This window comes from Microtus oregoni, unplaced genomic scaffold (genome assembly GCF_018167655.1).
Source record: "Microtus oregoni isolate MIOR12 unplaced genomic scaffold, Mior012 000053F_ref0000044, whole genome shotgun sequence".
NCBI lineage: Eukaryota > Metazoa > Chordata > Mammalia > Rodentia > Cricetidae > Microtus > Microtus oregoni.
This window is the reverse complement of record NW_024543829.1, coordinates 5,551,519-5,604,864: the sequence shown is the minus strand read 5'-3', so window position 1 is coordinate 5,604,864 and position 53,346 is coordinate 5,551,519. Positions and strand designations below refer to the sequence as shown.

General features: G+C 38.7%; 1 long non-coding RNA gene across 1 annotated transcript; it reads right to left on the bottom strand.

The window, feature by feature from the left end:
- Window positions 1-347: 347 nt before the first annotated feature.
- On the bottom strand, window positions 348-53,084 carry LOC121437593. Its single transcript, XR_005972986.1, has 4 exons — window positions 53,005-53,084; window positions 23,805-23,901; window positions 5,282-5,354; window positions 348-368 (listed from the first exon to the last, which is right to left on the bottom strand). It is a non-coding gene; the product is annotated as an uncharacterized LOC121437593 (long non-coding RNA).
- Between the last annotated feature and the right edge of the window lie 262 nt (window positions 53,085-53,346).

Genomic DNA, 53,346 nt, shown 5'->3' with positions numbered 1-53,346 from the left:
TTAGATGTGAACAGCTCTATATGACAACTATCTCATTTTATGTTAAAAGTTTCCTCAATGAACTACAACTTTTTACACCCCCATTGTGTAGTAATAAGGGCGGCAGGGCTGCATTCTCAGCACCCCTGGCCGCCTGCCCGGCTAGCTTATGCCCGAAATAATTACACAGACACTCTATTCTTTTAAACACTGCTTGGCCCATTCTCTTCTAGGCTAATTCTCACATATTAATTTAGCCCATTTCTAATCATCTGTGTGTAGCACCCCAAGGTGCGCTTACCGGGGAGATTCTAGCCTAGTCCATCCTGGGTCGGAGCTTCATCCCGGGAGCGGGGCATGGCGTCTCTCTCAGGCGTCTGCTCCTAGAACTTTGATGGGAGTTTTTTTGTATTTTTTTTAAATTTTATTTATTTATTTATTAAAGATTTCTGCCTCCTCCCCGCCATCGCCTCCCATTTCCCTCCCCCTCCCCCGATCAAGTCCCCCTCCCTCATCAACCCAAAGAGCAATCAGGGTTCCCTGTCCTGTGGGAAGTCCAAGGACCACCCACCTCCATCCACGTCTAGTAAGGTGAGCATCCCAACTTCCTAGGCTCTCACAAAGCCAGTACATGCAGTAGGATCAAAAACCCATTGCCATTGTTCTTGAGTTCTCAGTAGTCCTCATTGTCTGCTATGTTCAGCAAGTCCGGTTTTATCCCATGCTTTTTCAGACCCAGGCCAGCTGGCCTTGGTGAATTCCCTATAGAACATTCCCATTGTCTCAGTGTGTGGGTGCACCCCTCGTGGCTCGTGCTCTCTCTCCTTCTGCTCCTGATTTGGACCTTGGGATTTCAGTCCTGTGCTCCAATATGGGTCTCTGTCTCTGTCTCCTTTCATTGCCTGATGAAGGTTAATATTCAGGAGGGTGCCTATATGTTTTTCTTTGGGTTCACCTTCTTATTTAGCTTCTTTAGGGTCACAAATTATAAGCTCAATGTCCTCTATTTGTGGTTAGAAACCAAATATGCGTGAGTACATCCCATGTTCCTCTTTTTGGGTAAGTACCATATACCAAAGCTAAACCAAGACCAGGTGAACGATCTAAATAGACCTGTTAGTGGCAAAGAATTAGAAACTGTTATCAAAAATCTCCCTTCCAAAAAAAAAGCCCAGGACCAGATGGTTTCAATGCAGAATTCTACCAGAACTTCCAAGAAGAACTAATACCTATACTAGTAAATGTATTTTTGTATTATTTTAATTATTAAGCCTGATCTATTGCAAGACAATCAATTTTCAGTGCTTCTGTTTACCACAAATGATAGTAAGTAATGAAATAGAAATAAATTTCTTATCCCACAAAAATCTGAAGGCTAGTTTTGCTTCATTAAGTTCTCAAAAACCAGGCTCCTTCAAGCACGCTGTTCTATTATCCTTAAGATACAGATACAGCCCTTTCTTCTTTGTGTAGTGAACCATCTGCAGCTTAGCCAGCACATCTGCATTCCAGACAGCAAGATGATGGGATATGAAAAACCAGGGAGAAAATAGATCATGTCTTTCCTATTTAAGGTAGTATATGGCACTTCTAATTACATTCAAAACCTGATCACGTGACCAGCTTTCCATACAAAGGAAGCAGACGAAAGTGAGTGTTTTTCAGCCAAATTATTGTGAACTGGACTGGTATAAAAGAAAGAATGAATAAATGATAGTGGATAATGGCAATCTCTGTCACAATTATAATTCAGCTTTTTATTGATTAAGGATTTCATATATTCATATAATGTGTATTGACCAAGTCCACTCCCCATTTGTTCCCCTTCAATACCTTCCCTACCCTGACTATCATTCCCCCCCAATTTCATGTGTTCAATGTTTTTAAAACTATGGATTCCACTTAGTGCTGCCAGTATGAACATCACACACGTAGGACCATCTTCTGGAGCATGGTTACCCTATCAAGAACAGCATCATTGACTAGGGGTAGGCTTCTTGAATTTCTTTCTGCTCCTTGCTGGAATGCTTTCTGAATTGATGTGACACAAGTCTTATCCAGGCTGTCTCAATTACTGTTCATTTATATTTGCAACTACTCTGATATATCCAGGAGACACAGCTTTACTGTAATCATCCACTGTTTCCGACTCTCAACAATCTTCCTATCCCCTCGTTCCAATGATCTCTGAGCCTTTGAAAGAGATGCTGTGTCATAAATATCCACTTTAGAGCTGAGTACTATACAATCTTTTATTATCTACATATTGGTCTGCTGTGGGTCTCTGTATTCACTGCCATCTACTTAAAAAAAGAAAAACCCTTAACAAATTATTATAGATGAGAAGCAAACACTTAGGATGGCTGTCCTTTGATAACATAGGTTGTTTATGTCAAAGCCTGGAATTGGAATGCCTTTCATCTCGATCCAAGTTCAGCACTGGCTTTACTATACCACCACTTCCACCATTTGGATCAGAAAATGATTTGTCTTTTACTTTACATTTTCCCTTCAGATATGACATATTTCCAAGATGACTCACTTTAAGAAAACACATTAACAAGCTTATCTAATAATACTGTCCTTGTATTAGCCATTATTCTAATCTCCAATTGTCTTCTTTGAATTGAACGGTAAAATCTAAATAGCAATGTCTAATGTCTAAATGAAACCTACATTTCCACCATTTTTGGGTCTGGTAATTATTAATATACATGCTTATTTTATTTATACTCAATGCTTACATCTTTTACCTGGAGTGCAGCTGAAAATTAAGGTAATTGTCTGGAACTATCTGTCAGGTTTGTCTCCTGCATCCTATCCTTGGGACAAGACCATCTGCCATCACAATTGTCTTTGATTCTCATTTACCTCTGTTTCTCTTTCTCACTGCTGATCAACTTCTGGGCAAACTCGCTTGCATCACTGCATTGGTCTTCCGAGATCTCCTAATCTAGTTGTGCCGCGCTGTCAGAATCCTCACGATAAATGCTAGTTCCAAAGTTCAGATCTATCAAGACCTGGTCCTTCAAATACCCTCGAAATCACTTGAAGATGATTTCTATTCTCTCGGTAGTGTCCCTGCTGCAGTCCCATCTCTCTGCTGCCTTGAATTCATAGGATTTCCCACGCTTTTGGGGTATTCAGGCCTGAACTCTGCCTAATGGGTTCATGAGCTGCTGCCACTGCCCTAGACAGAGTCCTCCGCCGGAGTTCCAGACATCTGAAACGCACTCCTGGTACCCCATCAATCTTCCCATCTCATAACTGAAGGAAGATTGCCTGCCACATGATGGCAATTTCTTCCTGAAACGCTTCTTATCTAGCTCTCGGAAATAAATAATGTGCCATGCACAATTTCTATTGTTCGGGATTTTAATTTGTCAACTAACAAGTACTCACATCTGAATGCAAGCCTTTCTCAGTGAATCGAAGGGATTGTTTGGGGAGAGAAGGGTCAAATGTGGCCTTTCTTAAATGACTCCTGTTAGCGTAGCAGTGTAAACCGATACTTTCATATCACCGCTCTTATTATGGAGACAGGCATAAATACATCACAATGGTTGGCATGGGCCGTCCTTGAGATGGAAAGTAACAGAACACATCTAAGTCAGAAAGGAACTGCAATGCACAGGAGGTGTTCCACTGAAAATATAAAATACTACACCACAGACTGAGTGCTTTATGAACAGCAGCAGTTAAGAGAATGTTTCCCCCACAGACATACATTAGTGGGCTAACGACAGCACATTTGACAGCTTAAACCTTATAAATGATATCATCCTACTTGCCTCCCTAAAAAGAAAACACTCCCCAAGTTATAGATTGGACAATGACATCTAGTGAGCAGAATAAAAACAAGTGATATGGTCATTTATTATTTTTTTATTAAACCTATTGATGTGAAATTTATTTTCTTTTGACAAGGTCACTGAAAATACTTCAACGGAAAATGATTGGAAAGTGGCTGGTGAGCTCCTTTCTCTCAGCGCTTTATCTAAGTTATGTTATGGGAAAACATCAAGATAGGGTTTGAGGGACTTTTAAAGGATGGATCCCTCAAAAATTGACTCTCCGAGCCAAGTATATCATCGAGGTGACCCAGAAACCACCTACGCCCTTAACTATTGCATGGGTTTGCTGGAGTCTCATATTTTTCTCATTACAACCAGTGATTGGATCTCCCTCTTTATATCTCTATGCTGTTCTCAAAATTATTGGGTTTCTATACTGAATGGAAAGATGTTGGATCATAGTTTCTTCTCAACAATTCAAATGCTATATGATGTCCTTGTTTGGTCTGCCAAACCCTTAGTCCTCATCTTTTATTTGATTTTTGAAAAGGATGGGCATGGATTCCAGGACTATGCCCCAAGTATGATCTTGAAGCAATTATTAACCCATCTGGATGACCTGAACACTAGAAGAACTTGTGGACCAACACACGCAGTTTACAGAATTCTAAGGATTAGGCGCAGGACTGTGGGCAGGCTCGACAAACATGCTACCAGTTGAGGTACATCCCCAGCTCAGCTGTCCTCTTAAGTTACACAGAATATATAAGGAGCTAGACTTTCAAAACTATGTTCCCAATTAATTACATCTACAGTTTCACCTTAATTCCATATTAATGTGAAGATGTTTAACATAGCCCCATGTTTTGTAACAAAGAGAAAAATGTAAATGCTTTAAGTGGAAAATAATTACCTATTATTTGGCTTTATGTCCAGATGTAACTCGTAGTATTAGGGAAAATATACTAGAAACTTCTGTAGCAAATTATAAAGCAGTTTTAAACTAACTGTCTTTGGTGTTATTCATCAACCATTTTGGATACTCAAAATAAGGTTTTGTGCTAATGTGACTAATTCCCTCCAGTGAGGCAATGAGGAAACCGTACACCTTTCCAGCTGAGTGTTTAATTATTGGTTAAAAAGACCACCTAAGCCCTCTGCCTTGACAATGCGCATTCTAAGAACAGAGATAAGTGGCCCCTCGGTTAACCCAGATTTCTAGGTAACTGAGATGTATTTTGCCTCTACTGACTCAAGATGACTTTATAATGTAATAATACCCAAGGACATTTGGATGACACAAAATTGGTTTTGTAAGATTAAAAAAGGAGACAAACACGAATTTAGGTGGGCAGGGAATGGGGAGTGAATTGAGGGAAAACTGAGAGAGGGAAAATATTCAAATAATAGCAATAATAATTTTATATATTTAAACTGGAAAGTTATAATATATTATTTTAACGATAACATAATTTCTCATGATTAAAATAAATGTTTAAGTTACTTACGTTTTTACTGATTCTTTTGTTTTGGGCCTCTGAACACTTGCTTATATATGATACTCTTCTTGTATGGTCCACTCTAGGAAAAATAAATAACAAATAAAAATATATATAGAGAGAGATACAAAGAGACAATTGAGCCAGATAGTCAGGAAAAAATATTAGTATAAGAGACAGCACAGAAATAACTATAATTAAAATTTCCTTTTTTTGGTTACCATTCCGTCTAGTATTTTTAATTATGAAAGAGAAACTGGATATAAAAAAATAAAATTGTATATACAAATGTAGAAAAAAAGCAAATAATTACTCCTTAACCATGACTTTATCTGTCAATTATATTAGCATTTTAATGTTTTTGCCAGTTGTTACCATGTATATTCAGCATGCGCATACACATTCAAATTTAATAATGTGCTTTACAAATTAAAAGTTTTAAGTAATATTAAGAAATACATTTAAGCAACCAGCCAAGTTGACAGAATTGGAGCTGTATCTCAGCATACATATAAAGTGAAAGCCACTGACAATTACATTAAACTTTAAACTCATGCATCTGAAAGTAATATGGCAAAACACACCTGTCTCACCTAAAGTTGACACACGTTCACAAGGAGCGCAACTAATGCAGCAAGACAAAATGGATGTCTTTTGTTTTTGAAACTCTTTGAGGTTTTATATTTTGCCAGGCTCAGAATACATTTTCAATGAATGCACATGAGCGGGGTTTTGTAATAAAGTTTTCAAAAGAAAATTCACATGAAGTAATTGAAAAGAAAAATATGAGGAGGCTTGTATTAAAATAAAAAGGCTAATTTGTAATAAAGACTGAAAGTTCTTTAAGCGTTCAAAGAAAGGAAATGTCCCTGAGAGAACAATCTCTATAGAAGAAGTGACCTTTGCCTTGCTTCTATAACTTCCGAGGATTCCCTTATCTCTGCATAGAATCATTTGTGAGTCAGTGTTGACATACACTGACATTATTAGATTAAATACGCATACCCTATTAGATTAAAAGCAGAAAGAACACAGGCAGAACAGGTATAAAGGGCCTAAATTGGCAATGGTGTTAGCCCAGGAACAGAGACATCATGGTCAAAACCTAAAGTTCTGGAAACACTGCCAAGCGTAGATTATTTCAGGCTGGCACTGAGACTCAGGATGTGTGCATTTTTGGACAGCTCATGTCAGCACAGGGCAGAAACATGTCTGGAGCTACAGTGATCTTGAGTTATACGCTCCAGGTTAAAACAGAGGTGCCATGTGTGAATGTCCAGAGTTGGTAGAGAAACTGGTGGGGGCCACGTAACCTGTCATGCTATGTGTTACAACAAACAGCTTGTTTTTTAGAGTAAGGCCTGATTTCTAGCAAAGACCTTGGAAAAAGCAAGAAATAAGACAGAAACCAGACAATATGGATAGGGCCACTATCACTTGGAACTCTGGTGTGATTACTTCTACAGAAAGACTAAAACAACATCTCCTACCCCCTTGTAAGTCTCAATAAAATAAACAAAGTAGAATTTCTCCAAAGTTCAGTTTTAATAAGCAAGTGGTTTATTGGGTTTGTTTGCAGAGTATGGATGAGATCTTGCCTACATGAACAGCAAAAGCAATCCCAAAGTAGCTGTACTAGAAAGTCAACCTTGGTATGGATAATCGTTTCCCCATAGCTTCATAGATAGAATCCTATCAGTTAGCCTTCCTGAGAAAGTATACTATATGCAAGTATTCCCACTGACACTGGTGAGGCCATGTGTAATTACAATAGAATTGCAAAGAACTCAGGTGCGGGTTCAATGATCCTTTCCCAACCCCTACTACTCAAAAGGAACTTGAGTAGTACACAGGCCTGATGGCCTCCTGAAAGCATGCATAGCTGACCGGATGAAGAGGGAAGCTGCTGCTTAAAGAACCACATTCAATAATAAACTCAAAGTAAAGAATACAGGCCTCAAGGAGCTTGCACCAATTGTATTAGTATAGAAAGGTTTGGTCAATAGAAGTACCTCTAGAGTCTACCTGATAGTAAATTTAGGATTTCTAAATATAGTCTCATCTTGGATACAAACTAGGGAGGGGATGAACTGAAGCATGACTAATAAAAATTCAGAGACAGAATTTGGGGTTCATCTTGATGACCAGAAAAGCAAAGCAGCCAGCCACTGGCTCTTACCTTGACCTCAGTCTGAAATGGTGATTCTGTCTCCAGGAATATCAGAATGAGACTGAGCCTGAGAGCTGTCTCCTCCCGTTTTATAATCCTCTCTAGTTCTGGGATTAAAGGCTTGCACCACTGGGATTAAAGGAATGCACCACCTGGTTTCTATGGCAAACTAGTGTGACCACTGGGATTAAAGTGTGTGTTACCAACACTTCATCTATAAGGCTGACCAGTGGGACTGTTTTACTCTCTAATCTTCAGGCAAGCTTTATTTATTAAAATACAAATGAAATAGCACTACATTGAACATATCATTGGCAGATTTTCTTACCTACTGAGTATAGAAGTGAGAAGCTGCCCTTGCCCAATTTTCCAAAAGTGTCCATCTTAACCATCTTATCTAAAGGCCTTTAACATTCTAAATAAACAGAAGGATTATTTGAAGGATTCATTAATCAGGAGACAGTGGTATATACATTTCTTGTATGTTTCCAACTCTGAGTTCTTGCCTTGATCCTACAACATTTCTAGTCTTTCCATAAATAGGGTAATAACACACAGAAAAGATAAAATGTAACAACAGTGGCTTGGGTATAGGCAGAAGATGAAAATTGTTAGAGATATAAGGGTACAAAGCATGGGAAGCATTTGAGATACTGATCAAATTGCTCAATAGTCTGCTAACCAAATACCAATGTCTGTATAACCACAACAACAGAAATTTAGGTTTTCAATTATGTAAACTAGAACTATAATAGCACTGTTTTGGTTGGATTGGTTACTTCAAATAAATCTCAATCAAGCAATCAATCAACCAATCAATCTCTCTCTCTCATTCTCTCTGTGTGTGTGCATGTGTGTGCACCTGCACATGGTTTGAAAATCATCATTTTTTCCCCCAAGTTTTCTAGTATTTTCAAATTTTTCCTGTTCCTGAAAGAATATCAGTCATAATCTGATGTGGGATTCTGCTTTGTATGCTATGAATATGTTTTATAACCATTGGTTAATAAATAATCTGTTTCAGCCTATAGCAGGAAAGAATAAAACTAGACAGGAAAACCAAATAAAGATATATAAAGTAGGCAGAGTCAGAGAGACTCCACAAACCAACCAAAGGAGACAATGCCAGATCCTTACAAGTAAGCCAGAGCCTCATGCTGATACACAGAAATGGGTTAATTTGAGATAAGAGTTAGTTAATAAGAAACCTGAATAATAGGCCAAGCAATGTTGTAATTAATATAGCTTCTGTGTGATTATTTGGGTCTTGGTGGCTGGGAACGAATGAGAAGTCTCTGCCTACAATAATCACCTACAATCATATATTTTCTTAAGGTCTAGTTTAAAGGGTGTGTTTCCAAGTATGGTTACTATGATGTCTAATTTTATGCCAAGTTGACACAGACTAGAGTCATCTGAGAGGAGGAAATCCCACTGAGAAAATGACACCATAAGACTGGGGGTCAGACAAGTCTCTAGAAAGCATTTTCTTAACTAGTGACTGACAGGGCAGGGTTCAGCTCTCCCTGGACTGGTGGCCCCAAGTCCTCTAAGAAAACAGGCTGAGGAAGCCACGGGGACCAAGCCAATAAGCAGCACCCTTCTGTGGCCCTGAAACAGCTCCTGTCTCCAGGTTCCTTTTGAGTTCCTGTCCTGTCTTCCTTCAGTGATGGACTATGGATGAGAAAGCATAAGCCAAGGAAATCCTTTCCTCCCCAATTCACTTTTTGTCACGGTGTTTCATAACAGCAATAGTAACCCAAAGTAAGGTATAGCATATTAGTATTTCAAGAAATAAATGTGGGGAGACAAAAATCATTCCCAAACAGAAGACTACAATGCAGCTTTAAAACACTACACAATAAAATGACAATCAAAAGCTATTAAAAGGAGACACGTGATTAAAGTGGTGTTCCACTAGGAAAAAAAAAGTTTACATCTTCAACAAATGATGCTGGAAAAACTGAATGTCTTTGTGTAGAAGTATGCAAACAGATCCTTATTTATCACCTTGCACAAAATTCAAGTCCAACTGAATCAAAGACCTCAACAGGAAACCTGGTACACTGAACCTGATAGAAGAGAAATTGGAGAATAGGCTTAAAAGTAGTAGCACTGGAGACAACTTTCTGCACAGAACACTAATAGTACAAGCACTAATATCAACAATAAAACAATAAAATGGGACCTCATGAAAATGGAAGCTTCTGTAATGCAACGGACACCATCAATTGGACAAAGTGGCAACCTACATACTGGTAAGAGATTTTTATCAACTCAACACCTAGTAGAGGACTAATATCCAAAACATATAAAGAACTCAACAAACTAGATTTTCAAAACAAAATCCAATTAAACAATAGGATACATATCTAAACAGAATTCTCAGTAGAGGATTTGCCATTAGCTGAGAAACATTAAAAGCAGTGTTCCATATCCTTAGCCATGAGGGAAAAGCCAATAAAAACAACCTTGAGATTCCATTTTATTCCTGTCATAATGGCTAAAAAAAATTAACACAAGTGACAACTCATACTGCCTAGGATGTGGATGGAGCAAGGGAAATACGTCCCCTTTGCAGGTGGGAGTGCAACCTTATACAGTCTCTATGGCCCTTCAAATCAACTAAGCAGTTGCATATGAGCTCACAGAGACTGAAGCAGTAAGCTCAGGGCTTCCGTGAGTAGGCATCAGGTCCTCTGCATATGTATTATAGCTTTTAGCTATCTTTATGGGACTCCTGACTATGAGAACTAGTGAGTCTCTGACTCTTGTGCCTGTTCTTGGAATTCTTTTCCTCTGGTTGGTTTCTTTGTCTGACTTCAATAGGAAAGTTTGTGCTTCATTGTTTTATATTTTATTTTGTCATTTTTTTCTTTGATGAGAGACAGAAAGGGAGTGGATCTGAATAGGAGGGGAGGTGGGGAGGGTTTGGGAGTGATGAAGGGAGGGAAAACTATAATCAGGATACATTGTATGAGAAAATAATCTAATTTCAATTTTTGAAAAAATGAGCTGCACACATTCCACTCTGTGGAAATGACCTCTTTGTGGGAAATGCTCCTCAGAGAATGTAAACTAAATTCTTGCCTCCCTGTTGCTATGGAGCTGTCTATTACTTCTAGGCAATCCTGGAGGAAATATAATCTCTGCTTTCCTCTTCTCCTCCTTCCCAAAGACTACCCTGGGTACACAAGCATGTGTGTTTTTGCGTGTGTGTGCATGTCATACATATAAATTAATGAAATTCATATATGTTTTCAAAAAGAAAGTGTTCTTCAGGAAGAGTTAGCTTGGCAGAAGTTTATAGGAAAAAAAATGGACCCGAGAAAAAATTAGGAATAAAGACCAGTGATTAAATTGGTACTCAAAGAGAATCATGGAGTCACGGTGATGTTCTGCCAGAGATGCAGTTTTGTGATGGGAATCCCGATCACTGTTTTTAAGCTTAAAGCAAAAACAATTCACATAACACGTTTCTACAAATGAAGTGAAGTGTATTCTGGTGATTGGTCTAACAGGAGATGGAAAATACATTAAAGTCACAAAATATATTCTAAAAGTTGAATTAAATGTTGCATGATAATCATTGTAAGTGCTGAGTGTAGTGATTTCTGCCCATTCATAATGCATTCACATACAGAGCGACAGCTGCATGTTCTGTACAAAAGTAGAAGTCCTGATCTTTCCGGAGAGGAGCCTGGTACTCTTTATGTTCCCTAAAACACAGTTTAATTTTCCTCAAATAATTTAAGCTTTATTTTTGTATCTCTGCCAAAAATAGCTCCATGAGTAACCATTTATATACTCTCAGTACACAGAAGAGACAAGACGCTCCTTTTCCAGAGTCAAGTATGGCTTGGTCTGAAGAGGGGGAGTTCAGTCCTCTAGAAACGCTCATGCACACCCAAAGCTTCCGCTAAGCGCCTTCCATCAGCCTCATTTCCGTTAACTTCAAAGAGAGTCCCAAAGAGATACGGTGGGGGAAATAAACTGGCAGAGGGACCGACACATCCTCAAAACACGGTGTGCTAAAAACACGAACCTTTCATGAAGCCAAGTGCCAACAAATGATACTTTAGCGCTTTCAAAGAGCTTCCCAGTGGTCTAATTAAACCTTATGAGGTCAATCAGTATTATTAGCCTGGTGATGTAGATAAGGAAATGGAAACACAGGAAGGTCAAGTGATGTGCCCAGGCATTCAGCGTTCAGCAGCATCCGACACATTCGTGTTTGAACTCCAAGGGCCTGCCAACCAAAGAATGCCTCAGCCATTCATCCTGTCCCCCTCACTGCGATTTATCAGCCTCTGTGATGGACATTCTTTATCGCTATTATGGGTGTTATTCAGCATCTGAAGGTGAGGGTACTTCTTACACAGCCAAAAGAGCAGCAAAGATTCCTTATCAAATAGCTGCACATCAAGGCTGGATTAGAGCAGAAATGATTCTGCTCAATGTGAAAATCTCTTAACAGAGGACTTTGTAAGGAATTACCACACTGCTCATTTGTGAGTTCCACCCCTTGATATATCCTAATGGTAAATAAGAGGAGATAGATTTTCCATCTCCGTGAAAGCCAGTGTATATCCTTACAGTTCCTATGAACTGCCATACATTTCTTAAACTGCATCACTGCTAAAGGCCATTTAGGATCTCATTAAGTCAAGCTGTCACATTAAAATGACATAACCCAAAGCTGGATCCTTAGACTAAATTGTTCAATTGACTGTTTAGTATTAGTTTAAATGCCATCTTCTTAACAGAGAAGTAGATATAATGGAACATAATTTACCTACTAATGTCTTTACTGCAAGTTCATGCAAAATCCACCATCAGTGGGTACAGTCAGTACACACTGCCCTTTTAATTTCTAGCATAAATTTTTTTAATTGAGAAAAGAAGAAAAAAAACATAAAAAAAACAAGTTTCCACCTCCTCCCAGCCTCCCATTTCCCTCCCCCTCCTCCCACCCTTCTCCCCCTCCTCCCACCCTTAACCCTCTCTCCCCACTCCTCTCCCCCTCCCTCTCCAGTCCACTGAGCAGTCCGGGTTCCCTGCCCTGTGGTAAGTCCTAGGTCCTCCCCCCTCCGTCCATATCTAGGAAGGTGAACATCCAAACTGGCTAGGCTCCCACAAAACCAGCACATTAAGTAGGATCAAAACCCCCGTGCCATTGTCCTTGGTGTCTCATCAGCCCTCATTGTTCGCCATGTTCAGAGAGTCCGGTTTTATCCCATGCTTTTTCGGTCACAGTCCAGCTGGCCTTGGTGAGCTCCCCGTAGATCAGCTCCACTGTCTCAGTGGGTGGGTGCACGCCTCGTGGTCCCGACTTCTTTGCTCATGTTCTCCCTCCTGCTCCTCATTGGGACCTTGGGAGCTCAGTCCAGTGCTCCTGTGTGGGTCTCTGTATCTATCTCTATCCATCACCAGATGAAGATTCTATGAGTCTACAATAGGTGAACCTAAAGTAGCTAAATAAGAAGGTGAACCCAAGGAAAAACATATAGTTATCCTCTTGGCTAAGGGAAGTAGACCAAATTGCCGGGGAGAAAATGGGATCTTGGGGGTGGGGTGGGATGGGGGTAAGGGGAGATGGGGAGAGAAAAGGTAGAAGGGAAGGAGGGGGGACCTGGGGAAACAGGAGAATTGGGATAAAGGAAAGGTGGATAGGGGAGCACGGAACCACAATTCTTAGTTAAGGGAGCCACTTTAGGGTGGGCAAGAGACTTGACCCTAGAGGGGCTCCCAAGTGCCCAAGACGAGGTTCCCAGTTAGTTCCTTGGGCAGCTGAGGATTGGGAACCTGAAATGACCCTATCCTAGAGCAATACTGACGAATATCTAGCATAAATTTTTAAAGACAACGTTTAAGATTGGTGAGTGGATTTTATGTTTTTTAAATAGAATTCCTTTCTAGTTCATGAAAAAACAACCACCGTGAGTGGGTACAGTTAGTACACACTGCCCTTTTAATCTCTGGCATAAGTTTTTAAAGACAGCATTTAAGATTAGGGATTGAATTTTATGTTTTTAAAATAGAATTCCTTTCTAGTTCATGAAAAAAAAACCCTCAGTGGGCATAGTCAGTACACCCTCCCCCTTTAATCTCTGGCATAAGTTTCTTAAAACAACTCTTAAGATTAGGGATTGAATTTTGTTTTCAAATAGAATTTCTTTCTCCCATTCCTGCTTCAATCAGAAGCTGTATTTCCATGTTGGTTTGTCCTCATATTGCAGAGTAAATTATAATAACCCTTTTAGAGTCTATTAAAGGTGATTCCTTTTCATGTTTTATGTTTAGTAAACATTAAGAAAATAAATCAATCTCTCATCATTGAACTTTCGTGAACTTTTTATTTGTTTTGTTTTACTTGAGGCAGATTCTCACCATGTAGCACAGGCTAAATTCAAACTCAGAATATTCTTATTTCAAGCACTAGAATTCTGAGGTTATAAGCTTGTATTACTATGTCCAACAAAAGAGTACTTACCTAATATGCATGTTATTTGTATTAGCTTTCTTTAACAGTGTGAGACTGAAACATGAACAGACATTAAAATTAGAGCTCTCCATATTTTTCCTCCTTATTGTGTATCAGAATTCCTCTGATACGGGTTTTGAAAAAAAAAATATGCAACAGTGGTGAGTATCACATCATTATGCCTGGAATCAGCTTTCCTAAGTAAATTAAATTATTCCAGTTCTGTCAACTTTTCTTCTTGTACCTTGGGGCCCATCTCTTTTGGAGTCTTTTCATGTTACCATTAAAATAGGCAAAGGAGGACAGAGTAGTGGTGAAATCCTGGAGCTCACTCATTGTATGCTTCAACTCCAATGCACCTGCTACATGACTGGATAATCTAGGGCAAACCGCTTAACCTGTCAGGGCTTCAGATGCATCACATGTAAAATCTGGACAACGGGTATGCATAGTCCACAGTTTATTTGTAGGAATGAAGTTTACTATAGACCTTCGTGCCATACCTATCAATTATCTTCAATGAAGCAAGTGTTCAACTGAAGTTAGATGTGGTTGGCGGAATGTAGTGCAGCATGCAGAGTGGTCAATGCATCCTTAATGATTTCTTTATAAATACCTATTCAACAGCATTTATAAAAATATCTAATATATGTGTGGACTAGGCAGTCTATGTAAAATTCTAGTTTGTATACTAGATGAGATAATAAAAATGAAAATTGTTTCTATTTTAGGCATTAACATTCGTGGGGAAAAGAGAAGGTAGTTATACTAAAGGGATTGGAAAAACTATGACATCATTGTAGAAATGACCATATTGATTTTTATGAAGTGAAATGATCTGTAATATAAAAAGGTAAAACAAAATGATGAGTGGTATCTTCAGGGGAGAGTGGACATGATAATGGTAAATTAGAATTTTATGAGTGTATATTTTTGAGAGAGAAACCTTGGCTCATTTTGCTATGTTCATATGATTGTTTGAGATAATCACAGTCTTGGTGCCACTTGAGAGTTGTGCTTTATGCCTACACAACTCTTTTGCTTAGAATTCACGCTCTGGTATGGAAGAGCTAAAGACATCATCTTGGGGATGCAGCATTGTATAGACCCCAACCTCTTCCTCAGAGCAACTATGTTTGAGCTCCCTATGCCCATGTAGGACAGCTCAGCTCTCGCTGAAGAGTCTACTACTGTGACAGAACGTCGTCCTTGTTTAAGATCTTCCAGATTTGACTCTCTAGACTTCCCTAGAGAGCACAAGACACCTGATGCCAGCGAGTCAAGTATTTAAATATTTAAACCAGCACATTTTGCTTTCATTATCTGAAATTGAACCATAAGATAACCTGCAAGATACATATGTGAAGAAAGTTGAATTGACGCAAAAAGGTTTAAGCCACTGGCATAGATTATACCATTTTTGTTTTCTCTATCAGTATTCTGACAGAAAGATTGTACTTTTCTCCACTGAAGTTAGGCCCAATTTCTGATTTGCCTTGGCCAATGAATACACGGAAGTACAATATGTCTTTTCCTACAGAGCTATTTAATTTTTGAATATCTTCTGTCTCCCTCCCTTCCTTTGATCAGGTAACCACAGATGTCTCTGCTGAGGTGGCCATGATTACTGCATTGAGCTGACCAAAATCTAGAGAATTTTAATGAAGAAGTGAATCATTTGAGCCACCAAAATCTGGGTTCTTCATTACTGCAGCATAACTTGTGCTAACCTGACTAAAATAAGCATTAGGGTCTGTAGAAGAGTTATGCAGTCATATTTTTGCACAAAAATTGTAATTATTTCTTACACCAATAATTGAAGTTCTCATGCAATCTGAACTGATTCTATAATAATCTATAAGGAAATACTTAAATTGCATGAGATTTACTTCAAGTTATTTTTAGTGTGTTTTAATTTACAGTAGGACTGGGAGCTTTTAATCTCTTCTTTGGTGTGAAATAGGGTGAAATTAACCACAAGTGTGTTTTGTAGCACTATAGTACTACTTCCTTCAAAAATACACTTCTTTCCAATTTTACCAATGCTCAAAATATTAGGTAGGAAATATGAATCTATGCTTAAAATTAATAGTCATCAGGCCAGGAAAATGGCTCAGCCTTAAAGGCCTTTGCCACCAACCCTGACAATGGAAGTTCAATTCCTCACTCCCAAATAATGGAAGGAAAATACTGACTGCTACAAGTTATTCCTGGAAACACTCTCTCTCTCTCTCTCTCTCTCTCTCTCTCTCTCTCTCACACACACACACACACACACACACACACTCACACACACACAGAGAGAGAGAGAGGGAGAGAGAAAGAGAGAGAGAGAGAGAGAGAGAGAGAGAGAACAGCACAAAAGCACAGGACAATTTCTTTAGTGTTTAAAAGGAAAACTTCAGGGTATAAAAGTTTTAAAGCTCCACAGCTTCCCAGAGGAGAATGGAGAAAAAGAGAAGAAAAAAGAAACAAAACAAAACATGCCACTTGAGTTAAGCCCTCATGGAGGTCAGTCACATTGCCCTAAGCAGTCAAATGATGGAAGTGAAAGCTTTGGAGAAAAAGTACAGAAACCCGGATTGTAGGGGAAACATGTCTGAACTCGTTATGGGAGGAAAGCGAAAGCTGTGCTTTTCTGAGCAGTTCAGAAAAACAGGCAGAACTGCAAAGCTGTGAGGCTAAGACCTGATAAGCTACAAAGCTAGAAGGCCAGAATTCTGGAAAGGCAAAAGGCACACATTAAAGGGATAATTATTTCACATTCTCTTTAGCATACTTAAGGTGAATCTACCTTCCTAAGGGGTGGTTCTGCCTTCCTAAGTGGTGGTCCCTCCACCAAGTCATGGACATGCCCAATTGAATTAACTGTTTGGGGAAAAGACAATGTCATGCCTCCACCTATGGAAAGAGTCCATTCTTTCCCAAGAGGGAAACCTATAATCATATAGGATATGGGCTGAAATTGGAGAACAGATATAAGCCATTTTCATCATGAAAATTTAGAGATTCAGTCCCAAAACTATTTTCTCTGGAGAGAATATGAATATGAACATCTAGACTTGAGTTCTAGGTCTACCATCATGCCTCCAGGGAACACTTAAAGAATAGTGTTCCAATAACGTGGCTTCTGAGACTACTTAGAACTAAGCTAGTAAAAATCAAATTATGCATGTCCTTGAGAATTAGTTAGTATTGATTCTTTGTAAGGATATATAGAATAAGAAGTCTAAAGTTAAATTCATATTTATTTAGAAAGAAAGCCTTGGTCAATTTATATATGTGTAGTAGTCACAGAGAAACAAATATGAACACCAATGCCTCTCTTTTGTTATACTATAATCTTTCCTTTTACTTGTGAAGTAAGGTTGCTCTGGGTTTGAACTTCTAACCACTTCTATTCAATGGGACAGGGGCATAAATGGAAATGTGCTCTTTTAGGTACCTAAATTTCTAGTTGTGACCATTTCAATGAAAACTTTTGATGTTTCAAGCCTTTCACTAGCGTATCCCATTTGAAGTTACATTGGTAAGTGAGATAGGAGAATATCTGAACCCTCCCTCCTAGATGAAATTGTCTATTGTCGAATTTGCCTGAATCTGTTCAGATGCTGTTATGCATTACGCCCTTACAGCTGTAACAAATGAATGCTGGCGGTAGACACCACTGATGGAATGCCTAGCATGACTTTCGGATTTCTTCCGGTGCAATGGTCGATGGCGATCTCAGGTGCCTGATGGTAGCAGTGTCTGGGGGCATCTCAGAGGTAAATTAGAAGGCATCTCAGCTACTAAACTGATTGCAGTTGTGAGAGTTACATTAAATAATAGTTCTTCCCTTAACTATACTTCTGCTTTATGTGTTTTAGATTCTCTGGATCAATCAGAGTCCAAAAACATAACATGAAAATTTTCAGAAGTAAACAGTAAGTATTAAATAGCTTGTATTATAATATATTTCTATAATATATTAGAATATTTTCTTTTCTGTGCACACGTGTGTGTTTGCATGGGCACATGCATTATGCATGTGTGTAAGTCAACACATCTTGCAGAAGCGAGTTCTCTCTTTCCATCATGCAGTGTTCATTTGGGCATTGAACTTATTTTGTGGGGCTCAACAATAAAATAAGAACTCTTACACACAGAACCATCTTACTGGCACTAATTTTTCTTTTTCATTAATTTTGTTATTACTTATTGATATCTTGCTATATCTAACATAGAAATTGAAACATGCCATAGGTATATATGTATGAGAAAAAACAATACTTATAGAATTCTTTGTCATCTGTATTTTCAGGTATTGAAGAGGTGATATATCTTCCTGTGAGTGGACAGATCCTTAGGATCTAGCTCCTGCACATAGGGGTAGTACTGTAACTAAATGGCTATCATAGTCAATGAGACTACAACAATGGGGACAAGCTAGACCTTTAACCATGGCTGCATCAAATCAGTACTGGTCTCAGATTCAACCAAGCCTGGACATTTTCATTCTTGACAGTTTTCTTTCCAGTCTTACCTCCTGCTGGTAAAGATGCTGCATTTGCTAGTGGGACAGGAGTGCCACACAGGATGGAGGTCCCGCTGTGACCTTTCTCTGGTATATTTACTCTCCTGGTATCTCAGATGCAGCTAGCTGTACCTACCAGGGTGCTGGGCTCAGGAGTCATCTTTAAAGAAACACAGGATAATCTCATGAAAACTAGCTTGGCTCCCACCTCTCCTGCTGCTACCCAACTTCATAATTCACGGCAATGGAATGCTGCTCGCTAACACTTTTCTCACATAAAATACCCATTGGATTTGAGCTCTTCTGTACCAGAGACTCTGGAAATTTGAGGGGAAATATATTGCTCAGGCTGGATCATTCTGTTTATGTTCCACTGGGGCTCAGTCCCTCAGCAAATATTCATTGCTGTCTCCAATATATTTAGAAAACCAAAGCTGCCAGACAATATCCTCTGTTTTTAAAAAGAGACTCCCAGCCCAAGGAACTGTAGCATAAAACAATAACTCTCTTATATGCATAATCTTAAATCCCATCCAGAAAAGCATTTTAAAAATTATATGCTAAGAAAGATAAGGATTTATCCCCTAATTTCAGAAACAATTGTATGTCAGGCTGCCAGATAAATATTTACAACACATTCAAATTTAGCTGAACTTATATGACTTCCATCAGTGAAACTGTTTCCAGACCCAAAGGTCACCAAAGCTGTTATCAGGACTCCTGAGAAGGCAGCCACAATCACAGTCGTGTCGGAAGCCAAACGCCACACACTCTAGGCTTCCTACAGTTCTCCATAGCTGATAGGAAGATAATCTCCTCCTTTCTGTCCAAGGAAAACACCCTGTCACATCTCCTCCTCTTCAATGACCAAATCTCTTCTTTGTCCAGATGAAGGAACTAGCCAACTCCCTGAAGGTTCCATGCCTTACTGCCGTGGAATGCGCTTTGCAAACTGTTTAGGCTGGAACTTCAAGGGTATGAACTGGTGTGATCATTGGGAGAGGGAGCGAAAAAAAAATCTCACAGTAGCAGGCTCCCAGCCAAATGTGGAGGGTAAAGTTATCTGCCTAAGAAACGTTAGAAGGGCCACAGAGGTGCCCAGAGTGGGAAGCTGCCAATTAAAGGGGTGTGAATGAGACTTATGGGACTGGCCAGGGTGACAGGGCCACAGTCATCATCTGGCAGGAGACAATCTACAGATAGGTGTCTGACAGGGTAGCCAGGGTTCTTCGGAGCTTATGGATGGTTCTTGGAACTGTGTTCTATGTTGCAGACTGTTTTGTTCCGATTAGAAGTGCCTCCAGCTGACTTCAACAGCTAAAGCAATTATAATGAGCACTTCATTTCCTTAAGAAATGGGCACTGAAAAGGTTTAGTTAGTAGTCAAGGGAATAGGTAATTGAAAGAGGAAAAATTTTTAAGTACCATATTTTCGAGGTTTTCATCTGCTTCTTTGAAAGAAAGACTTGAATGAGCTGAAAATAAATTACAAAATAAGAATCATGAGCAAGGCTCTGCCTCCCTAATAATAATGCTTCTAAGTTTATGAGCATTGTACTAGATGAGCCCAAGGGCTGTACAGTAATATAGAATCTAGCTGTATCGTCTTATTAGGACTAGATTTCTTTTTAAATATGTGAGCAACATATTGCAATAAATAGGGGTGAAATTCACGTATATTTCCTTGTGTGTGATATTCAAATGTTTGCAAACATTTTCAGGTATGACAGCTGATCTGCAAACTGCCCAAGGAATGAGATAAAACTGTATCAAAATAGGCTATTTCAGTTTTCTGGGCAGAGGTCTATTTTGATGTAACATTGATAAGAATTACATAGTTACAGAAAACACACAAGCCATAAATTGTACATCAAAGGGGTTCATAAAACAAAATTTTGGAATTAGATAAATGAATATTAAGTTCACCTTTTATTATTCTTGATGGCAAAATAGTACCTTTTGGTAAAATTAAGAGCTAGGAGCTTAGAGTTCATTATATGAGAGTTTCAATATGTTCTAAGAACCTTCCATGAATTAACTCATATAAATCTAAGGCAACCTGATGTGGTGGGTATTTGTATTAGTGTAATTTGAAAGATGTGAGGAAGTGAGATAATTTGGGGGGTGAAGATACAACTCAGTTATTGTAGAGCATTTCTCTAATATGTATAAGGCTCTCGCTTTGATACTCAGCTTATGAATGAATGAATGAATGAATGAATGATGAAATAATTGACTCCAGTTTAGAACTTAAAGCAAGATTCAACTGATATAACTTAGTTCCAAAGTAAAGACATCTCAAGCTAAAAGGCTGTCATGTAAGTATTGTGGTGAGTCATACACACACATAAATGTTTGAATTCTCTTTGATTGGAGTATAGCAGAAGGGTAAAATACAAATCAGAGAAATAGAGGTTTACTTTTGAAACTCCCTCTCCTTCATATTATGTGTGGGGATGAAACTCAGAAACAAAGTCAACTTTATTTCAAAGGATATTTCCATCATCGGAAAATATGTATTCTATAATTCTGACTCATTATGTTTAAGTGTTTCACTTTTAAAATGTAATAGGCATTGGCTAAAACAAAACAATTATTACAATGACACTTTGGTGTGGTAAGTTAAGCATCTGTTGTCAGTTCTCAGGAAGATAATTGATAGGTCTACTATTATCTCCAGAGCATTCTCCACCAAAAGACAAGATTGGAGGATCTTACTTCTGGGTGGCCCAGCACTCCACAGTGGTGTTAACAAAATGATAGCAGCTTCTTTTCTAAAACAGAAAGATAAAGCATGTTGTCGAATCACGAAATATATTTTTAACACACGGAGGGAGTATCTGCAAGCTCCTCCTAGCATCAAGGCAATGGATTCATTGTACCAAGACCCAGGCTTCCAGACACCTGTCTAGTACAGCTACTCAAACACAATTTCCACTACTCTGTGTGCTCTCTTCACCCTTCCCTTGGCATCCACACTCACACTTAGCAACATATAGACATGGCTGCTGTTCTCAGCTCTCAGTGATAGCTGTTGCTCTGAGTAGAACTCACACCTGAGATCCTATACTCACAAGTAAAAGATTTTAGTTGAATCCAAGCAGTAAGCTGAAGAAGACAATTCCTGCTGGAAATGAATTTTAACACTCCATGTGCTGTCCTCCATTGTCCTCCTAGCTTAAGCAACTTAACCCATTTTGAGCATTCCAAGTTTCCCCTGGTTCCTCCATCACTATTTTAACATTTGGAAATTAATGCCATTTCTTCTTTTTCTTGACAGTTCAGAAAAACCTTCCATTCAACACATGCAAGCCTTTCCCATGGGCCATTAGAAGACCACTCTAGGTTTCTCCCTATTGTGCCTTTTATAGATGATGCCAACAAATGACTCTGAACTGCAAAAGGGATTTGAAAAAGCAAAACACAAATCACCCAAGAAGCAGAGTCGACTGCTGAGCTATCCCTCTGGCTCCTAGGCTACTCCAAATGTCAGGGCACATCAGGAATGCAAAGTTCCAGGATGGAGTATTCATTCTGATTCTGTACTTAGGAAAACTGGCTGCCATGAGGCAGGGAGAGCTGCATAAGATCTGCTTTGGCAGAAGCTCTCTCTCTCTAACCCCAGTTGGGAGGAGGGGTATTTGAAGAGCTGTGGGAATCTGGCTTTCTCTCCTGCTTCAGAAGGAAAGTGAAGTAAATAACCAACAATGACTAGCCTTGGCTTTGAATATCTAGTGTTTATTAAATGCACTCGGGCTTTCAGCAAATTAAGAGAGTGATGACCCACAGGGCCATACAAACCATGTATGGTGCTAAAATACTTGAGAAGGAAGTTTGGTTTTTGTACCAAGGTTTATGTGTTATGGTTGAGAGTGTGTGTAAACATAGAGATAGTAGAGACTATATTTCTGACATAAAAATTATCATTGTTATAAAACTGATCTCAACAAAAGGCAATTGATTAATAGATTTCTCTTTTGTAGACAGCAAGCAGAACATGACCTACTAAAGTTTTGTCTGACCCATGTGATTTCCAGAACTGTCTTCCCCTGCACTGGGAACCTCCCTTCTCCAGCCAGGACAGAACTCTCTTGATTAACAACATGTATCGCAAGAGATCCCAGTTAAACTACATGTGACAGTAAAAAGAGAAAATTCCTCTCCATGGGAGCAACTTTGGTAATCAAGATCTATTGGTGGAAACAGACCACTGTGTGGCCTCCAGCTGGCTAAATAGCATCACAGATGGACCAAATAGGAAGAGTTTCATAATAGCTCTTCAGAATTCTCAGAATCAAGTTAGACAGTATATGAGCGAATAGCTATTGCAAAGCACCCAGATCGCTTATCTAAATCGTAAACACTGCTGGCATTATTGTTTTTTTCTTTCACCCTTCATGCTACCTTTAGTCATAAAATCCATACACATGAATTTGTTTTCAACAGTTAGTCTGATTCCAGAGCGTTTTTCTTGTCAACATCTAACAAATGTTACAGTAAGCAGAGGAATATAAAACACTCATGAAATTTCCATCCTCCGCCATAAGCTACAAGAGGTTACAACTCTATCTGGTCAGTTCCTCCTTTTCCCTTAGAACTGCCCCTCAGTGGTGTCACACAAATGGCCCATGGAGTAAATGCCTGATACAGCCTTTACATTCTCTGTTCTCTCAGGTGGATGAATAGAGATGATTGTCCAATCAATATCTACTGTTGGGTTGGGTTTCAACACTACTTAGGATTACTATTCTATTTGTATTCTTTAGTACTAATTGAAGATCTCCATTTAAAATATAAAGTGAGCAGTATAAACGTCTGCCTCATTGGTCTAGTAAATAACTTGGTATCTTGGTTTTTAATGGTTCCAGCAGGTTCATTTGAGTTTTATTCCCTTCTATTTCAAGATCAACAGAAAACAAATGTATTGTACCTACTACATAAGAAACTATCATATTTCTTTTCAAGAAGATCACTATTGTTTTGTATTTCCACAAAACAAAACAAACTCATGGGAATTTACATTCTGTACTTATTTGCATTTGATGTTGACAGTTTTTAACATTGCGCATTATGATTGGCATGCTTTTGCATCAAGTGGTAGATAAATTGTAAATTTAAATTGTTTTTCCTCAATGATTAATTATACTGAATATTATATATATAGTTTCAAGATTAAAATTCATATATATATATATATGAACTGCTTAGTATATACACTTACATATTGCTTAAGATACCCTTTAAAGAAGTGTTTAAGTCATGTCTAATGTTTTCAAAATTAAAGACTAAATTTTAATGTCTTCAAACAAACAATAACATCAAACCCCAGATAGCCATGATCAAAAAGTTCTAGACTACCTACACGAATGGTATAATAGAATCTGAGGTGCTTTGTTGATCAGTGGAAAATGTATCTATGGAGAATTCTGAGTTCCAGATGACCATCTTGCAAATAATGCCTGTAAAAAAAAATAAAATGAAAGCTATATTTCCTTGCTAATTCATTTTTTTTCAATCTTCAAACTACTAGGTTCATTACTTGATGTGGGATTCCCCTCTGCATGCTGTGAATACCATTGGTGAATAAAGAAACTGCCTTGGCCTATTGATAGGGCAGAACTTAAGTAGGCAGGGAAAACTAAACTGAATGTTAGGAGAAGGAAGGCACAGAGAGAGAGAAGCCACGTAGCCCTGCTGAAGACAGATGCCAAAACTTTAGCTGATAAGCCACAGCTACATGGTGATACACAGATTAATAAAAATGGGTTAAATTAATATGTAAGAGTTAGCAAATAAGAAGCTAGAGCTAATAGGCCAAACAGTTATTTAATCAATACAGTTTCTGTATGATTATTTCAGGAGTTGGGCAGCCGGGAAATGAACAAGCAGTTTCCCCCCTCACAACAATTACTCAAAAAGTCTCAAGGAGAAGACAAGTTCATTTGCTCAGATGTTAAGGATTGCCAGTCCTTGGCACACTGGAGCATGCATGCAAGCTTGCACTGAGAGTCAGAAACAGAAGGATCAGGAGTTTTAAGTTTACTCCTGACTCTATAACAAAATTAAGGCCAACCTTGGCTACAAGAGATGATACCTTAAAGCAAAATCCAATAAAAGAAATGGCTTAGATAATACAGTTTCTTGGTTCTAAGGATTTTAAAGCTTTATTCAATACTCAGTGATACCATCCAAGATGCTGGGAACCCGTTCATAAACCAAAGAAACCAACAAAGTACCACCCATTGAGAAACATCCATTAAATAAATTCCTTTAAGTGCTAAAGACATTTATTTAATATGAAATTTTTAAGTGTTACTTATCTGTTTTCTGTGTTTTAAATTTAATTTTGTTATTCATCTTAGATTGTGGCTAGTTGACAAAGTCAAAGGTGAGCGACCCTGGACTTCATAACATCCTGCTCTGACATGCCTAGCTCCTTTCCATTTCATGTATTTTCACAATAGATTTTGTGGAGAGGGAGAGGCCCAAGAACCCCTCTTTGCATCCAGAATTGTTATCTTCAGCTTATCCTGACCACACAAGGTCTTCTCTCAGGCCATCACTTCAAAATTCACCACAGGAAAATGTATCAAAAAGAAGTACCTCCAAAGCCTTGGAGATAACAAAAATATGCTTCTCCTAAAACATAAGATTTGCTTTGAAAGAACAAAAATAACCATCTCATTTTGTAAATAGATAAAAATTTCTATTTTACCTTATAATGAGCAAGCATGTTTGTGCATGTGTTTGTGTGTGCTGTTACATCAAGCATGTACTGTTCAGTGAGCTGTGCACCCCAGTCATACTCCATCTCTCTCTCTAAGCATTCATTATCTGTGGAAGGCAGAAACAAAAATAAAAGCCCAAGGTACTTCTCACTTGCCATAATAATAGAAAGGGGAAATATTTTTTTTAGCTTAATATAAAATGACATGATTCCTGGTGGCTTTATCAAACAACCTTGGTGTCATTTGTCCCTGGTCTTCCCTGTCTCCTTTTGTGTTGACTTTTTTTCTCCTCTCCCCATTTGTAGTCCCCTCCTCATTATTCTGTTTCTCGCTTCATGTCATTTATATTCTGCTTTTTCCCTTCTCAAGCTCTTCACCCACCAATGGTCCCTTTATTCTGTCCTGGTTTCTATGGTTACTCCATGTTGTATATTCACATCTGAGGATTTGGAGCTAGGAACTGTGGATAGGAGAGAACATGCAGTGTTTGTCTTTTTGTCTGGGTTACCTTACTCACTATATCTTTTCTTGGTCCATCCATTTACCCACATATTTCATTATTTCATTTTTCTTTCCCACTGGATAGTATTCCATGTGTGTATCTACCACATTCTTATAATCTACCTGTCTGCTAAAGGACACTTTGGTTGTTTTCATTTTCTGGCTATTGTGAATAGGGGGCAGTGAACAATGCTGACTAAGTAACTGTGAGGTAGGAGAGCATGCCCTTTGGGCATATGCCAAGAAATGGTATAGCTGGATCATACGATAGATTTATCTTACTTTTTGAGGATTCAACATAGTGATTTCCAGAGTTAGCCGCACAAATCACATCCCCACCAACAGTGGGTTAAGGAGGATTTCATTTTCTCCAGCATTTGTTTTCAGTTGTTTTGTTGATATTAGCTATTCTGACTAGGGTGAGATGAAATCTCTAAGTTCTTTTAATTTGCATTTTCATAATTGCTAAGGATGATGATTGCTATTCAAATTACTTCTTAGTTATTGCTATGTCTTCTACAAAAATATCTCTGTTTAGATTCAGTCATTTGTTTCCTTTATTCTGCTGCTTTAATTCTTTGTATATTCTGAATATTAATACTCTGTCAGATGTATGACTGAGAAAGACTATAATTCTGTGAAGTTTTTCTTCACTCAATGGAATGTTTCCTTAGCTGTGCAGAAACTTCTAAGTTTTATGTGATCCCAGTGGTCAATTATTTGATAAAACCTCAAGGAATCATATTATTTTATATTTACCTAAAAGTATACACAGTACATACAAGTGTGTGGGGTGTGTGTGTGTGTGTGTGTGTGTGTGTGTGTGTGTGTGTGTGTAAAAGTAATAATCCAAGAAAAGGAAACTATCAACTTGAGAGTAGAAGGTAGCATGAAATGACTTTTAAGGAGAGTAGCTAACAGCGGCTTAAAGGCAAAACAAGAGGGGCAAAGTAATATAATCTATTTCAATTAAAGAAACAAAAGAACTGCTATTGGTAACAGAATGAGAAATTACTAAGGGGAAAATTCTATCACTACGATTTTAAGTTATAAGCAGTTAGAGCATGGGTCATTTTCAAAATATAATTATTTATGATATTCCTTTTAACAGGTATTATTGGTGTTTTTTTCTTTTATAAATACCCTTCAATTTAGCTCCATGTACCTTTATTATATGTTCATAAGAGATCTTTGAGACACAAATCGCACAGACATTTCATTCATCATTGACATACAATGTCTACAAGTAATTAAGTAAACAATTCCTAAAACCAAATAGCAAATCGACTTTGTTGTGATTTTATCAATCTTCAATTTGGAAATCTTATAAGAGGGTCTAAATAAAGTAGGCATATTGATTTCTGAAGTCCCTGTGTTTATTTACCTCCCTAGGGGACCTTGATTCAAAACATCGGCAAGCATCATTTCATTTAATTGTATATTCCATCACGTGATCATCGTGATGATCCCTGCTCCTTTCTGTTTTTTGTCTGGGAGGTTGAAAAGTCGCAAAGCTTTTCTTGGTCTATTTGCTATCTTTTTTAATGGTGCATTATTGTATCAGATAAAATCAAAACCACAAATATTTTTAACAATTCAATTTCTAACAGTGAAGCATGTAATAGAATTTTGCTAATGGTCTGAAGTTACTCTCTTCCTTCCAAAACAACTACACATAAATGCTAAATCAGAGAACAAGATGTGTATATGTTTTTACATGTGCAAACCAATATGCAAATTATCTCAGAGCAAGCAGGTATTTAATGTGATACACAGTGGTTTACCTTAGATTTTAATCAAACTTGTAAGCACCAATAAATCCTCTAAAGACATTATTTTAAATTTAAATATAAATTACTGTTAATAAAGAGTAATCCTATCATGTAGATGTCAATGATGTTTCCTTTCAATCAAGACTGCCTGAGAACCACAGTGTATCTACACACTGGGGTCTGCCTTTCCTCTTCAAGGAAAATGTGATTCCTTATTCTTGTTGTAGTATTTTTAATGCTACATTTTTATTATGCAGTCAAAGGGCATTCCTTGGAGGGATATTCTGCAAAATGTTTGTTATTGTTTACAAAAAATGTTTTATGCCTTGCTCTTTGGCTGTTTCTGCATTCTGAACCTAAGTGAATTCATGAAAATGTTACTTGTTCAACTCTTTTGTATTCCTTTAATGAAAAATTCTTTCCTATCTATGTTCGTCAATGTTTATCTGAACTCATATCCCATTATGTAAAAGAGAAAAGTACTTGGCTTATTCTCAAAGAATTGTTTGACACTTAAAGGATTAGAGAAAATTTGATTTATGATCTGTAATATGAACCCCTAGTATGGACAGGAATAATATTCTGAGATCTAAAATCAACTACCAACAGAAGGATTCAGTTGATTTGCTTTGGTGATTTGAAATTCCATCTCATCAGAAATAACCTGAAACCATTCTCTTTAATGTGGTTTAGAGGCTATGACATCAATATTTAAAAGGTAAATATTATGCGATATCTTCTGACAAATATATGTCAAATGTTTATTATGTCCTATTTCCTTGATGTTTAAATTATTAACTTCATGCTTGCTTATGTAAAGAAAAAGGTAGGGTTTCTAGCACAAAGAAATTACTAAAGATTCAAAGATTTAAATGTGTAGCATTCGTTTGAAAGACAAAAAGAAGGAATGGTATACATTGAATATTTTTTAAATAAATGTAAAAATAATACTGATGCCAAAAACATCCCAATAGCAAACATTGTATACCTCCTTAACTGATGTGTTTATAATGATAGTATAATGATGCTTGGGAACCTTTCCAGTGGTAAATTATAAAATACTGAGGCTAGGAGGCACTTAAACGGTGCTATTACTCTTCTCTTAAGAGTAAGCTCTTTTATCCTAACTAAATCATACTTGAGCACGCAAAGGGGTTTATAATGTGACCCTTTACCCTATACAATATGCTAATATGCTGCTATTAAAAAGAGAACTAAGGGATGTGGGAGAAGTGACTTAGTAAGTACTTGACCCACAAGTATGGGGGTCTGAGTTTGGATACCTGGGACTCACATTTTTAAAAACATAATCTGATAGCCAGTGTCAGTAATTCCAAAACTGGGAAGGTCAAAACAGGCAGATTCCTGGGGCTTGATGTTCAGCTAGCCTAGCCTAAAATGTAAGCTGTAGCTTCGCTGAGAGACCCTGTCTCAAAAACAAGGTAGAGAGAGATCTAGAAGGAGATCTGATGTTAGCCTCTGGTCTCCACATGTGAAACACACACACACACACACACACATACATACATGAGAGATAGACAAAGAGCATACTAAAGGAAAGTCAAGCCAAAAATAAATTACATGACAGTAATTATAAAATTTGTTTATTATGTAACACTTGATCTTCATAACCTAAGTCTCCTGGCTTTCCAGAATGATACTTATTTATTATATTTTATTTTGCTTCCAATAGGGAAGGGCACACATTTGCCCCATGGGTTGTATGTGAAAGTCAGAGAGCAATGTGTAGAAGTCAGTTCTCCTCTTTCACCTTGTTTGCTCAAGGATAAAAGCTTAGCCTTGGACGCAGGCACCTGTATCCACCAGGCCATCTTACTGACTCCTGGGGGAACTTTTGAGTAGAAAACTTGAGAGGTTCCTTCTTCTTCTTGTAGACCAGGCTGTCCTCAAAATCCACAAAGATCCACTGCCTCTGCCTCCCAAGTGCTGAGACTAAAGGCGTGCACCACCAGTCTGCCTATCTATGACTCTTTTCTCTGCTCTTAGGACCCTTTTCCTCTTACCTGACTGCCTTGTTCAGTCTTGATATGAGGGGATGTACACAGTCTTTTGTTTTGGTTTGGTTTGTTTTTTGGGGGGTTTTTTGTTTGTTTGTTTTTCGAGACAGGGTTTCTCTGTGGCTTTGGAGCCTGTCCTGGAACTAGCTCTGTAGACCAGGCTGGTCTCAAGCTCTCAGAAATCCGCCTGCCTCTGCCTCCCGAGTGCTGGGATTAAAGGCGTGCACCACCATCGCCCGGCTGTACACAGTCTTATTGCATCTTGTTATGCTGTGTTCCATTGACGTCCCTGGGAGGCCTGCTCTTTCTGAAGAGAAATGGAGGAGCAGTGGATCTGATACAGGGGGACTGGAAAGAATGGGGGGAGGGGAAACTGCAGTTGGGGTTATATGAGAGAAGAATAATTTAAAAAAAAAATAGAGTACTCTGGGCTAGAGAGATGGCTCAGAGGTTAACAGAACTGGCAACTCTTCCAGATTAATGGAGATGAGTTAGTTTGGAATATAAGTGCTAGCTAAAAATACGCTAAAGCTATTGGCCAAACAGTATTACAAATAATATAGTGTCTGTATTTATTTCAGGGCTGGGTGGCCAGGAAAAAAAACAAGCAGCCTCTGCCTACAGGAGGCTGAAGCAAGGGTATCAGCAGGTCAAAGAAGAAATTACAGAACACTGAGAGCAGGAAAAATAGTCTTACTCAGGGAAGACCACACCAACTGGCTTTCCAATTGGTCAGCCCTGAAAACATACATGAGTAAACTTTATAAGACTGAGTGGGTTATATTTAAGAATCTATATATACCTTCATATGTATATGCATGCAGCAACAGTTAATGAATAAAAATCATGAATCTGAAGAAGAAAACAAGAAGGGGTATAACATGATTTGCATGGAGGAAAAAGAGGGGAAATTATGTAACTATATTGCAATCTCAAAAATAAAAGAAATCACAATAAGTATTACCACAATAAGCCTACATTATGCAAGAAGACTCTGACTCAAAGCAACAACAACTAAATCCCTCCAGCAGTCCATAGAATATTGCATGTTTATAACAGCTTACTGAACATTCACTTCTGAAGAGTATTGTGTTCTTGTTTCGTGATTTACAATAACATGGTTCTAGAAAACCATTAGCCCTTCATTCAGTAAATGACGTGACTACCTATGTCTACCTACTTTATAGCTGGCTTTGTCGTAGGTAGAAGAAGATAAGCATGGCTCCTTGAATTCTTGCAGACTGCCTTGGAACAAATGTATTAGGAGCTATCTGGATTAATATATCTTAGCTGCATTTACTATGCTGGCAGGAACCTGCCTCCTCAATGCCATCTTTAATCCAATTTAAATGTACAATGCAGAATAAACAACCATTTCAAGATAAAACTACTTTTGCAGCTTAAGAAGAGTGTGTCAGTGATTCTATTTGGGAAAGCTTTATTATCTTGTAGCTTTTGTTACAAGAAATTGTGAATGTCAGTGTTAGACAATAAAAGCCTCTGAGTGTTCTTGGCTCAGTTTTGTCTCTTGTCCCATGTTCGTTCTAACCACCAGGACCTTAGAACGTGGCTACACCTGAAGAGAGGGTATTAAAAAGATGGTTAGGTTAAAATTGAGTCCCTTAGGGTGGGCCTTACTTCAGCCTATTTCATCTTTCCTATAAGAAAAGGAAATGTAGGTGCACAGCAAGACCCCAGGCTCACCCATGCACAGAACAGTACCATGAAAAGTCATCTCTAAATGTGTATTGTCTACAAGCTAAGAAAGGAAGTCCCAAGAAATCAACCCATATTGGCACCTTGTTGAGCTCGAGAACTTTGAGAAAATAATTTTGTGTTGTTCAAACCACCCAAATCTGTGGTGTTACTATAGCAGTCTAAACTACGACACTACCTAGCAATGGGAAGTCAAGCCTTGTAAGACAGAAAACAACTGGATATCCTGGCATCATGCACTTAACGAGGACATCCCACATGTGACTTGTTGGGATGATGGAAACAATCTGTGCACTTAGCCATCCGTTCACTTGTATTCTGTTGAATACAAGGGGGCTACAGCACATTGTCCTATGCCTATGGTCTGTGTTTAAACAATGAGACCTTGTAAAAAAGTAAAAACATCATTTTTGTTAAATGCCATTATCCCAATAAAGGGGTGACATTTAATGTATCAGTTCCTCAATGTATCAATCCCTCTCCTAGTGGTACTTCATCTCTCTGCTTCATAAAGGGTTATTCGGCTAACTTCCCTTCAGCCATCTCAGTGAACCATGGTAATTTCTGGCACATGTGGGAAACAAAGCAAGCTTTCCTGAATTAATGAAATTAAGTCAGTCAGATTTAGGCTGGCTGGGTATGAAATTCAAAGTAGAACAAGGACTGGCTGACCATAGCTCTTGCTTGTGTGGATCAGATTTGGCATAAGATTCAGCCCATGATGCAATGTCAGTTGTCAACGTGATACCGCTTCATATTCCACATGGCTTATTTTTTAAATGATATATATTTTAAAGAAAAATAAATCTTAACTTAATGTGGAAATAACTACTTATAAGAAAAACAGAATAAAATATAAGTTGAGTATTCATTAAGAACTGGCTTACAATTCCAGACAATAATTCTTAGACTTCATTGTTTCCATTTAGATGGAACGGAAAATGAGAGAGGGACTAGCAAAAAAAAAAAAAAAAAAAAAAAAGTGCTTTCACTGTTCTATGGAAACTTGAAAAAATATGCACAAATATTAATTTAGGAATTGACACTTTGTGTTCTTTCAAGTGTAAAATCACCCTTGAATTTTGTTATGATGGAAGAAGCAAAGCAACAAAGTCTATTTGACTTAACTGTTGTATGAAACAAGTCAGTTAACAACGTTGAAATATACAGGCCAACAGTGGCAAACACACCTGCTAGTTTGAAGCATCAATTCCATGAGGCAGCCACCCTTTCAAGGACTGAAGATTTTTGTCAATGTATACTCTTATCTCAAAAATCAAAAACAATAAATCCCAAGTCTTCTACAGGAAGATTTTGACACAGGTATTATATAGGATCAATGGCTCCGCAGGGACATTTGTATCGGAAACCTCTGGGTGCAGCTAATTGAGGTTGAAATTCAATGCAAAGGGCTATGTTTCTAACTGGGTCAGAAAGCTGCTCATTCACATTTGTGCCATTTTCTGTTAAGGTGAAATCTCCAAAGAAATTTGTCTTTGCCGTTTTCTAGGGTTTCTTTAAATACAACAACAGACCATTCAAAGTTCTAATTTTAGGGCGTAATTAAAATATCTAATGTGGTTTTGTAAGTAAATACATTAAGGTCTTTCCTGTTGCTATTGTTTCATTAATTAATTAATTCTTTCATTCACTCAAAGAGATCATTGTCTGCCAGGTGCAGTAGTTCACAGAAGGTCCAACCCAGTTCAGAGACATGTCCCCTACCCACATGGTGCTTATGTATAAAGCGAAAGATAAATAGTAAGTAAATAACATTAAATGTAAACTAGAAAGAAATTGGATTGCTCCTGTGTGCCAGGGTTCTGTGTAAAGAACATACAAACATTCTTTCATCCCATCCTCAGATTGGTAGCATGAGTTCATTACTAATTTTAGCCTTCTTTTACTCACACTAAAAGCTAAGGAAGAAAAATGTCGAGTCTGAAGATTATGCAACCTCTTAGTGACAGAGCTAAGATTTGAACCCAAACATCTGGCTCCAGCACTTGTACCTTATATTGCAAGTACCATTCAAACCTATCATTGTAGACTGTGATTCATGCTCTAGAGATATGTAAACACAAAGTTAAATGTAACAGAATGTGAAGAAGACCATCTCAGGAAATCTGATTTTTTATAATTGAATTCTGTTTATTTGTGTGTATGTGGTAGGGGTGGTGATCTAAAGACAGCTTGAAGGGGATGTTTCTCTCCTTCCACCATCTTGGTCTGGGTGAATGGTCTGAGACAGTCAGGCTTCGCTAACCGGAAGGAAGCACCTTTTCATGCTTAGACATACTGAGTTTGAAGCAAGGACTTGAAGGACAAACTGAAGATAGGGAAAATGTAGGTAGGGCACTTCTAACAGAATAATAGCACATCTCAATTTTATAGCATTAGAAAACAAAGCAGATCGCCTGAACATTTTACCAAAACTTTACAGAGTCAAAACGTATTTTCTATTTTATATTTCATTTGACACACGATTTCAAATTTAAAAAGAAATAGAAAACACAAAAGAATTTGAAAATAATTGGAAAATGCTGAAAAGCCCAAGAAAATTGAAAAATTGTTTTACATGATGCCAAGATTGCTGATACAAAAAGAAAAAAGGCTGGTGGCAAAGTGATTATTTTTTAATGTATTTCCACCCCAAAAGGTACAACATTTTCTCCCAGCAAACTGTATGTTTCCAATTCTGTCCTTGCAGGGAAGAAAGGCTGTCAGACAGATGGATCAGTGTGGTCAAAAATAAAAACATTGTGGCGTGTTCTCAGAATTGCAAAGAGCTTGGATTTGGCACAGGTATATGGGAAGGTATGGGAAGGAGATTTTCTGCAAGGAAGATAAAGTTGGGCTCGTGTTGTAATTTGCATATGGTTTGGTTTAAATGTTCTCCTAAACATCCAAGTATTGGAAGCCTCTTGGTCCCCAGGACAGTAACACTGGGAGATCATAGAACACTGAAGAGATGGAGCCTACTGAGACATGCATGGGTCATTGGAGGACTGCCTAGCAAGATAGTGAGTGGGTGTGATTGTGTAAAAGCAGCAAGCCTGGACGGCTCCGCATCTCTCTCTGCTTCTATTTCTTCAGTATCGTTTTTCAGAAAAGGTTAAGGCTGTGGCTTACTTCACACTAAATTCTTTTGTCTAAAGTATCAACTTTAAGACCCAAATGAAAGAAGCCAGAGGGGGCTGGAGAGACGGCTCAGCGAGTAGCATGCTCTGTATCTCAGTTTGTTCTTCTGTTCCTGTGATAAAATATGGATTAAACCAATCCATGAAAGAGAAAGGGCTCAGCAGAATTTTTCATCCTAGGTCCCAGTCCATCAATGAGAGAAGTCAAGGCGGAGACTTAAAGCAAGAACCTGGAGGTAGGAACTGAAGCAGAAGCTGCGGAAGAACTGCTTACTGGCTTTCTTTCAGAGTTTGCTAAACTTGCATTCTTACGCAATGCAGGACCATCTGCCATAAATGGTACCACCCATGGCAGGATGGTCCCTACTACGTCTATCACTCTTCAAGAAATTGCCTCGAAATTATGCCAACAACTCAACCTGGTGGAGGCATTTTTTTTTTTCAGTTGAGGTTCTCTCTTCCCAGATGATCCTAGTTTGTGATTAGTTGAGAAAAAAAAAAAACTGAACTGCACACCCTGTAAGACTGGTGCCCTTAATTTGACCTACAAAACACACATAAATGTGGAATGAGAAAGACAATTACACAAAGTTTTCCTCTGATCTCTACGTAAATGACATGCCTTTGTCCCTCCCCACATCATAGATGTACGCACACACATGCACACACACACACACACACACACACACACACACTGATGGAGGAAGGTCATTGGCTAATAAAGGAACTACCCTGGCCCATTTTATTGGTTAGAGGATAGGTGGGTGGAGTAAACAGAACAGAACGCTGGGAGAAAGAGGAAGTGAGCTCAGAGACTCCACAGCTCTCTTGGGAGCAGACGCCTCAGAGAGAGACGCCATGCCCCGCTCCCAGGATGAAGCTCCGACCCAGGATGGACTAGGCTAGAATCTCCCTGGTAAGCGCACCTTGGGGTGCTACACACAGATGATTATAAATGGGCTAAATTAATATGTGAGAATTAGCCTAGAAGAGAATGGGCCAGGCAGTGTTTAAATGAATACAGTTTGTGTGTTGTTATTTCGGGGCATAAGCTAGCTGAGCAGGCAGCCGGGGTGCTGGGGACGCAGCCCCGCCGCTCTTATTACTTCAACACACACACATCATTAATTTTTTTCTTAAAGTTAGAATGGGAGGTGAAATAAATATACAGTATGCACCAGACACTGTGACAAGCATGAGATGCCTCTCATTTTACTCTCAAGACATACCCGCTTATATTCTTAGATACATAATGTTGAGAAGCATAGTATGCTATTCTTTGCACAAAATGGAGGAGTGGGAGAATTCAGCATTCTCCACCAAATGTATCTGATCAAACTCCTGTTCTATCTCCTTCCTACACCACTCTTGTGCCCTTCACACCATTTCCAAGGCAAATCAAGGAGTAAGTAAACATTAATTAGAAAAAAAGTAAGACTTATTCATAGGTCTGGATTGCTTCTTTCAATGACCTTTTATTTTTATTTATTTATTTGCTAAATTTCTCTTCCAATCATTTGTTTTGAAGTATGGCTAGCACATGATACTTATACTATAAAAAGACATAAAATAGCAGATTTCAATAATCCTTAGGTGGTTCTATACAAAGCAGATGTTCCATTATACTTTCCAGATGCTGGGTGTGAGCATAATTAATTAAAAGCAGCGCCTGCAAGTCATTTTGGTACATTTCCTCTTACAGTTAAAAGTACATTAGAGAAAAGGGAGAACGAAGGAAAGCTAGGACTACTTGGTTGCACAGAGAATTGCCAGAAACAATTAACTTCCAATATGTTATGCCCGGAATAGACGAAACTAAACAGGCAACTCTAACCAATGTAAGAGCTACTTCCTTGGTGTTCTGTGACAGCAACAAAGAATTATAAAACACCTTCAAGATCCAGCTATACCACTCATAAGCAGATACCCAAAGGATGTTCAATGATACCACAGGGACACTTGCCCAGCTATGTTCATAGCAGCTTTTTCCATAAGATCCAGAAATTGAAAATCACCTAGATGTTCCTCAACCAAAGAAGGGATAAAGAAAAATGTAGTACATTTACACAATGGAGTATCACTCAGCTGTTAAAAAATGGTGACATCATGAAATTTGAAGGCAAATGGATGGAACTACAAAAATATCATCCTAAGTGAGGTAACCCAGACCCAGACCGATAAATACAATATGTACTCAGTTATAAGTGGATGTTAGTTGTAAAGTAAAAGGATAACCATGCCACAATCCGCAGATCCAGAGAGGGTAGGTAACAAGGTCGGGGTGCATAGATCTCCCTGGAGAGGGGAAATAGAAAAGATCTCTTGGATGGATTGGGGGCAGGTGGGCTCGGAACTTGAGGGATCAGGTTGGGATTGGATGGATGGAGAGAATTGAAAGAGATGTCTGGAAAGGGGGGGTATTTCAGGATCAGGTAAAATTACCTGATGCAAGGGAAACTTCCATGAACCTACAAGAATGACCCTAGCTAAGACTTCTAGTAATGGTGGACACATAGCCTGAACTGGCCATTTCCTATGATCAGTTTTGTGACTACCCCAATTGTCATCAGAGAGCCTTCATCCAGTAACTGATAGTAACAGATGCAGAGACTCACAACCAAAGAGGCCCAGACGGGGAATCCTCTTGAAGAGGGGGAGGAAGAATTGTAAGAGTCAGAGAGGTCAAGGTTATCATAAAAAAAAAATCCCCACAGAAATAACTAACCTGGGCTTATAGGAATTCACAGAGTCTGAAACAAACAGGGACTCTGCATGTGACTGATCAAAAGCCCTCTACATTTATGTGACAGTTATATAGCTTGGTATATTTGAGAGACTCCTGTCCCTAATGCTATGTTTGGCCTGGGAGCCTAGTCCTTATACTGGATTGCCTCACCCAGACTTAATACAAAGGGAGGTGCTTAGTCTTACTGCGACTTGATAGGCCATGCTCTGTTGATACCCACGGGAGCCTGCCCTTTTCTGAATAGAAACAGAGGATTGAGGAGGGAGTGTTGAGGAAATGGGAGGAGAAGAAGGAGGGAAAACTTCAGTTAGGATGTAAAATAAATAAGTAATTTTTTTTCAAAAGACCAAAAAAATAAGAATTATGAATCACCAACTTCTCTGCCTTGCATATGAAATGATCCCCCAAAAGATCATATGTTGAAAGCATGGTACCCAATGCAACATTCAGAAGAGTTTTGGGAAAGTAACTGCATAATTTGACTTAATTAATGAAGGAGCCATCCATGAGTGGGCTGTTAAGAAAAAATAGAAACAGAAAAAGGGAAAGCCAGATTGGAAGAAGTGAGTTGCTAGGGAGTTGAAGGACCTTTCTTACCCTTGTCCCCTCCCTCTTTCTGTCCTCCTCTGCTTCCCTGCTGCCCTCTGGCAACAACTGCCTGTCCCTTTGACCATGATGCTCTTTCTCACCACAAGGCCAGAAATGATAGAGCTAGATGACCATGACTATTAGCTTGGAAACTGTGAGCCAAAATTGTCCCTTCCTTCTCTTAAGTTACTTAGGTCAGGCATCTTGCCATAGTGACAACACCCTGACTGATACATGAGCTTTGTTCACGCTTCTGCACCATGGAAGGCCTTGGATATTTATTAGTCCAGAAATCCAAAGATACTAATAATGCTTTAAGAATTCAGTAACCTGACAATACTCAGGTCAAATGGTTTTTATGCAATTTGTTAGAGAAGATAAGTTTCTCATTCAAATAATACATTTTTTTCTCTTCATTTTATCTATTCTATATATTGCATATTCTTTTGTTGTGCACTGTCTTGGATGTGATCTATAAAGTCCTTTTTAATATTATAACAGTATTGATGGAGTCTCTCATTGGACCAGGACCTCATTGATCCCATCTACTTCAGCTAGCCAGGACACTCCAGGACCTGTATCTCTGCTTCTACCAAACTAGGATGATAGCCAGTTTCAACTTCTACCCTGAATTTTGTTTATTGACTTTAAATTGGTGTTCTTGTAATGTATTTTGATGACATTCTTTCCCCACCCTCACATCCTCCCAGGTCTTTCCCACCTCCTTACCCACCCAATTCCATGTTCTTTATCTTTCTTAAACAACAACCACAAAAAATATATATAGCAAATACAGAAAAAGTCATACAAAAACCCGTGGGGTCTGTTTTGTATTGGGCAACTACTCCTGAGCTTGGGCCCTTCCCTGGAATGTGGTTGCATATGTCTACAGTGCTTCCCATCTTCCCCTTTCCTCTGGATCCAGTCCCTTTCTGTCTCTCATTATAAAATAACAGACTTCTAAGAGATGGCAACCAAACATGACAAAATAAAATATAATAAGATGAAACAGACACCTTCAGATTGAAGTTGTACAGCATAACACAACAGGAGGAAAAGAGTCCTAAGAGCAGGCACGAGAGTCAGAGACCCACCCATTCTCACAGTCAGGAGTCCCATAAAAACACTAAGCTAACAGCTATAATATATATACAGAGGACCTAGTACAGGCCCATATAGGCCCTGTGCTTGCTGTTTCAGTACATGAGCTCATGTGTACCTTACCTAGTTGATTGACAGGGCCTTGTTTTTCTGGTGTTTTCCATCCCCTCTGGCTCTTAGTTTTTCTGCCTCCTCTTTCTCAGGATTTCCTGAGCTTTGAGGGAAAGAATTGGGTAGAGGCCCTCATTTCCACACTGTGTGTGTTTGTGTGTGTGTGTGTGTGTGTGTGTGTAATGTCTGGCTTTGAGTCTCTGCATCCATTCCTGTCTGCTGCCAGGAACTGGCATGCCTTCTCTTATGACATTCTTTTAGTGTGTATACCTTAGGGTTCAGTCTATACCATAAAGCACTACATAAGCACTGACTATTGTTGCAATAAAATTGTCTAATCATAAAAAAAAAACTCCCTCTGGTTGTGTGTGGTACATTTCTGTAATCCTAGAGTTTTGAGACAGAGACAGAAGGATCTGAGTTTGAGGCCATGCTAGTCCACATAGTACTTTTGAGTCAAGCCTGGGCTACATAGCTAGAACCTGTTTTTACACACAAGGCAAAACATCTACCGGAGATGCCCCATGGCAATCTGACTGACATTTGTAGAAAGATCAATAGATTATAAGTGGTGAGTTGTGTTTTAGAGTTAGCATAATAAGCACAGAGGATTTGCTTTAATCTCTTTCTAAGCTAAATTCTTCCAGCTAACCAATTAGCAACCATCACCAGATTTTCCCTGCCCTAGTTTACTTGGCCTTGTTTAAGGTCTCTCTCTCTTCCTCTACTTCTCCTAAAAGGCAAACTTCAGGGTAAATCAAAGCTGTCTCATCCAAGCATGGCAGAGCTCTATGACAAGTGCCTAAATCACTTTAGACAATGAGGAAATATTTAGCCAAGGCTATGGAATTAATTATCTGCGTAATAAAAACAGTAGGATATAGCACTGTTAGCACCATTTATCCCTGAGAAAACATGAAGATATTTGCAAAGCAGACTGAATTTCTGCCTAGAAAGCAGCATATGTAAACAAAAAATGTACTTGTATGATTGGCAATATATAAGACTTATATTTATACACCAAACTTAAATGTTCCCTGGGTTTCTAGAGGGTGACAAACACTTTGACACCATTTGTTGTTGTTGGGCCATGGGAGCTTTTCCAGGTGGACCAAATACCTTAGGTTTGCTATAAAGAGCAAAGCTCAAGTTGGGTGAGCCTGTAAGAGACCATGGGCTGAACCCACTGTAGTCCAGAATTTTCCATCACCTCTAATTTTCACCCTGGAAGACTCATCAGTGCTTTTTTTTCCCATGTCTATACAAGGAACATGCCTTGGCTATGGAGAATGTTTATTCTTATGAAGAAAGATTTACCTGGTGGAGTAAAACCTGGTGTTTAGGAGGTAATGGTATAGATAAGAGTGGCTTTGTTCTTATGGGCAGCAGGATTTTTTGCTTAATGTCCATGATTCTGTCACCTCAGTCATCAAACAAGGATAATAAGCAGTACCCCCTAAGCATCGGTAATAATAGACAAGACTTTTGTGTGGCTTAATAGCAGACATTACTATTCCATTTCTTTGACAGATTTTAAAAGATGCAACCAAGCCTTCCTTGTCTCAAGTCAGAAATCAAACTGAGGATTCTTACATCCCTGGATAGAAAAATGGTTTAAAATTTAGAAATAAAATCTACCCAGTGATAGAGTAAGATTTGGCATTCTTCATAGGTCTAAGACAGAGGAGAGCTCAAGGGAAAATGGTTATGAGTGTTTCATAAAGATTTTCAGCATTTTAAACTTTCTTTCTTGTTATGTAAATTTTCATAGCTGTGGAGACAGACCTACCAACACTGAAGACAAAATATTGGAACAAACTTATCCTTTCTCTAGTATTTATGGGTACCTTACACCACAGCCATTCTGAGAGATATTCCACTTACCCTGAAATGTCCTCACTCAAAATTGCAGTTCAATAGTTTTAATATATTCTCAAAATTCTAAACCAATGCCACAATCTTATATTTGCAGCATCCCCTTACCACTAAACCAAGCTCCCATACGCACTTCTCTGCAGCTTCTCCAGCACTAGCCAACTCTTGATTTACTTTGTGCATCCACTGCTTCTGTTTGTTCAAATTCCGAGACAATGTCTCATTATGCATTGTCATTTGAATTCACTATGGATCCAGATTGATCTCAACGTCTGATCCTCCTGCTTCAGTCTCCGAGTACAGTGATCACCAAGGATTAGTACACATGGCTCTATGAGATTTTTTTAAATGACAGACCTGAGGACTAAATCAATGGATAGATAGATTAACCTTATATAGAGTATGTAATGTTTTACAATTGAATGAACAGAAATTAAGATGTTAAGAGATATTTCAGAAATAGACATTACCAATATGTGTTGATTCTACAGTTAAGCAATACGCTTCCATGTGGATGTGAGCTACATCATTGACTATTACACAGGGAAGCTGAGATAAAGGGGAGTAAGATGCAAGTTGTTCACAAGGTAGCTGAGAAAGAATCTGCAAGTAGTTAAGATGAGATCAAGTGTGTTAGTGGAGGTCTGACTGTAGACAATTCAGGTAACTAGGAAGTCTAAAAAAAATGTCAGGTAAGAAGCCCAAATGGTTAGGTCTACTCTGCAAAAGAGAGGTCTCTGGCAATTGAGGCAGATGAGACAGGCAAAGAAGGATGGGCAAGGCTTTTAAGTTTCAACTCCAAACAAAAACTCTCAAAACATGGGCTAATTAAATGTATGTATACAATACACATAGCATAATACAACATTTAGAATTATGTATAGTTCAGAAATCAGTATGTGAAATTTATTTTCCACTCTGGTACTGAGAACTGAGCAGAGAGCTTGGCTCGTACTAGCAAAAGCATTAGGATGCTAGGTCGTATAACCAGCTCTAAAACATCTTTTTCAAAACAAGAGCCATGTGAGCCATGTGTGAACAGCTTGTTTGTTTTGTGTTTCTCATTATTAACTGTCAGATTTTGTTATAAGTATCGTGTTGCTATTTCTGAATCAAGAAAAACAAATATGGGAAAAGCACAGTGTTAAAAAAAAAAAACCCTCTTTCTGCTACCACCAGAAGAAGACTTTTAGAGACTCCAAAGTTCTTGCAATCTTAACCCAAGCACCATATCAATCCTTCTCCTCCACTAGAAGTTTTCCAGAGGCTCCTTTCAATATGATGGCTCTTCCGTGTCATGCTTCTGGACCAGATGAAAAGAAAAAGACACGGAATCCATTGATGGATGCTGTACAGAGAGCTACTCTGGAAGGCATTAATATAAAGCTCTGACCTCTCCTCAGATGGATGGGTAGATTAGCAGATGAGTCTCCCTGCTGCTCCCCCCAAGGGAAGGAAGAGAGCGGCCGGCCCAGTTGCTTCACCAAAGGCACCATAAGATACCACATATTGGACCTTGGGCAGCGGATAACCAGGTTATCAAGGCTGAATGCCCAGCAGAACCACTTGAAAGGCTTGTTAAAACCCAGTGCTGGGCTTTATCTGAAGAGAGCCATAGGGGTTTGCATTTCCCATAAGTCTGCAGGGGCCACACTCCTGGTACTGCCCGCCTGCAGGGGCCACACTCTTCGAGAACCAAAGATGCAGACAGGGGTTGAGAGCATCGCATTATATAGGCCTAGAACACGTCTGCCCCATCTCCACAGTGGCACTGGTTGTACTCTGTCCTCTTCGCTCATCAAGGACAGGCACAGGGCTGGGGCAGAGGCAGTGGGATGCTTGCTGGACTGAATATTAATGCTGTGTTGTTTGATTTCCATGCCAACCAGTATGAAAAAAAATACAAAAAACTTGAAAATATCATTTTGAACTATCACGGATTTTTAAAAAATGAATTCCACCAAATCTTCCTCTGTTCTTGACTCTGATACACAGATGATTCACTGCGTGCTGGGGGCAAAGGGACAGGGGCGACAATTAAAAACGACTTGAGGTCATGGTTCTGCCAATATGCCTATTTATGTACAATTTTTCTCTGAAAGTTCCAGAAATTTCCCCCCAAAGGGCATTTGTGTTCTTCTGTGTCTCAAGAGGGATTTAATAGTTGAGTAACTGGGAAATTAGAACCAAGGGTTTGGCTTTTCTGAGGTAATTCTTAATACGAGCAGGGTTACTTATTTTTTTCTTTATTGGACATCTATTTGTGCTCTCGAAGATTTGGCCCCTCATTCGATACTTCTAGGCTATAGCTTGACTTTTCAAATACACAGAGAGAATGACAATCTTTTGTTTTTCTGAGAGTGTTTAAAAAAAAAAAAAACAAGTCAGGCTACGTTAAATTTAAGACGAGTCTGCTAATAACAACAGCAAAACAAGTTTCAGATCCTCAACAACTGAAAGGAAATAAGCACGTCGTAAGGAAAAGATTGGTGCAATAGGAACATGAATCCAGAACTCAGAAATTGTGGCCTAATGGATGTGCATAGCTTCATAGTTACAGATGCATCCTGCAAAAGCCGGGAGTCGCTGAAAAGTCAGAGCTGCTCTGTGGCTGCCCTCTACTGGCCAAATTGCAAAGTGCCGCTCAGAGCAAAGGCCATGCTGAACTTAAGAGGAAAACATTCCCAGCATGATAAATATATACTTTTCAGAGCTTGTACAAGTTTTGTGTGACCCTTACCGCCTGTACTTCTGTATAATACAAATAATTTATTTGCATTTAAACATATTTCTCACACCATCTTGAGTCTGAAGTCTGTAATCACTGTTGTCTAAGGGGGTTTCCAATGACGATTACAGCAGTGTTGCCCTTGGGGTACGACCACACACAAGCAACTCAGTGTATAGTAAAATATGATTCCCTAGTGTCAGGCTGTGGAAGAACTGAAGGGATGAAACTTGTAGCTGCCTGCGACGCCTTTAATCATTTTCAACTTCAGTTTGTTTACATGAATAGCAACCAAACACAGACATATGGAGCTGTTTGGGTTTTTTTTTTTAATTATTGGAAACTAATAATCTGGTTTGTAACATTTAGAAGAGTATTTGTCAGATGAGAGAGATAGAGAGATGGCTCAGTGGGTGTGCTTGCTGCCTATGAATGCATGAGAGCCTGGGCTCAAATCTGTAGCAACTGCATCAAAGTCAGCCATATCTGTAAATCCCTAGAACACCAGCATGGCAGAGAGGGTAGAGGAGACAGGAAGATTCTGGGAGCTTCCTGGTCCACCGACCTAGCTGAAAAACAAGTTTCCGTTTTCGTGAGACACTCCATCTCAAGGGAGGAAAGTAAAAGCAATAAAGGAAGACATCCAATGACATCCTCTTCTGGTTTCCAAATGTTCATTTATTGGCACAAGCATCTAAATATCCATGTGCATCCATGAGACACACACACAAATATACACATGAAGCTCAAATACTTCCATAAAACCTAAATTAATGGATTAATAAAATAAAACAGAAACTTGAGGGCTTCTAAAAAGGTTAACTACACCCAGGAAAACACAAGGAATAGTTATAGACCAGCAAAGTCAGAAGAAGGAAAGTAGGGCTGGAGAGATGGTCCAGAGGTTAAGAGCACTGACTGCTCTTCCAGAGGTTCTGAGTTCAATGCCCTGCAAACATATGGTGGCTCACAACCAACTGTAATGAGATCTTGTGCCTTTCTCTGGCATGCAGGTATACATACAGGTAGAACACTATATAGCTATAATACATGTTTAATCCCAGCACTCAGGAGGCAGAGGCATGTGGATCTCTGTGAGTTCAAGGACAGCCTGGTCTACAGAGCAAATTCTGGGACAGGCTCCCATGCTAAAGAAGGAAAGTATACATACACACACATCCCACCACCACCAACAACAACAACAAAATAACAGGAATCAACAATAATTGACCATTGATATCTCTCACCATCAACAGTCTTAATTCTCCAATAAAAAATAGATAGACTAACAGAATGAATGTGAGAACAGGATTCATTCTTCTGATGAATTCAAGAAACACACTTTGTTATCAAGGATACACATTACCTCAGGGTAAAAGACTGGAAAATTGCCCAAGAAAATGGCCCCAAGAAGCAAGATGGTGTAGCAATTTTAATATCTGACAAAATAGAATTCAAATCAAAACAAATAAGAAGAGATACAGAAGGACACTACATACTCATCAAAGCAAAACGCCACCAAAAGGACATTTCAGTCCTTAACATTAATGCCCTAAACATGAGGCTCCCCAACTTTGTTAAAGAAACATACTATCACTTAAATTATGTATTGACCACCACACACTGATTATGGGAGATTTCAATATTCCATTCTCACTAATAGACAGGTCATCCTCACAAAAATTAAAGAAAAAGTGCTAGAGCTAGCTGGAGTAATAAACCAAATGGACCTATAGATAGTCACAGAATATTTCACCAAACACAAAAGAATATACCTGGTTTTCTGTACCTCATGGAACTTTCTGGAAAATTGAACAATACTTGGACACAGTTCTGTATCACATCTGACTACCACAGGAAAAGAAAAACTGTATTTTAACAAGAGAAGGTTTATAAACTTGTGGAAACTGAATTCTCGTGAATGGAAAATGTGTCAAGACAGAAATAAATAAAGAAATCAAAGACTTTCTAGGATTCAATAAAAATGAATGCACAGCACACACAAACTTATGGAATACAATCAAGTCATGGTACTAAGTGCCTAAATAAAAAATGGAGACATCTCATACTACAATTTAACTGCACACATGGAAGCTCTAGTAGAAGAAGAAAATAGATTCAAAAGGAGCACATGGTAAGAAGTACTTAAACTCAGAGCTTATCAGTAAGAAATAACAATATCAAAAGCAATAAATACAAAGAATCAATGAAATAAAAAGCTGGCTCTTTGAGAAAGTCAATAAGATTGGCAAACTCTTACTAAAATTAACTAAAAGGAAGAGCGAGAATATCCAAATGAAATGAAAAGGAGGGCATAACAACAGGCATATAGGGAGTCCAGAGAATCACAAGGACATACTTTAAAAAGCTTTATTCTACCAAATGGGTATATCTGAAAGAAGTAAATAATTTTGACATTTTCCTTTATAAGAGTTGCCATGGTCATGGTGTCTCTTCACAGTAATAAAAACCCTAAGGTTTTGTCTATTTATGATGAAATTAGAGGGCCATGATGAGCCAGCCTGCCCTTCACTGGCACTGGGATAGCTGGTATCTCCCTCGATGGACACTGCAGCCAGAGAGCTAATCCCAACCCTCTTGGTAGAGCTGCCCACCCCACCCCACACTCTCAGGAGAGATGGCTCCTGCCCCTTGCCATAGGTAAGGGAGAACTGACCTTGATAGCATGGGCAAAGCAGAGTTAGCTCTGCCCCTCGCCTGAGGCAAGGGTGTACTGTGTGATGCAGCATGGCTCCCAATGACACCAGGACAAATGAAGAGATGTTGGAGGCAGGAAAGAGGGAGGAGCTAAGAGTTTTGGGTTTTGTTTGTTTGTTTGCTTGCTTGCTTGGTTTGGTTTGATTTTTTTTAGATTTTATTTAGGGCAGTGCTACAAGGGTGGGGGAGAATATGGGGGGACTGAGAGGTGAGCAGAATTAGGGTGCATGATGTGAATTTCCTAAAGATTCAGTAAGGAAATTATGTTTTTAAAAATAAGAAAACAGACAGAAGTTGGTACCAGACACTGGTGTATTACAGCGAGAGACCAGAACATGTATCTTGTTTCTGAAATGTGAAATTGGGACTCTGGGTTAGAAAATCAGTTGTACACTTTAAGTGAGGTTTAAAGGACCATGCTATAGGAGCATAGAAGAGAGTGGTGCTTAGGATCATTTAAACTCTGGGGACTTAGATGAAAGAGTTTCAGAGGAGAAGACTATTAATATGTGGCCTAGAGATTGTTCTTATGATATTTTGTCAAATAGTGTTACTGTTTTCCATACTTGTCAAAAAAATCTACCTGATAATGTAGGATGTCCTTCTGTATATGTGTTGCTTTGATTGGCTGATGAATAAAGCTTTTCAGCCAATGGCTTAGCAGAGTACAGCCAAGCAAAAAATCCGAAAAGAGATATATAGAGAGTAGGTAGAGTCAGGGAAACGCCATGTAGCTGCCAAAGGAGAGAGATGGCTGGATTCGTACCAGTCAGTCACAACCTTGTAGTGATACACAGATTAATATAAATGGGTTAATTTAAGATATAAGAGCTAGGTAGGAATATGCCTAAGATATTGACCAAACAGTGTTGTAATTAATATTACTTCTGTGTGATTATTTGGGTCTGGGCAGCCAGGAAATGAATGTGCAGTCTCTGCTTACAAACTGAAGCTGAACTGAACAGTTTAGGATTAATGTGTTGGCAGAGAAAATCTCAAAAGAATCTGTGTGTAAATTTGAGGCCAGACTGGTCTACAGATTGGGTTTCAGGACATTCAAGTTTAGGCAATGAAGGAAACCATCAAGAACAGAAATCTGGTAAAGTTGTAATTAAACAAGGGGGCCATGTTCCAGCCCCAATAAGTAAGAGAATTTAGCAGTTTCAGCTACATGATTGTGATTTTAGAGTCAAGGATAGAAGAAAAGAGCTATGGAATCCGCCTCAGCAGCTAAAGAAAGCCATTGAGGTAAGACATGTGTCAAGGGTATCCATTGGAGTTATAGAGAGGCCATTGTATAAAGCTGTAAAGTCAAAGCCTAGATTGACTTGGATATCCCAACATGTTGCAGAGACCAGAGACATGGGATACTGGCCAAAGAGAGATGATAACAGGGAGTGGAACCATCCCAAGAGAAAGAAGTACGTTGCAGTCAACAAAGCTGAAAGGAGCTGACAAGCTGAAAAGCACTTTGAAAAAAGACATGGACTTGCAAAGTTTGGAGTTTGTCCAGCTGCTGTACAGTCTTGTTTTGCTCCAGCATTTCCTCACTGTGCTCTCTTTCCTCCCTTTAGGAATGGTGGTGTATATCCTGTGTCATTATATGTTGGAACTATATGATCTGCCTTTTTATTTTGATTTTATAGGGGAGTACAGTTAAAAGAACATATGAATCTCAGAAGAGACTTTTAAAGAAGTCTGAGGCTGTTACAGACTATGGGGACTTTTGAAGTTTAACTAAATGTATTTTGCATTATGGTTAAAATCAAATGGAAGCCAGGGCATGGAATGTGATTGTTTGAATAAAAATGTCCCCCATAGGTGCATAGGGAGTGGCACTATTAGGGATATTGCTTATTGCCATAGGTGTGGCCAAATTGAAAGAAGTATGGCCCTGAAGTGTAGTTTTTGAGGTCTCAGATGCTCAAGTCAGATTCAGTATGGCTCACTGTCTCTTCCTGCTATCTGGTGTCCATTGTAGAACTTTAAGATTTCTCTCCAGTGCCATGCCTTCCCATATGCTATCATGTATCCTGCCATCATCATCATCATCATCACCATCATCATCATCATAATAGAATAAACCTTCTAAAAATTGTAATACAGCCCTAATTAAATGTTTTCCATTATAAGAATTACCATGGTTATGTTGTCTCTTCACAGCAATAAAACCCTAACTAAGACAGAGACACAAGGGATATACCTCAATATAATAAAGTCAATTTACAGCAGGTCCATAGCCAACATCAACTTAAATGGGAAAAACAAAACAATTCAAATAAAACCAAAAAAAAAGATGATGTTGTTTCATCTTTATATCCCTATTCAATATAGTGCTTGAACTCTTACCTAGAGCAATAAAACAGTTGAAGAAACTGCTATGAAGAGACATCATTTCCATGACAACTCTTTATAAAGAAAAATATTAAACTGAGTTGGTAGTTTAGAGTTCCAGAGGTTTAGTTCATTATCATCGAGGCGGTGATTTTGTTGACTCAGCAAATGGTAGCATGGTGGCAGACATGGTGCTGTAGAATTCGACATCTTGATCCAAAGGCAACATTGATGTGGGATTCCCTTCCATATGCTGTAAACATCATTGATTAATAAAGGAACTGCTTTTGGTCTATAGCAGAGCTATAGGGGAACAGAGGTAGGTGAGGAAAACTAAAGGGAATGCTGGGAGAAAGGGGGAAAAGAGAAACCATGGAGCCTCCACCAGAGACAGACATGCTAAAACTTTGTTGGTAGGCTATGACATCATGGTGGTGTACAGACTAATGAAGATGGGTAAAATTAAGATGTAAGAGTTAGCCAGAAATATGCTTAAGTTATTGGTCAAACAGTACTGCGGATAATATGGTTTCTGTGTGATTATTTGTGAGTCTAAGCTGCCAGGCATCCAGGAAACAAGTAGTTCTCTCCTCCAACACAACATTATTTGAACTCTCTCACTGGGCATGACTTGAGCATATCAATGTAGATGAAAGTTTCCTAACCTGCCTAGTCCCACAATGATTCAGTCTCAAATAAACACATAGAGGTTTATATTAATTGTAAACTCTTTGGTCTATTGCTCAGGTTATACTAACTAGCTCTTACAACTTAAATTAACCCATAATTCTTATCTATGTTTAGCCACATTGCTTGGTACCTTTTCTTTGTAAGGCATTCTCATCTTGCTTCCTCTGCATCTGGCTGGTGGCTGTGTCTCTTCCTCTCCTCTTCCCATAACTCTGCGTAGTCTGGTAACCCTGCTTATACTTCCTGCCTGAGTACTGGCCAAACAAAATTTCATTAAACCAATACAAGTGACAAATCTGTACAGTGTACAACAGCATTATCTCACAGCATATATATATGACCTCAAATCCCTCTCTCGAAGTGACAAACTTCCTCCAATAAGACCCTACCTACTCCAACAAGACAACATCTCCTAATGGTGCCACTTCCTTTGAGGGTCATTTTCTTTCAAACCACCACATTCCACTCTCTAAGACCCCAGAGTTTATAGCCATATCATAATGCAAATTTTCATTCAGTCCAACTTCAAAATTCCCCAAGTCTCAAACTTGTTTAAAAGTATCTTCTGAGATTCATATAATATCCTAACTGTACTCTCTTGTAAAATCAAAATCAAAAGCAGATCACATACTTCCAATATATAACGACACAGTGAGAAAATACTAGACCAATGCAAGACCAAAAACCCTATGGGTATGCTCTTTAGATTTCCAACTCCTTTCAGCTTGTTGAATGCAACATACTCCTTTCTCTTGGGGTGACTCCACTTCCTGTTAATAGCTTTTCTTTGGCAATGTTTCATAGCTCTGGAATCTCCAACATCTTGGGGTCTCCAAGGCAGCCCAGGCTTCTTCTTCACAGTTTCACACAATGGCCTCTCTAGAACTACATATGGAGACACCCTGACCCATGCCTTACATCACTGGCTTTCCTTAATCACAGAGGCAAATTCCACAGTCCCTTCCTTTTACTCTTAACTTTAAAGCTAGAATCTTGTCGATGAGGCTGCCAAGTTCTGTTTCTGGCTGTGACTGGAACATGGCTCCCTTGTTGAATTAAATCTTCACCAACTTCGTGTTTTCAATGATTTCCTTCACTGTCTAAGGTTGCCTATTCTGAAATCTGTTCTGTAGACCAGTCTAGCCTCAAACTCAAAGATCCACCAACTTCTGCCTTCGGAGTAATGGAAGTAAAAGCATGCACCAACACAGCTGACTCTTTTTCTTTAATTCCCTTTCACAAGTTGTAATCTTAGCTGGGTGAAATCTTTCCCTGAGATCACCAATCCTTTATTCCATTTCTTAATCTGTTTACTTCCTTAAATACAAGACTTAGTTCCATTTCATTTTTAGTGCTCCTTTTCTTCTTAAATTTTATCCTACTTTTTGTAATTTACCCTACTATGTTTACTCCTTTTAATTATAAATACTCATTAAAATTACCACTAATAATCACACAACAGATTCTATAGAAGGCTGTTTTGAGATTTCCTCTGCCAATGGAATTAATTTCAAACTCTTCATTTTAGCTGCAGGCAGGCTCTTCAGCCAAAGGCAAAAGGCAGCCACATTCTTCACCAAAATATCACAAGAATGATTTATAGGCACTGTACTAAATATCTTCTTCTCTGAAATATCTTGATCTAGCCCTGCACAGTTCAAATCACTCTTAGCACCACTGTCTTCCATGCTCCTTAAGGGTATGCCTCATTAAGCAGAGCTTAATCTAAATCTTCCTAACCCAATTCTCAAAGTCCAAATTCCTCTAAACCACAGCAAGGTCAGGCCCATCACAGCAATACTCCCATCCCTGATACCAAGTCCCGTCATCTAGGGTTCCTATTGCTGTCAATAGACACTGTGACCATGGCAACTTTTGCAAAGTTAATTTTATAAAATTTAATTGAGGTGTTTGCTTATGGTTTAGTCCACTATCATTGATCTGGGAAGCACAGTGGCTCAGAGCATGGCAGCGTACAGGCAGACATGGTGCTATAAAATTTAATATCTTGATCCAAGGGCAACAGGTATTTAACTGTCTAGCTGGGTATGACTTGTGCACACATATATGAGACCTCAAAACCCACCCCTAGGACACACTTCCTCCAACAAGACCACACATCCTAATAGTGCCACTTTCTTTGAGGACCATTTTTCTTTCAAACCACCATAGTTAATATCCAACATTTATAAAGAAGTCAAGAAGCTAGATATCAAGAAAATAAACCACCTAGCCCATAATGGCATACAGATCTAAACAGAAAATTCTCAACAGAGGAATCTCATATGTCTGGGAAACACTTGAAGAAACATTGAACAACCTTAGTAATCAGAGAAATGCAAATCAAAACTACTTGGAGATTTTATCCTACATCTGTCAGAATGGTTGAGATCAACAAAACAGGTGATAGCTTCTACTGTCAAGGATGTAGAGCAAGAGGAATACCCACATTGCTAGTGAGAGTGTAAACTTGCACACCCACTGTGGAAATCAATGTGGCAGATCCTCAGAAAGTGGGGAACCCATCCACTTCATGATCCAGCTCGGTCACTCTTGGGCTTATACCCAATGCATGCTTCATTCTGCCACAAAACACTAAAGTATGATTGTTGCTGATCTATTAATAATAGCCAAAAATTGGAAACAACCTAGATGTCCTTTAACATAGGAATGAATAAAGAAAATGTGAAACATGTATACAATGGAGTATTACTCAGCCATTAAAAATGGCATCATGAAATAAGCATGGAAATGAATAGAACTAGAAAAAAAAACATCTTGAGTGGTGTAGCTGCAGTATTCCCATCTACTTCAGGAGGAAGCTTTTCGAATGATGGCTGAACAAGGCACTGATCTATGAGTATAGAAGAATATTATTAGGAATCATTTTATCACTACATCTCTTTATCTTTTTTGACTCAGAAATACAAATATGTGTTTTCTTATATGCAGATATTAGCTGTCAAATTAATGATAATGAAGCTATAATCTCTAGACCCACAGAGGGTGAGACTAGAGGGAACAGATAGATTTTGTTAGGAAAGGGAATTGACTAGATTAATACTGTTGGATGGGTGACTGGAACAGGAGGGTCAAGTTGAGAATGGAAGAGGAGAGGGGGTTGTGTGAGGGATATCAGGGAGAGACAGCTAAAATTAAGGACCATTTGAGGGGTAATATGGGGACCTACCACAGTAGAAACTAAAATACACACACACACACACACACACACACACACACATAAACATATATATATATATATATATATATATATATATATATATATATGAAGGATACCGAAATGAAATTGCTAAGTAATGGAGGAGACAGAGTCTTGTCATCAAAAGAAAGGTCCAGTATCAGTGTTGGGCTACGTCTAACTGAATTGTTGAGAAAGCAGTCTTATGGGAATCCCCAAACAGCCCAGGCTGTGGGTTAGACTACAGGTTGGTCTCCACAACTGTCACAAAGTCACAACACTGAAGACAATATCTGCACAACGCATTGAAAATGGAGAAGATGAGACAGGCGTACATAGAACTTTCACTATCGTATTCTGGTCTTTGATATTCTGCAAGGAACAAAACCTGAAAGTCTCCATAAATCGATGGAAAATGGACTCAGACTCAGCTCTATTTAGATTCAGAGAAAACAGGAGTTATTTTATCCTGAGGGTTCAGGTTATAGTCTTTCACACAGGACAAAGTTTATGGGATGGTCCCTTCAGTTGTCTGGCTTCTGTAAATGCCTTGACATCTACTGAACACATAAGTCTTTGCTCTCTGCCTGTACTCACCCAGCTCTTTATGGGGAGCACTGTAACAGCACACTGTTCCCAGGACCTATGTGGCTTCTCTCTTCAGTCCTGGGGTATCAATCATCTCTACACTTCCTAAGCTCTTCTCACTCGCGTTGCTGGCATCCCTGCTGTGATGTTCTGAAGAAGTGCAAACTTTCATTCTAGCCAAAGATGAAGAAACATCTTCAAATGACTCCTGCTAGAAGGCTTGGCAAAGATATTCAAGGCAGATGAGCACCAAGGAAGGGAAGCCAATGCAAAAGATAAATAAAACTTTGTTTCAATTCTTTTTCCCTCTCCCACAGTAATAAATTTGTGACTTAGATAGCTTTATCAACA